General features: G+C 42.3%; 6 protein-coding genes across 9 annotated transcripts; 3 read left to right on the forward strand and 3 right to left on the reverse strand.

The window, feature by feature from the left end:
- Nucleotides 1-1,099: 1,099 nt before the first annotated feature.
- prodha (proline dehydrogenase (oxidase) 1a) lies at nt 1,100-8,246 on the reverse strand. Its single transcript, XM_079179691.1, has 14 exons — nt 7,851-8,246; nt 7,482-7,690; nt 6,373-6,407; nt 5,763-5,912; nt 5,565-5,629; nt 5,069-5,185; nt 4,835-4,914; nt 4,615-4,696; nt 4,379-4,471; nt 4,033-4,179; nt 3,466-3,641; nt 3,282-3,380; nt 2,910-2,998; nt 1,100-2,430 (listed from the first exon to the last, which is right to left on the reverse strand). The coding sequence occupies exons 1-14, from the start codon at nt 8,178-8,180 to the stop codon at nt 2,240-2,242; spliced, it is 1,863 nt and encodes a 620-aa protein (XP_079035817.1). The 5' UTR covers nt 8,181-8,246; the 3' UTR covers nt 1,100-2,239.
- A 1,785-nt stretch (nt 8,247-10,031) lies between these two features.
- srsf9 (serine and arginine rich splicing factor 9) lies at nt 10,032-14,201 on the forward strand. The gene is made up of 5 exons (XM_079179185.1): nt 10,032-10,128; nt 11,104-11,408; nt 11,596-11,849; nt 12,983-13,155; nt 13,253-14,201. Exons 2-5 carry the CDS (start codon nt 11,251-11,253, stop codon nt 13,499-13,501), a joined length of 834 nt encoding a protein of 277 aa, XP_079035311.1. The 5' UTR covers nt 10,032-10,128; nt 11,104-11,250; the 3' UTR covers nt 13,502-14,201.
- Nucleotides 14,202-17,310: 3,109 nt separating this feature from the next.
- Nucleotides 17,311-26,874, reverse strand: sgsm1b (small G protein signaling modulator 1b; the record flags this gene model as incomplete). Its single annotated transcript, XM_079179335.1, has 24 exons — nt 17,311-17,399; nt 17,602-17,769; nt 17,886-17,982; nt 18,076-18,185; nt 18,290-18,372; nt 18,462-18,586; nt 18,664-19,902; nt 20,687-20,755; nt 20,894-21,067; nt 21,173-21,301; nt 21,411-21,556; nt 21,664-21,728; nt 21,805-21,931; nt 22,378-22,507; nt 22,645-22,808; nt 22,894-22,961; nt 23,049-23,173; nt 23,319-23,450; nt 23,545-23,687; nt 23,803-23,870; nt 23,996-24,148; nt 24,310-24,472; nt 25,287-25,362; nt 26,812-26,874. 24 exons carry the CDS (start codon nt 26,872-26,874, stop codon nt 17,311-17,313), a joined length of 3,906 nt encoding a protein of 1,301 aa, XP_079035461.1.
- A 2,237-nt stretch (nt 26,875-29,111) lies between these two features.
- Nucleotides 29,112-43,517, forward strand: git2b (G protein-coupled receptor kinase interacting ArfGAP 2b). 4 transcript variants are annotated; one of them, XR_013767499.1, is made up of 20 exons: nt 29,112-29,272; nt 29,748-29,881; nt 30,050-30,162; nt 31,506-31,611; nt 32,240-32,326; nt 32,441-32,571; nt 33,593-33,687; nt 33,776-33,821; nt 34,502-34,553; nt 34,644-34,716; nt 34,807-34,904; nt 35,025-35,136; nt 35,626-35,777; nt 35,885-36,037; nt 37,972-38,181; nt 39,022-39,104; nt 40,032-40,187; nt 40,968-41,031; nt 41,311-42,222; nt 42,587-43,517. XR_013767499.1 is itself a non-coding variant. In XM_079179127.1 (20 exons), the coding sequence occupies exons 1-20, from the start codon at nt 29,221-29,223 to the stop codon at nt 41,518-41,520; spliced, it is 2,217 nt and encodes a 738-aa protein (XP_079035253.1). In that variant the 5' UTR covers nt 29,112-29,220; the 3' UTR covers nt 41,521-43,517. The 4 variants fall into 4 exon arrangements, 3 of the variants coding, with proteins under 3 accessions (XP_079035253.1, XP_079035251.1, XP_079035252.1); XM_079179127.1 differs by adding an exon at nt 38,354-38,443 and having other exon boundaries at nt 41,311-43,517; XM_079179125.1 differs by having other exon boundaries at nt 41,311-43,517.
- A 182-nt stretch (nt 43,518-43,699) lies between these two features.
- LOC306710524 (glycolipid transfer protein-like) lies at nt 43,700-45,716 on the forward strand. The gene is made up of 5 exons (XM_079179128.1): nt 43,700-43,867; nt 44,307-44,365; nt 44,500-44,633; nt 44,731-44,881; nt 45,103-45,716. The coding sequence occupies exons 1-5, from the start codon at nt 43,765-43,767 to the stop codon at nt 45,283-45,285; spliced, it is 630 nt and encodes a 209-aa protein (XP_079035254.1). The 5' UTR covers nt 43,700-43,764; the 3' UTR covers nt 45,286-45,716.
- A 2,998-nt stretch (nt 45,717-48,714) lies between these two features.
- LOC306710602 (protein FAM222A-like) lies at nt 48,715-58,001 on the reverse strand (the record flags this gene model as incomplete). The annotated part of the gene is made up of 2 exons (XM_079179242.1): nt 48,715-50,126; nt 57,872-58,001. The coding sequence occupies 2 exons, from the start codon at nt 57,999-58,001 to the stop codon at nt 48,715-48,717; spliced, it is 1,542 nt and encodes a 513-aa protein (XP_079035368.1).
- Nucleotides 58,002-65,984: the final 7,983 nt, after the last annotated feature.

The raw sequence follows: 65,984 nt of genomic DNA on the forward strand, positions 1-65,984 counted from the left end.
GAGATGTATTTACCTGCAGATGACAGCATTAGCAGTGTGGGAGTGAGGATTATCCACAATGGTGAAAGAAAACCCTCTATTGTTCCACATGCTGTACACACTCCCTGAGGTCATATCTCATTGGCTGTGAGGAGTGAAAGAAGTCAGATACATTCTCCTCCCACAGGGGCTGAAGCGGTTTGTAAAACAGGCCGCTGTTGAAGACATATCTGTTCTAACAGAGGGTAAGGTGACAAATCATCTTACAAAATCAAGCAGGTATACATAAGCATGTAGTAATTAGGCTATTTTATGTATTCAGAGTTGGCACAGATATGCTTAAATGTGTAGATTAGAGAAAAACTTTTATTTGAAGTATGAGTAAGTATTTCTTAGTTGTACCAATGTTTATTTGCCATTGCGACTCTATTTCCATGCTGCATTTCACCGTCTTAACTCCAGCAGCAGATCAAAGAATGCAGATTTAAACTGTAGCTAAAACGTGTAGCTATTGTGTGTTCAGAGTGTGACGTATACGGAGTTTAAATGTATTACATGTATAACATATGATGATAGTGCCACAGCAATACATATATTATGTACTGCACATCTTGGAACACATTCAAGATGTCATAACTAAAATAATAATAACATCTAGCTGGACAGCGAGCGCACCCAACAGGGTCTGCTTGGCCTCAACACAGCTGTGTTGTGTCGTGGGGCTGTTTTTAGTTTTTTTTTAGTCTCCAGATACCTGGACCCAGGTGCTGCCTCAGCTGCTGTGGACTTTGGCTGAATCATCGCTTATTTAGTCGGTCACATCGATTTGGCAAAGGGAGCCCACGAGCTTCCGTGTGTGGCAATGGTTGTAGTTGTTGATGTCATTGACATCAGAACACGTCAGCGAGGACGACCCGATTTGTGTCACTACGAGATAACATCAGGGTCGCTATCTATCCATTCTGGGGTTGCTATAGTAAACAAGGCCAACAATGGCACAGGCTGGAGTTTGTGTATCTTTTAGGCAACAACGACGTCAGTCATGAGGTGTAACTTTTGAGTTTTCAAAGATCCTTCCCCAACAACTTAAGATATTAAGTAAATGTCCACTTCCAGCATCCACAGCTGCAACAAGAGTTCTTTTAATGTTAACTGTATTTGATTGTGTTCAATGACTACATATATTTTACAACTGTACAAAATATAGTATACTTAATCAGTAGTGATGAGGAAACCAAACACAAAGAAAGAAAAAGAACATGAGGAAATGCATTTGAATTAAACAGTGCTAACAAACCATTGAAATTGAAGCCTTTTGTTTACTAAAATCAAACTTTCCATGTCAGAACAAAGAGCTTAGACCACTCAAACCTTTTCTCAAAGGACTTTTAAAAAGCACATTTTCCAGTATTCATTTCCAGTGCTAAAAAACATTTCCATTTAAAAGACATTATCCATGACTTTCATGCAACCCAATTGAACTTTCCTTCAATTGAACTGACAGGCGGTGTGTCCTCCAACACAGTTTATACAACAGTGCAGGTATTCCTGGAGTACTTTGTGTCAGAGGCCAAATGAAGGTCAGCAACGTTACAGGTAGTTTCCACATGTCCCCAGCACATAAACATGGACAGTTTACAATTCGTCATGAGAGATGAAAAAAGAGGATCAACTTGTTTCTGCTGTTTATCAAAATCACTATGCTGCAGTGAACTGATTATTACTTGACATCATCAATAAATAAGCTAAAACAGGGCGCAATCCCCTCGCAGGAGTGAACAGTTACAAAAATAACACGTAGCTGTACAGTCGCTGATTGCTTCCAGTTTATCTTATGAAAACAATCATAAGGCACTTTTGAGTGACAGCTACATGTGAGAGCATCCTATACCACCAACAAACAAGAGACCCAAATATATATTTTTATACAAGCACATCACCTTTGGTAACCATACATTCACAATATACTTGTCTTAGCCTCTACAGAACAACGCCATACTGTATATGAAAGAGGATTGCTGTTTAGAGAACATTTGAAGTTATTTGAAAAAAAGTGCAAAGTGTGTTTAGTTGATTCTGAGGATTACAATCCCATTATATTAGTTAAATAAACTAATTCTGATTTTGAGGCCAACATAAGTCCTCACTTCCCCAGCCTAACAAGCCGAGGAGGGACATGAATGTTACCCCTACAGTAAGGAGGTAAAGCCGGTGGAATGCTTACAGACACACTGCAGTTAGTATGTTGTGGTCCTGTGACTCAGTAGACGGGCTTGTAGAAAATCTGTCCGCACAGCACTCTGCGTCTGAGCTCCTTCCACAGCAGGCTGCGCTCTCTCTGGGAGCCCTTCATGAAGCCACGGTTCTCTTGAGCACGGCGAGACAAATAGGGAATGACCTCGTTGACCGGGCCGTATGGAACGTACTTGTAGACGGGGAAACCTGCTTGACCTGTTTTCAACAAAGAGCAAGGAGACGTGTTTGTCATGACAAGAGTTTGGACTTCATGTCTAACATATTCTCACAAAGCTAACCTTGGGGTAGAAAAAAAAAAAAAGCTGTAGAAACGGACTCAATGTTCAATTGAGATAATGGTGCAGTAGATTAAAATATAATCTTTTTTGTTTGGGGTTTTGATACTACATATCAAGTGATAGGACAAGGTTAAACCAGCCGTTATACGTGTCACCAGTGGAAGGAAGGTTGGGGCTGCTACAGCATTTCACTTCACCCGGAGCTGTTTGTTCCAAATATATCTTTAGACTGCAGAGGTGATCTGTGACGTCAGAGACCTCGAGTGTTAAAAAGCTGACGCGTGTAAAGAGCTACGTTTCAGTGGAACCTCTTTGGCCGCATGACCATGTGATGTAAGTCTCTCATTCCATAACATATTGTGTTTACTTTTAGTATCCATGCTGAGTGCAACATACCAAGCGGGAAGCTAATCTGGTCACACATGCCCAGCAGCTGTCCAAAGTAAACTTTGTTCTCTGTGGGGGAAAGACCCATTTCATTCATCCTGGGAAAACAGAAAGAAAAAAATCCATGTCAAAGGGGTGTTACATCATACCAGTGTAGTATTACACCATTGATTTGGCAAGCTCATTATGTAAGTCCTATAATTGCTGACAAAGACTACGTTTCACTTCCTCATCCTGGGCATTAGTTTAAACCACGAAGATTAATCCTCTGTGAACAAGAGGTTTTAAGGCTTTCGTGTATGTTCAAATTAAATCTGCCCTTAGAACTGCAAATGCCAAATGGGCTTTGGATTTTTCATGCAGGCCTGAGAGGAAACGTACATTTCGAGGGTGAATTTCACCGTGTCCTCGTTGTGAGTTGCAACCATGATATTTGCTTTCCTGCTGTGTTCGATCTCCTCCAGCACGTACTCCAAACACCTGGACAAACATCGAGGCAGATGGTTAGGATTTAGACGTTGCCTAGCAAAGTCACGAGCGGCCTTAATAATGATTGAGAACGTACTTGTGATACATCCTGTTGGTGGCCTCATAGTCCGGGTTTATTGGGTCTTCGTAGCCAATCTCTTTGGCCCTGTCTCTCTCTTGGTACATGTAGGCTCCACGAACCAGTTTGGCACCAAAGTACCAGCCCTCCCGCCGTGACAGCTCAACATCCACCGTTACATTGTCGTAGGCATCCTAATAGTGTACAAAGAAAAAAAGGACACGACTAAAACCCAACAGTCCTTAGAGGTCAGGGTGCTCGAGTCTATGGGTACATAAACAAGATTTAAATGGCGAACAAATGTTCCTAAATAATCATGAAAATGATCAAAACGTGACATTCCTAGAGCCACCTGTGATGTCTCCGTATAAAGTATTATTCAGCTTTACTGAGGAGCTTTTATTGTACCTCAACAAAACATCTCTTCAGGCTTTTTCTTTTATCTGTATTATAAAACGATAAGTAGCAACAACACAACATAAAGGGTGACAAAAAATATCATTTTGGTTTCACAGTTGAGACTAACAGGAAGGATTTATATGAATAATCAACAGTGAAAGTTGTCATGATTAGCTGAAGTCTCACCTTGAGGTAACACTGGTAAGTGTTGAAAATAATTGGCTTTTCTCTGTTGAATTTCCTCTGCATTTCCAGGGCCAGTCGGCTAATAGCCGGTTGAAAGTACGTCTGCTCGGCGTCCACCATTAGCCTAACCCCGTTCTCCATGGCGTGCTGGTGAGCACAGACAGTGCACGTGGTTTTATAAGGCACACATCGTTAACGTGCACGATAAACGGGTTCATCACTTTAGCAAACACAATTCAGTTCTGATTATTTTGATTCCCTTGAACCAAGTTTGCAATTGCACTAAATTGGATTTAGATTGCCTCCGTTTACTCGATGCACATCTGTTGTCTTTGAGTATCTTTACCTTGGCCAGAACGTCCACTCTTTGCAGCATTCTCTTCATCTGCCTCTCCTCCTCGGCAGTAAACGTGTTCAACAAAGGCTCCAGGTGGCCTGTCTGCGCAACCAACACACAAAACACCAAACAGTTTTTCATCGTTATGACCGGGATAAACCTGCAAATGTAATCGGTATGTGACACGTTGGGGTTGAGAGCAACACGAGGGACTCAGCCGGGGACTTCATATTTACACGACTCACCTGAAGGTTCGGCACCTTGAGCAGATTGGAGATTTTCGTTGTGTCGTTTATTAAACTGTTCCAGTCCAGCAGATCGATCGTTCTGCCAATAAGATGTGAGAAAATGTATATTAAAATATGTTAACATGCTGTTTTCCTACTCACTAAACAGAGATTCAAGAACCTAACTGTACTGTTGCGCTATTAATATCATGATTGCAGTAATGTGTGACTATCTCACCCTGACAAACCCAGCTTCTCTCCAGTGAACCAATTCTCTTTGTCGTCCATGGCTCCAACACCCATCTCAGTCAAACTCTCCTGCAAAGACATATTTCAGTGAGTATTGCTTTAACACAACACATGGCATTTAAAGTCATGGCGGCTTGAACGCAACTAAAGAACATGTCAGAAACAACAATAGATGAGGACGGCGGCTATGGATGCGCGTGCATGAGACTTGCTGAAGACGGACCTGGAGTTGTTTCATCTCCAGCTTTTGTTCCAGAACCATCATGTCAGATTTCCCCTGCTGCGCTGAGAGGAAGTTAAAAAACTGTCTCCATTTAACCAGGACTTCTGAAAACTGGAGCTGTTCAAACACACAACAATTAATCAGCGATGCAATAATCCTATTGTATTTAAATGATATTGTGATGAGGTCAGCCAGACATATCAGTGTTTTATTCACAAACGATCTCTTGCTCACCGTCGGTTGGCACATACTTTTCATATTTGTCCTCACACTGTGACCTCACACATCAGTGATAACACAATGATGCCAACCTGTGATCATATCAACTGGCATTGACTCAAAAACCATAAAGAGATAAATAAATAAACGGCAGACGTTTATTTTGCCCATTAAAGTAATAAATGGCTGCGATTGCCAACCAAAGCCCTTCACTCCGTTATCTAAATCCTGAAATAATCACATTCAGTTGATATTGAAGACATAAAGTCAAACTTACAAGGAACTGAGGGCGTCCGAGAGCAGTCATTTTGATGGCGGAAAATCCATCTGCTGAGGCTCCCCCTGAAAAATAACAACACAGTTTATGTCACTCGGTGATCTTTATTACACGGACGTTTTAGTGTTATAGTGTCACTTATGATGATCATTTCTTTCACCGCTTACTCAGAAAAGCTACTTCCTCACTACTACTTACCGGAGGCTCTAATGCAGTTTATGAATGTCTCCATTTGTTTGTCACATTTGGACTCATCTGCGTAGAAATAGGTACGAGCGCTGGTAACCCCTCCACGCCTGTCCCCGAACTGACGATGGGCCTTGTACTTCTTCTCGCGATGATCAGCAGCTGGAGTCAAAAGAGAGGAACACAAGTATTTCAATCCTGCACGCTTTTTTTTTTTGAGTGCTTTACATTTATTTATTTATGCTAGAATAAATCTACCACAAGCACAAATGGCTCCTGGGAACATGCAGTTGATACATTATTATGTTACATGTTATATAGAAAGCACTAGTAAGGGAATAACATCAACCACGTAACATGAACGGAGCGCCCCCACTTTACCCATTGGATTGGACATTCCAGACCCCACTAAAACCAGATACAACCAGTACTCTCTGGGGCTGATCACATGACCACAGGACGAGGCATACCGACACCGACACTTGCCTAGACTTGTGTTGCATTCAGGCCGAGCTCAAGCAACAGAATAACCTTAGGTCAATGAAGCATGCAGTGGCTGCTTGTGCAACAGTGAGACTACATTACATACAATAAATCAGTCATTTTCTACTGGTCTACACACCTGGACTTTCTTTCTCTGCTTCAGAAACACACGCACTGAAAAAGGAGAAGAGATTGTGATCAGAGGAGAACAGCAAAAACAAAATTTCAACTACCTAAAATAGTTTTAAGAAGACCATTTTAAAGGATGAAAAAGACAGAAAACGTGTTGAGAAGAGGCGAATGTCATTTTAACCAGTCTTGCTGTGACCTTTTTAGTGAGTTACGATAATGAACTCCTTTTCTAGACGTGCTGCGACATTAGAGACGCTTCAGGGGAACAAAGAAAACCATTGTGTGGTCTTCTCCACGGACCTAACAGGACTTTCTTTCAGTGAGTTAGGTCTCGATGAAGATCGTTTGATCCTAAACAAACTTATGTTTAGATTTAGTTCAGCGTGTGTATGTTTGGGCCTCGTGAGAGGATCCGTGGTTCATAGAAATGAGCTTATTTCCTCCTCAGAACATTGCGCAACACTGCCATGTTTGTGCCCCATGAAGGCACCTAGCACCAGCCAGGCTGCCGGCCTTTTCAGGAGGTACATCCCCCTGCTCGACCAATCAGAGGAGAGGGGGGCTCTCCCAGCCGACCAATAGAGGACAGGCACTATTCGGTTTGGATTACAGTCTGGGGAGGAAACATACTGTACACAACACCACTCATATTAACTTTATAAGAAGCGTAACGGAGGCTATAACAAAAGTGATAAGATAAGAATTGAGACATATCAAACTATTGGCATGACACTCTGTTCTGTGTGTAAATAAAGAAGTCAGGAGATCATTTAGAGAGGGACGCCTGTAATAAAGACACCGGCTAAATGACCTGTTGGGGCTAACTGTATAATATGTACTAAATAACCTAAAGAGGATGTATTATAACGATACAGCTGTAAAGATATACATTTAAATCGATGCACTGCAACACATTCCCTTTTGTCCTCATCACCTTTCTGGTTTTGAGAGCATGAGGTCACTGCTTTGGATCATGTGATCGTTATACAAATAAACTTGACTTGGCTTCTCCAGTTTTTACAAGTTACATGACTCACAAATGTCTCTTCATCCGTTGCACATTTGGCACATTATCAAGTTGAAACTGGTTAATCAGTAAAATAAACATTAACTCACTCCATTTCTTTCGTCTCGGCCTCTTCTTGTGTCAAGTCCTCTTCAACACTATAATCCAAAACTGCACCAACGCCGAAGGCCTGATTCTTCTGAATGAGCGGCTTGATGGAGTTGTGATCTTCTCCTGCCACGAACTGACCGTAGAAGGTCATTTTCATCAGCTTCTCAAACATCCACTGACCAAGCACCTTCTTGCTCAGAGACATCAGCTGTAAACAAAGCAAGGATGACAAGTTATGTAGCATTATAATACTCCAGCAGACAATAGGCCTGGATCTAACTTGCCCGTGCTATTACGCAGTTATATATTTCTAAAATGCGTTTTGGTCTTTGATTCAAAAGGCTGACATGTGAACAAAACCAACTCACCTCTTTGTTCTTTTCAACGAGGATGTCAATCGTACAGAGTTTGAAGACCAGCAGACTTCGGAGCAGCTCCACGTTCCCCTTGCTTCTGTAGGCTTCCTGCGTGTTGTTGAAGTCAAGGTGGATCTTATTCAACTGCGTCTTTTTGGTCCGGCTGATGAGCTCCACCGGCACCGCTTCCACCACGGCGCATCCGTCTATCGGTGGATCTTTCTCTTCCTGGCTCTTGGTGGATGCCGCCGTTGACCGACATCTTCCAGGTGACGCGCGTATCTTGCTGACATTGCCCGGGTTTGCCCGAAGGAGAGCCGCTGCAAACTTCGTGTACGACATGGTTTTCTTATCTGAACGCAACAGCGCACACAAGCCTTCGAGTACCGACCGACCTCGCTTCGCCCGAACCCTCGCTGTGATAGTGCGAGAGGAGCGCGCGCTGGGCAGTTAAAAAGTCATCTCGCGGGGCGGTGCGTGCCTCGCGTGCTACATCACGCTGCCTGGCATCTGTTAGTGCGCGTTCTCGTTTTGTGGACTCCAAAGCCCCACGGAAACCCCCCATAGATGGAAACCACAGCGACATTACAGTTTAATTTCTGACTTTATGGCTTTTTCCCCCTCCAATAGCTGTCTTCACAAAGAAATGGTTGGGTTTAGCTTTTAGTTTCAACTCTAAACGTATTCTCCCATAAATAGCCGGATTGGTTGCAATAATCTGACCTGCTGACAGGCAAGCAAGAGCCTCCTAAACCCTTCCAATCCAATAAAATACGAATTGAATGCAACACCACAGCCTCAGGGGAAAAAAGCATTCGCCTTCATATTTCACATAGGTCGTATTTATTACAGGGCTAATTGCATTGTATCTACACTACCAATATTATATGTGTTTTTTTACCAGTAATAACTATTATATCATTATATAATTATTTCTTAATGAACCGATTCCAATTTATTTCCTTATCAGCGAACATCAATTGTCAAAGATTGAAGTAGAATTAGAAGAAGAAGTGTTATGTAACTGGTTGTGTAACAACCCACCCAGAGGCCTCTTCCCCTACAATTCCATAGAGAACCAACCACAACAGCATGGAGCCAACGCAGAGGCGAAGTGAAGGATTAAAGCAGGGGTGTCAAACTCAAGGCCCGCGGGCTGAATTCGGCCCGCCACGTCATTTTATGTGGCCCACGAATCCCCCAGCAAAAAAAGTTAGACTTGATAATAAAAATATCCCCGTAGACAAAATTATGAGCTAGAAAGTCGAAATTATGAGATACTTAAACACAACAGTCATAGAAGCATCTCTTTAGCTGGTTACCCTACATTTGACATGGAAATGTATTGTGAGTACATTGAAGACTACTTTAAACGTGGCTTTACAACACATGAAATACTTCACGTGGGATTGTGCAAACGTGCCCTTGAAAGGATTTTAAGCATTAAACAAAGTTATTGTAATAACTTGTGTTTGATATTTGTCTTTGCTATTTTCTTTGAAAGTTTGATAGAGTAATGTGGGTTTCTTAACCCTAAATTAAAAGGATTTAAGTTATAATAACAGAAATGTGGTTAAATATATTTTTACATTGATATAACTGCATGTGCAATATTTTTACACTTGAATAAACAATAATCAAATGCAGAGACAGTTATTTACCAATATGTTAGGAGTAGTTACATTTTTACAATCTTACATTTACAACCGGCCCTTTGAGGGCAACCGTGATGCTGATGTGGCCCAGAGTGAAAATGAGTTTGACACCCTTGGACTAAAGGGTCTTGGGACAGAGAATGTGAGAATGTGTGACAATTAGAAAAGAGGATGCATCCTTTGATTTAAGTGAAGAGGAAGCATCAGGTGAGATGTGATTTAATGGAGCCAGATATCACTGTTTTGTTTTGACCAACCTGAGTTGAGGCCGCTGTGGTGGTTGATTGATATGCTGTTTCGGCAGCTGCTCTGGAGGCTCAGAGAATGAGGTGCAACATGCTGAATAGTCTCCAGTGTTTTACAATTTACAACAGTTTTTTTATACAGCTTAGTTAGGATTTAAAACCTTTTGTTTATGACATAATTATGAGTTGGGATATAAAGCCAGCAACATGTTCCCTTTCCTACCGACAGGGGGCAGCAATGCACTAAACCGCACTACTGTCTGCCGGAAATACGAAGTAGAAGTAGCCACCAAGCTAATTGCTAATGTTGCTAACTAACAGGGAAGTAGCACAGCGTGCGGACTGTTAGCGTTCAATCTACGGAAGAATAGCCCTTACTTGTTTTGAAAGGTAATCGCACTTTGTTAATTTAAGTGTTGTTTACTAAATACATTTAATGTGTATTGCCTAAATATGTGTATCTTCGAGTGTGAGGACGATTGGGGCGTTTTAGCCGAAACAGACTCGTTAGCCTTGCTAGCTGACCTTAGATTACCAACAAAGAGACTCATATCTAGTTAGTTCCACGTCTTAAACTGGCGTTAACTTTCAAGCTACAACTGTCAAGCTGAACTGTTCTGCTTGAATGTTTTCTGTTGCTTACTAAAGACGTAGTTACGTTGCAGAATCTGTTTAAGACAAGAAACCAGAGCTAAATATAGTGAGCTAAGCAGCTGCGGGCTAGTTTAGCCGTGGCCTCGACACAGTTTGAGACTCCGACAAAGGTTAAAAATCTGGCAACCACCGTCGTTTGCTGCCATTTTTGCTATTCAGTAAATCCGCCCTGCCGTAAATACTACTTTTGTTATCGTTAAAATATCAGTGGTTTGTTGCTTAAAATATACAGTAACATGTAAGGCTAAAGCTCGGTGTTGCAATTCATAGCATATTTTTGTTTATGGGGTTAAACAATAAGACGTACTAACTTAAATCTACGGCACTAGCAGGCTTGCTATTTATCTCACTGGAATGCTGGTATATTTTTAAGAGAATACATTCCTGAATACACACCTGAATAAATGAGTGGAGTAACTTTCCAAAACAAAAGCAGGTGCTTCCCTTTGGGGGCACACAGGTAAACGATTATGGAGACGATGTGAATCATTTACTAGGGCCTTTGCAGTCACATGTCCTTCACACAGTGCAGCGTGCAGTTACAATTTAATGCTGTCACTGTTTTTTTTTTAAAGGTTGTTGGACATTCATTACCCTGTGTTTTAAAGCTTCCAGGCTTGGATCCAAGAGGCCTGTGCCATTTGCCTTGAGCTCGTCGTTTACTCATGTCTGCATCCCTGGTTCAGATTTTACATTTTTTTCTAAATTAAGGAAGTGGAAGCAGAAGGACTACGTTTTGGATTGGAACCAGGATTAAGCTAAGGACCACCTCCATCGCTATTTGTGAAAGAAAGAAGTGATCAAGTCTGCAGGTGCCCCCGTTCTGTGTCAGCAGTACCGCTCTCTCTCTCGACCACCATGTCGGATGGCCGGATCTATGTGGGGAATCTTCCCGTGGATGTCCAGGAGAGGGACATTGAGGATCTTTTCTACAAATATGGAAAAGTCCGAGACATCGAATTGAAGAACAATAGAGGCACTATCCCTTTTGCTTTCGTCCGATTTGAAGATCCACGGTGAGTTTTGGGGATCTTAGGCAAGTCAAATCACATTCCCCCTTGTTGGAGAACTTAAGTTTATATGGTATAATATCATCTCCAGTGACTGGCAGCAGAAAATGGATGGAGACCGCATTTCCAGGTCTATGTCCACTAGTGAATCAAGCATTACGTTGGTAAGGAGTTCTTTGCTCTCTTCTCTTAGGGATGCAGACGACGCCGTCTATGGAAGGAATGGATATGGTTATGGAGACTCCAAGCTACGTGTGGAGTATCCTCGATCATCTGGTGCTAAATTTGGCCCTATGGGAGGAGGAGGAAGAGGAGGAGGAAGAGGAGGAGGTGGTGGTGGTGGAGGAGGAGGAGGAGGTGGTGGTGGAGGAGAAGGAGGAGAAGGAGGACCTAGGGGAAGATTTGGACCCCCAACTCGAAGATCTGAATTCCGGGTCATGGTGACTGGTAGGTGGACGTCATGAGTCATAGCCAGTTCATATGTCGCTCTCTTTCGTGGCATCCTGGATGTCAAAGGGGTTAGTAGAATGGTGGACGTAAGAGTCGTAGGCAGACCTCTTTCTCTCTCATAGCGGACTGGAGGACAAGGGACTAGTAGAGGACGTCATGAGTCATAGGCAGATTTGTTTCTCTCTCTCATGGCGGACTGGAGGACAAGGGACTAGTAAAAGACATCACGAGTCATAGGCAGATATGTTTCTCTCACTCTCTCATGGCGGACTGGAGGACAAGGGACTAGTAAAAGACATCACGAGTCGTAGGCAGATATGTTTCTCTCACTCTCTCATGGCGGACTGGAGGACAAGGGACTAGTAAAAGACATCACGAGTCGTAGGCAGATATGTTTCTCTCACTCTCTCATGGCGGACTGGAGGACAAGGGACTAGTAAAAGACATCACGAGTCATAGGCAGATATGTTTCTCTCACTCTCTCTCATGGCGGACTGGAGGACAAGGGACTAGTAAAAGACATCACGAGTCGTAGGCAGATATGTTTCTCTCACTCTCTCATGGCGGACTGGAGGACAAGGGACTAGTAAAAGGCATCACGAGTCGTAGGCAGATATGTTTCTCTCTCTCTTGGCGGACTGGAGGACAAGGTGGACTAAGTGGATGAGGTCAAGTCAGCTCCTTAAGTCATGAAAAAACGAAACAGTAAACTGAAAACGGTCATGTTGGCTACATAATCCCAAAACACCGACTATAGTGACCGGTAGGTGTGATTTTGTCTTTGTATATCATTAATTAGGCCTATTTGTTGCATGCTACATGTATCTGGTGTTTATACAAGCATGTTTATGTGAGCTGTAGAATGACCAGCCCCTTTAAGTCTACGGTGTGTATAGAAGCCTAACTTGGCCCGTCATAATAGAGCAGATTTATGGATGTACAGCATCCAAAAATATTGTGGTTTGCTGAAGCAATCGACCAATATTTTAATTTGAGCTTTTCAATTACTGTTAAGTGTATACTTTGTAAAGATGCCTTAAAACCTACTGGTAAAGGTGAACTTGACCCTGCAATAATTTGCAAGTGCCAGGTAATTTAAGGTTAAGGTTCGTCTTTTTCCCCCATTCCAGGGTTACCACCAACTGGGAGCTGGCAGGATCTGAAGGATCACATGCGCGAGGCAGGAGACGTTTGTTTTGCAGATGTGCAGCGTGATGGAGAGGGCGTGGTGGAGTTTCTTCGCAGAGAGGACATGGAGTACGCGCTCCGCAGACTGGATCGGACCGAGTTCCGGTCACATCAAGTGAGTTCCAGTGATGAGGAGATTTAATTGTCCCTGAACCCCCTTTCAGGTGGCGAAAGGAAAACATTTTCTAAATATATTTGTTTTCCTTTTGCAGGGCGAGACTGCGTACATCCGCGTTTTTGAGGAGAGGGGCACCCCAAACTTTAATCGGTCGCGTTCCCGCTCTCGCTCCCGCTCCCGCTCCAGATCCAGATCCAGAGGTCGCTTTTCGCCTCCCTTTCAAAACAGAGGATCTCCCCCTGCACGCTACCAGTCGCCTCCACGCCATACTATGTCGCGCCATAGTCCACCCCCAAGAAGGCACCCGCCACAGCATAGCCCACCGCCACGTCATTACCGGTAGAAAGGCCTGCCATTTATAGAGGAATTGGGGGGGAAATGTTTTGTAATTCTTCTTTTTATCTTTTCTTTTTTTTTTTTTAACCCCAGGCCTCCTCGTATGATACATCATTATTTCTTTCTACATACATTCCATTGTCATGATCACCTGAACACCCTGCTTCTCCCCACAGCCTTAAAGCTTTTTGTCTTTGTTCTATAAACACCCTTATGTATTATCTGGAGTCGGGATTGTCGAGTTTGTTTTTTGATTTTAATTTCTTCTTAGCGATGTAATTGTATTTGATTACAATATAACATTTTGGAGGTTTCTTTTATAAAGAAATCCTGGGTTGTGATGTCAAACCTTGACAGGAGTGGTAATGTTTATTGTACCAAACAAATTACTCAATTCTGCATCTATCAGGCTGAGGGTCATACTGCTTCTTAAGCTCTTGACAAGATATTCCTTATTGTGTGTCACATTCCTGTAGCTTTAAGTATGACGTTTTTTGGCAATTCAAGAACCTTTTGAAGCGAATCAATATCCTAGTCCGATTCAAAACCTGCAAAATGAGTGAGCCTTTTAGAGTAGTGACACATGTCGACTGTGAGCCTCACTTGCCAGATTACTTTTTATTTTTTAAATGTTTGAACCTCTGACTGAGGTGGCCTGTAGGTCTTCAATGTTGTTTTTTTGTTTACCAATAAAATGCAAACTTTTACTGTCCGTTTCATTCATTGTCCTAAAACTTGTTTTTAATAGTTCATTACTATATTCACTGAAATGAACAGATAACCGTAACAATGATTGTATTCAAGTGAGCCAGCAAGCAAAACGGCCTCACAGCTCGTTAACGGGAGTATTGACACCTGTGACTTCAGGCTGTAATTATCTTGAAGGCAAGTTCTACATTTGACGGTTAGCTGGCAAATATCTCACACTAATTGTCTGGGAACCTGCAGTATATCCTTTATATTAAACAGGGCAGAGCATGATTGAAAATCGTAACCTTTTTGTGGAAGTTCACAAGAGCTAAAAAAAGTTTTGAGTTCAGCTGAAAGCTAGTATCAGGTTATTAAATGCCGCTCTGTGTTCTACCAGAACATCTCTACGGTGCGGTGGAGGGATAGAGAGGGATCTTCTTTTAAAGGCTCAAGTTCTGCTAAACGTAATGCATCTTTGCACAGAATGAGGACTGTTCTCCAGCTCTGCCATCAAAGTCACATTAAGAAGGGATCTTTTCATGACCAGGAAATAAGTAACAGCAGCCAAAACTATTACAAAGTACACGTGGACATTCAAGTGTTGCTTAGATTTAAGTTCAAAACGTTCCTTTAAAGGCCAAGTGACAAACGAGGCACCAGTGCTAACCACAGAAACTAACTTTTGTGTAAAAATGTCAAATGTGAAAATATACATGAGGCACATGGGATGCAAAATATAATATTTTTAATATGCAATAAATTAATTATACCAGGTGACAATTTGAGAAGACAGAAAAAACTAAAAAATATATTTATTTCCAATGGCACATTTTTATCTTTCTGTTCATTATACTCCGATAAAGCCCATATACAGACATTGTATTGCATTTAATAAATATGTACTTTCTTTGTTTCTTTTTAACACATTGTAACAAGTAAATCTTCTGACAACAAACACAGCAATGCACAAACAGCAATACTCGGGCATGTTTTAGAAGATCATGTGGAGACACGTTAGCTGTGATATCAAAACACTGGTATTTAAGCCACAGTGAACCAAACATGGGTGCATTATGGCTATTTTGTAACTGTAAATGTGGCACCAATGAAGCATATTTTCTGACATACTTATGCTGGTATCTAGCCATGTAGATAGTTTTGTATTCATCTGTGGAGATTATAGGATTGAATCCATCTAGAATTTCTGCAAAACACATCAGATTCACAGACCTCATTAAACTAATTTAAACAATGACATCAAGGTCTCCAGCGCATTGCTTCTGGAAATACACTTTGCCAATACATGTTCATTTTCAGCTGAACAAATGATTAACTTCCACTGTATTGGATTAGCAGCAGATGATTCAGTGGTGTAAACATACACACATAAAACCAAAATCCGCATGGCTACATACTACTGATTAGCTACCACTGACCTGACCCTTTATGTAATAACTTGACCCTCTGGCACTTACTAGACTGTGAAAACCTGACGAGGGCTTCAACAAGATCCAATATACAAGTAGCTGGAGCTATGACACTCTAAGCAGCACTGTAATACAGCACAATGCACAGAAACTGTGTGAGGAGGTGTACAATAGATGAGTCTGGTGATCATTTCAGTCGAGCTAAAAAGAGAGCCCTTCTAGGAACTGGAGGGCTCCGGATACAATTGACCAAGCTCAGCATAACAGGACTGCTCTTTCAAATGAATTAATGAAATAGGTGAGCCCATCAAGATGGAGGCTGCTTTCTGCGGACACACTAGCTTTACAGGAAACGAAATGTAGCCGAGGAAACGTGTCAAAGCTAAAGTCAACCCATGATACTGTGTTTCACAAGCAGAGCTCTTTTTCGACAGGTACGGACATGGGGATCTTGAGGTATTAATGAAGAGAAATGCACACGTCACTCACAATCATTGTAAGACGTGTTGCTAAGAGTTTGGGCGTATCAAAATAATGGAGTAGAGCGTGTGAAAGACAAGGCAACCAAGGTCGCCGGCAAGCCAAAAAAAACATGAAGCTGATCTCAAAGTCACAGTGGAAAAGAGAAGTGTAGAGCGCAAAAGAAGCACGCTTCCCTCACTGCCACCTTCTTTAAGTTTACCACCAGCTCAAGATGAACCACCACAGCAGCAATGCTGCAAAGAAGTAGAATCCGTTAGCACTGTATATAGTGAGAAACTGCTGAATTCGTCAGCCTGAGCGGCATTTTGTTATTTAAGATGAGAAGAATGTGAGTGCCCATTTGAACCAGTAGAAATAACCAGTCTGCACAGAAAAAAAAAGTGAATCAGAGATAAGTCAGATAGGTCAGAGATAGAAGCTGCACAAATTATGGCAGTTTGGTAACTGTACTGTACTGAACTGTACTGAATGCAAACTATGTGCAATCATGCACAGACTGCACAGAGTTCACAGCTCCGGTCTGGATATCCTGCAAGCGTGTGTGCATCAGAGGCAAGCAGAGGAAGAGGACCATCAAGGCTCAGAGAAGCCCGCATGAGGTCCTCAAAATGGCTTTTGAGAAGCAAACCACACACACGACGTGGACACCACCTCCTCTAATGTACCACTAACGTTTACAAAACCAAATCATCCGATAATGCCAGACATTATTATTACTGAAATATATTCAAGTGCATCACAAGATGTTTAGACATGTCAGCTACAATTTCAGCAAAAAATAATGACAATATTGAAAATATATTCAAGTGAATCACGAGATGTGTATAACTGAACAAAATCAACCTTATTAGAAGAACAATACGGTGACAAATTTGGTTGCTGTATCCCTGAAAAAAAACAACTCAATTTAAGGCAAAATAAATAACATCCTGAAGCATTTTCATCAAGGGTACATTCACTAGGTGAACAATGACACTTTCAAAATAAATTGACTGGCAATAATTGCATCTCCTGAATATAGAGAGGAGCAACTGGAAAGAAGTCTTAAAATAATGACCAGTTGTCTTTTCGGTACGTACCAATCACTGCATTTCATTTACATGTATTCCTTTCCTCTTGAATGAACTACTATTGTGTGTGTGTGTGTGTGAGTGTGTCAGTATCTTAAGACAATTAAGCACAGAGAAATGTGGGAGCGGCAGCAGACACGGCAGCATCACTTGTTTTCTATGAGCGTCTGCACTTTGTTGACCAAGTCTCGAGCCATCATCAGGACCTGCGGAACGTTGTGTCGTTCTGCCATTTCTGAGAAGGGAATTTGAAAACTGTTTGTAACATACTTTGTAATACTTATAATAAGTAATAGTTTATTTTCTCCTTGATACTGAGCGAGTGGAATTTATATTTTGAAAGTATCCTTCATTATCATAGCTGAAATATCATCTTAATCGACTGGTTTACTTAATTGGCAACGTGGTTTCCACCGTATTGTCTCGTCTTTTCTTACCATTGAAGAACTTGATGATGTCCGTGAAGTCCATGTTGTTTTCTAGGATGATGTCTCTATACATCTCCACAAGTGCCAGAGCAATGAAGAGCACAAAGTGGTCAGAGGAGGTGTACGTGGCGGCCCAGATTGTTTCCCACACAGAGTACACGTCATCGTACACCATTTCTGTGCAAACAAACAGAAATAGATGAGATTACGTTCAGTATCACGTTATACAAATTTCTAAATTCTCATTAATGGACAACTCAAGCAAATGTCATGACGCCTGCGTTTGCGATCACCTCTTTTGAAGTCAAGTAGAAACCAGCGATAACAGAAGTAGAAGTGTGTGTAGTCTCCATTCTGCTGCATCAGTTCGAACAGCTCGGAGTCCAGGATCTATTAGTATAAAAACAAAAGGTTGTCTTTGTTTTACGGCTTTTGCGTACATGCATGCGTGCGCACGGTGTCGGTGCACATATAAGTACACACCTGGATAAGAGAACGCATATTGGCAAAGTGAGAGTCCATGGCACCACCATGTGGAAAATTCTGGTTCATCCTCTTCATTAGTTCAGTGAAGCAGCTAAATGCCATGACCTCTGTGAAGCACATACATTTAAAAAAAGGGAGTGACTATTAGCCATTTATGTGCATTTAGGCAAAGTGTATCGTGATATAGAGTCTGCAGTAAAGTGTCACTGACCGTCGTCTAGAATAACCAGCAGGGGAGCCAGCAGATCGCACATCCCCTGGACGTAACCTGTTTCCAGATGCTGCCACACGTAACTGCAAAGTCAACCAAGTTGTTTTTCAGACGTTATTGTTTTGGGTTGAAGACAAACGTCAAGAGACATCAAGCATGGCGACACATTTACCTGCACATGATGTTACGCAGCTTCTCCAGGTTCTCAGGAGTGAAGTACCAGTATGCTCTGTCACAACGTCTGACGTCTTTGTCGATGCGATGTAAATTGATCAAGTACATGTCCAGTGTTTCTTGCTGCAAAAAATAAATAATGACTCATGTTAGCGTGTGCTTGTGATCTGGGAAGTGTGTCTGCCATGTGTAATGCTTACGGAATAGGTTCGTTCCTCTGAGGATTTGTCGTGTTTGGCGTCTCCTCCCGCCTCTGCAGACTCTTCTGGTTCAGCGAGCACATTTTCCATCTCAGGCTCCTCTTCAGAAAGGCCCAGGTCGGTGCCCTCAGGACTGGTGTTGCAGGCTGTGTCCAGATGGTGATCTAGGACTAGGTCCTCTGATGCCATTTTCTGTCTTCGCGCAAGGGAGACAGGGGGAGCAGCAAGACCTGCCAAAGGCCTGGCCTTGATATCCTCAGAGGTCACACATGTCCCTGCAGGAATGTCCTCCATTTCCAGGGCCGAAGGAGAGTCATCTGAGTCCGCTGTGTCTGGAGACTGCCGAGAGTGGGACGATATTGAAAGGCTGCCCCTAGACGCGGACTGGAGAGCATTCAGTACTTGTCTGACAGGTGAATTTGAACCAGGTTTCTCGAATGGAAATTCTGCAGCTTTGTCTTTTTTGATTTCAGCCAAATCACTCACTGTTCCTTCAGCGTCCTTTCTTTCTGGCTCTGTGGCACAGGCCTCTTTTTCAGAAGCTGGCTCAGGTTTTTCAGAAATCGCCGGCTCTTGTTTTTCTCCCTCTGGATTCGTATCTTTTTCCGCTAAAGGCGGACATAGTGGCTCCACTTCCAGATCTTTGCTCTTGTGCGCTTGAAAAGTCAAGGTCTGCCCGAGTGGAGGTGCTTGGAAATATTCATTACTGATCTCTGTTTCTAGCTTCAGAACATTAGTGCTCTCTGGAATACTTCTTAAATTCATATTTGTGTCGACCGCTTTTAAATCTTCAGATTTCTCAGATTTAGTTTCTTCTACTTCGGGTTTTTCTTTCGATTCAGATGTCTCTTGTAACTTACTGATTCCACCGTCTTTAACCGTCTCACCTTCTGGAACTTTCTCCGTCTTTGTCTCTGAAATCTCAGCTTTGGCTACTGGGTCCATTACATCCTCACCTCCGGACTGTGATCCAGTTGTAGGTTTTTCATGTGTGACTTGTGATGCGTCTGACTGCTGAGAGGTTGCAGCTCCAACAGCTGACTCTGTTACAAGAGGGCTGTTTTCTGAATCCAGGCGTTGATTTGACAGACTTGGGGAGGAGGGGCTGCCGGAGGGAAGTTGTGGGGTGTCTGCAGTGCCACTTGTGGTGTCCTTCAGTGGACTACTTTGCTGTGCTTCTCCTTTTTTAACCCTGGGCTCAGTCTCAATCTGATCCACTGTCTCAACCGATTCAAATACCTGGTAAACCAAAGGAAAGTGGTCAGCATGCATTTTGTGTCCCGAAGCGATGAAACTCGTGGTTTTACTGCAAAACATTTTCTAAGGCATACTCTAAGTTTGAAGACAGAGTCATGTGATGGATTGCCTTGAAATGTAGTAGACATACTGAGAGGATGACACCATAGTGACTTTGGTGATTCCCTGACTATCCTCTAGTGCCACCTGCATGTCAAATCTTTAACTAATCCTGTGAAATAGCTCAACAATTATTTGCAGAATGGGCACACATTTTTGTGCAGACAATCATGGTTCCCAGATAATGTATCCCCAGACTTTTTGTGTAGCTCCATCTCATCAGCTATAAAATGGATTGTCATGTTATTTGGTACACACATTGGTGACCCCCCCTCTGACTCTCATATGTAATCACTTTGGTGAGTCTCTGACTTTTCATCGAGCGCCAACATGAAGGTCACACATTTTGTCCATTTCTTTGATTTATGAGCAAATAAAACTAAAGGCAACACAGTGCAGCCTCACAGAGCCACTAACAAAGCTGTGTGGTGTTTATCTTTCATGTTCGACTTTCTGACAACGCGTTTCATTAACGTTGTATTTTTTTTGCAAGTGACTCGTGAAAGCCCCGCCATTCTCTTGGCGAGGATAATTGTGACAAAGAATAGCGGTAACCAAACATTTACTATTTAAGTGATGGAATGTCTAGAAACGTTATATGTGGACTTACACTTATTACATGACCAAGACCATTGCTGTTGTGATGTTCATGCTCGTGAGAAATTACCTGTGTGCTGCTGCTGGAATCACTTTGTGAGTGGGCGTTCTGTTGATCTGAGCTGCTACTTAGAGACGACTGCAGTGGAGAAAAGCATCACACGAGAGACAAAAAGCAGAATTGTCAACTTGCTTGGAAACGTCTTCATATTATAAACAGTTCCCTTTATCATGGTTACACAACGCAGGACATGTTATGCCAAAAGGTCAAACTTGCATCTGTACTGATGGTGGATTCCCGCTGCACTGGCCCCTTTTCCACACTGGCTCCGGTCGAACATCTGGCGAGGGCCTCAGCATGTTTCTCCCGCTCCCTCTGACGGACTATGACCTCACAACCCTGCCACTCCTTTAGAGTCTGCTCATACATGGTCCGCATCTGCTCATCAATCTGAAACAGAACCCTTGTTTTAACACAGATGGAAACATCCCCCCGTGGTGTATTTGTGTACTTTACAGTCTTATAATCGTAAAGCCTGACAGCACATGGAAATACCTCTAGTCTGCATTTCTCAGTCATGGTAAACTGGTAGTGTCCCAACAGGAAGGGCCAGACCTCTTTGCGTAATGAAGGAGCCACACCACCAAAATACACAAGCCTGTGTATCTCCTCTTCCTCATACGCCTGAAAAAGATTAGGTCTTGGTATTTATTCACGCTGACTTTTTCAAAGAAACATTTAATACTGTAATGAATTAAATCCTTATGGCCTGGTGTTTCTCTGTGAATCTTACAGAGCTGTCCTTGAGGAACCGGCCCCAGACCTCCACAGAGAGTCCTCCTCGGGCATTACAGGGCACATCAGGGTCAACTATAGTGATGTTGACCAGAGCAGAAAGGTGCGTACGAACTGTGGACAGATGACGGCAGTATGCGAGCCCTGGAGAGGACAGGATGAGAGTTTTCATATTGACAAGGAAGTTGTTTCATCGGGGATTTAATTATTCCCCAATGAATCAAAGTTAATCGACAGTTGTTTGTACTTACATCCATAGAAAGCACGGGAGATTATCTGGTACTTCATGGTGTCACAAAGGAGCTTTAAGGGAGCCCTGGTAGGAAAGGAATGGCAAATTCAACTGGATTAATCAGAATTTATCTTTGGGCCTGCCCCTGGGAATTACTTACCTTTCCTGATTACAGCCGTTCGGCAGAGAGCCATCAGAGGAGCCGTTCTGTGAGCAGGAGGAGCACGAGGACTTTCTGGGCGTCGGTTGCCACAAGTTCACGCCCTGGTCCATCAGCTCCAGGGCCACTGCACAGCATGATAGCCCTTATCAGTACCGTTGCTACTATCGTCATCATAGTTAAATGAAACCAGATGAAATTCCAACAGTTTTGGACATAAAAGCGCATGTCTGCAAATAATAAGAAAGACGTAGGAAAAAATGTAGAAAAAAAAGATGGAGATGGGGATGTTGCATACTTATTGTCGTTGGGACTCTTATGTGAAATGGACCCACAGGCACTAGATAGGCAGGACAAAGTTATGAAATGTATCAGCTTAAAATTAGAGATAAATGAATTAGAAAGATGTACATATAATATGATATATGCCAAGGGAAAACAGATTTATCTAAACTGAAATGGTCTAATCTGTAAATCAGTATTAAGAGAGTAATGCAATCGTAGATCTAATCTCTGGCGATGTTTTATTAGATTAACTCAAGGAGGCAGAGCAGGACAATCAAAGACACTTACTGAACTCCATCTGAATGCCAGGAAAGATGATCCGAAACACATAATCGGTTGCTTCATCATCTTCCTTATCAGATACAGAATCACATGAGCCGTGTGGACTCCTGTTTCGCAGTTTGGGGAAAACCTTACCCTGTAAAATGGAAAGGAAATGTTTTGCCCGAGGATTGTCACAACAGCTTGTAGCTGTAGGTAAATGTAGCATTACTGCAGAAATGATTGGAAATAAGACGCGACAGAAGTATTTTGTTATCCTCTGTTCATGCTGACCTTTCCTCTCTGATTCCAGAGCGGTGGGTCCAGCTGTCCGTGTGGTAGCAGGCCGGTCTCCAGGCAGGTCAGAAACTGGAGGAGGTGGCCTCCTTTGGGGAAATGTAGAGGAGGTCTCTGGATCCCATCCTGGCTCACCAAAACTACTGTCCCTCCACTGTTCACTGGAGAAATAAACAAAATATAAAAAAACAAGATGAATAACTCTTTAAACTCCTACGTTTAAAACATTAAAAGGGGATACTTTACCTTGCTGATGACAGTGGAGATACACAATCTCCTCCAAACGAATTGTCATAGCATAATCCCAATAAACACTGAAAGAAAGATGAGAAAATAGGAGCCATTGAGTTAACTATGTAAAAACAAGTTTGTTTTCATTGATTGGGTTCTATCGGCCTCACCTTTTCTCAGAATCTAGCTCCCCCACATTGCCATTCATCAGCTGATTGGGTGTCCATTTCAGTGTCATGACGTCTGCAGTTTGATGTAGAGAAAGGTAGCCTGGGATGGCCTCCATGTCATCTCTCTGCAGACACAAGTGAGAGCTTTCAAACAACATGTCTGCCATACTATAACAGATGCACCCAGGTCCCCAGAAAATAAACACGCCTCTCTTAAAGGACTGCATTATTGTTGTATTAAAAGATGTACTGAAAGAGAAAAGCACGCACCGGCTGCACCAGCACGTTGTTCTTCCCAAACAGAAGTGTTGCTCTGGAGTTTTGGTGGAGTGATTCAACATAGTCCCTCACCCACATCAGAGGGCGATCATCAATGCTACCACTGGACTGTCTCTTCTGGATCTGGTACAGGTTAAGAAGACATCAGATGTATTACACACAGTAGTTTATAGATGATTATTTGAGAAAAAATCAATCAAAGCCTTCACTATCTAACCAGGGCAGGCCGTCTCGAGGGTGAATCCTGCCGACAGTGGCCGCTGTGGATGCGATGCCGCTGCACGAGCTCGTCAGCAGATGGGTCCGTCCAGAAATGGTCTGCAGTCTTAACTTTGGTGTACTCCAAAGCACAAGGGCCGACTGTGAAACATGGTTAATGAGTTTAAAGTCATTCGGGTAAGGAAAGTTAGTACAGTAAGACAAAATAAAGGGTTTCAGTGTGGTCCATGTGCAGGTTAGTGCGGTTTATAAATACCCAATAGAGATGCAAGAATTGGTCCATCCACAGGATCCATCAGCATGGCTTCTTTCTCATAGAAGGCACTGCAGGACACAATATTTGGAACATTTTATTTTGTTATTTTATTAATTATTTCGTATTGAACGGAGCGGTATAATCTTCTGGAGCCCGGTGGCTTATAATTGCATTGAATGATGCATAACAATACCCGCTGTTCTCCACCAAGTACACGACAATCTTGTCTAGGAGCTTTTCCATCAGTGCAGTTCGGATCCAAATGTGTTTCAGTGCCTGAGGGGAGAGGTTGGCCAACTTGGATTGCCGACTGCGGTCATTACTCAGGGAAGAATTGTTCTGCTTGCTGAAAAACAGAAGAGAAACCTGACAGATGAGACGTCTGTATAGGCGGTGGGAGTGGAGCAGGACAGGACGAGGTATTAGGATGCATCATTACACATAAAAGTAGAGCAATAAGGGGAAAGATGTACACTTTTGTGTCTCTGGCAGACGTTAACGTCTCACCTGTTTTCGATGAGCTGTTCCACCTCCTGGACCTTGTGGCAGAGTTCCTCAGCAGGCGAAAAGCTTTTTGCCGCCTTCATAAAGAGTGCTGCCACCTTGTTACTGCAGAGCAGACCTGCAATACGTCGCTTCAGCCCATGAAGAATGCAGGCCTCCACTACAGCTACACACACAGACACACAGGTGTTAACCATTATTTGATTTCGATTTTTCTTTCTTCAATAAAACTTTGTTCATGTTTTTGTGTCCTCAAGGTAGAATCGCTTCGCTCGCCTTTGAGTTTTGTTTTTATTTCATGAGCGAGGTATAATATCCTCTTTGTGAAAGCCTCAAGCCAAAAATAAACGGGGAAAAGCCAGCACAGGTGGCACAAGTAGAAATAGACTAAAATCTGCCCAATACACCGTTGCTAGGATATGAGGGACGTGAATCACGCACGCCTCACTCCTGGTTAGTATCAACGCCTTTGAAGAGTGTTAGTGTACTTTAGTACAAAACACATCCATCCACCTTATTAAATATGAATCAACAGTGACTAATAGCATTATAGGAATAAATAGCTTGGACTGCAGGGAACCGTCTTTCATTGTGATGATGAACTCGTAGTAGGTGACGACTTGACACGGAATGATGTCAACCATCTTCACTGTACATGTCAATGAGGTTGTAACAACTACTATGGCTTAGTGTTCAAATACAGCATGGCCTGTGCTATTATCTCTGAAACTAGATACACAACAATTTTAGGCAAAAAAAAACGTTTCTAAAATGCACAAAACAAAATGATGCTACAAAATGACTCTCTTGTTTACTTTGTCTCCTCGTTATAGCCCCTCTTGTGTAGCCTATGACACCCATTCCTGACGTAGTGTTATTAAAGCTAATGGAACAAGGCCTTGAGCATGTACCCTGAATTTTGGAACACCCTGACCGGGAAAGATGTCTTATTGTGCACTGTAATCACAAAACACATTTACCGCAGAAGGATATGATGTGGCTGCTGTCGGCGTGCACAAATTTCCTCGTTACCGCCTCCTCCATAATTTGCTTCACCTAATAGAGAAAAGTACACGATGAGACAAGACTTAATCTGTCTGACACGGTTACATAAGGTGACAGGGAGTCCAAACAAGAAGCACAACAGGAAGCAATGGGAGATGATGAGGAGTGGTGCAGTCCCACGACACATTCATGAAGATAACATACAGACCAAATTATTAATATATTGTATAAACTCATCTGTCTGGCTCATTACTCAACATTTGGCATGCACTCCCTCACCATAAGAGCACCACAAACTTTTGTTTCTTTTAAAACCATAACAGATGCATTTAGTCCTTTTGTTTGCTTGAGCATGGAAAGAAAAGCACGGATACCCTGAGGAAATTAAGATGAACATTTTCTGCACTTTTGTTGGTGCATATTGGAATTCTATTGTATCAACATGAGACCAGAATCCCATAATTGCAGATGAGATGTTTGATGGCCACATGTTTGGGTCCCTGTTCTTCATGTGGGAATAAGAAAAGTGTGCTTTATCAACCCAAACTGAATATCTAAATGCTATAAATATGATATTTTAGTCATATGCTGTGCTATACATCTATGTATCACAGCTGAGCCCCTCCTTGCTGCAGGATCTAGCACCAGAGACATGGATGTTTGAGAGGCAATGAGTCACAGGTGAGGGGGAGCACGGACATGATAAGAATGGAAGCACAGGTCTTTTTCAGCAATGAATAAAACATCTTGTTTTTTCTCCCCGGGGAGTCGTGGAGTCACTGAGTTTGCAACAGTCTGAGGTGTGCTGTCTTTAATTTTGATGTAGATTAATAACCAAATAGATCATAATTTCAGTCACAATCACCCAGCTTAGGTTGGACTTTTTGCATTTCATTTACCACTAAAATGCCAATGAAACAGAAGCTACGGTCACAGATTTAAGATTTAAAAAAAGAAATAAGATGGTGCGTTATAGAAAACAGTTTAACCATGATTTCTTCAGAGAGAGAGAGAGAGAGAGAGAGAGAGAGAGAGAGAGAGAGAGAGAGAGAGAGAGAGAGAGAGAGAGAGAGTATTGATGTAACAAAAAAAACAGGTTTGGATGGAAGAAACAAATAATGTACACAGCTCCTTATAAATGTTTTTTCCACCTTATATAAAATCATCTTCACCACTACCACCATCATCTGTATCATCATCATCATCATCATCATCATCACTGTCATCGTCAGCATCGTCTAGCGCCGTGTATTTGACAGCAGCCAAAACATGCCATTTTGATGGCAGCCTAATTACATCCGCTTTTATTATATAAAAACAATGGTACATTTTATGATAAACGGGCCTGTGGCGTAGTCGTGGCTCACACCCGATGAACGACGTCCACACAAACACACGCGTACACGCACGCACGCACGCACGCACACACACAGTGTCTAAGCCTACAGTGCCAGTAAACATAAACAGTGATGAGCGACAAAGACATCAAATCCAACGAACCTCTTTCTTCACATTGCGCAGCAATTTCTGACGCGTCTCGGCCTCTGTCACGGGAGAAAACATGATGAATATGCTGATCAGATTGCCATTGTGGGAAATAAATGATGAGAGGCTCACGACAGGGAAATAACAACGGCGGCAGTATCGGGCCTGTACCTCCCATCGCTCCGGGAAAGGTGCAGCGGCTGACACGCACGGCTTTTCCTTTGAGAAGGTCTTCTCGGGAGCAATGAAGACACCGCTGGATAAAAGGCAGAGAGGCTCCGAGATGTGCGATGTGTTCTTAGCAGAGGGAATTAAGCCTATCTGTTACCTCTCAGCGAACCAACACCCCTTTAAAGTCACAGTAGCCGACTGTACACATTATGCCAAATACGACGGGGACGCCTGTTCGTCACCGTAGTCCTTTTTGCTGTGCCTAAAAACTTATGTTAAGCAACGTTTTGATGCTTCATCATTTCTTAATCAAATTATCCATACAATATTCAGAGCCTGATTAACACATGTGGGGATTACAGTGAATGAGCCCCAGCTCTAATTAATCAAGGCCTCATTAAATTAATTATCACAATTATTTCTCAGGAAGTGAAGAGAATAACAGATCCATGATATGATGCATTCACATAAAACCACCCCACAATATAGTCATGTCATCTTATCATACACATTCCTTTATTTGTATGTATATGGTAAGATGCACATGTAGGAATACAGTGTGCATTGTAAACCTTGGACAACCTGCTTTGCAATTCAGCCTTCTTCATTATACGCATGCCAATAAAGAACATTTTCATTTTGAATCTGGTTGAGACACATATTATGTTCGGGTTTTATTGAGACAAAAGAGTTAATTCAAGTATATGTGGCCCAAACCTGTAGTGTTGTTGTTAAATCACATTAAAGGGAGTTCCTGCATACTTTTTGTTGTTGTTGATTAATACACAACAACCAGACAGGAATGTTTGTTTTTGATTAAGTCAGCTAATTAAAAGAAATCTGACAAATCAAAGAGCTTCATGTTGAAATCCAGTAATGCCATAGAGTCCTGCTCATTGATTCGCAACATTGTCCACAATGGACTAATACACCCAGAGATGTTAATGGAATAGTTACCACATAGTATGGAAAAATCACAGACAGAGTAGAAATGTGTATATCATATACACTAAACTGTATATTGCCTTCTCTCCCACACATAATCTTGTCTTTCAGTTGTTGATCACATTAGGTTTAAACCACAAACCTCAACATCAGACTCCACTAAAACAAGGGACAACGCTCACAAAAGAAAACCCACAGATGAAAATGAAACAGGAGCAAAACACATATAGGAACTCATATTGTGTTCATCAGGACCTATTGACAGGGTCACTAAGTGCCACGGGTCACAAAACAACTGGATAAGAGGCAATGAGTATTTACGATACATACTCGTCACAACCTGGAAACGAGAAGGAGGAAATAAAAGAGAGCATACACTAGACAAGCTCATATCCTCATCCCTCTCATAGAAACACCAACATGAATGAACACATTGAATGCAGGACACACAATCTAAATTCCTCATCAGCAGGGAAATGATTAGCCTAGTGCAAGTAAAAGCTTTCAGACTGATGTTGGGATGGATACACTTGACTGCACTAAACGGGTCCAATGACAGAGTGAAAAAAGAAAGGATGTTGTGATTGGAGATAGGAGAATATAATGCAGTGAGCTTAGTCTAACATCACTGTGATTGGATCCAATGTGGTAAACCAAGGATAAAGTAGAAGAAGTATTCACATCCTTTACATAAGCGAAAGTCTGAAAATTCAGCAAAATGCACGTAAACAACATTTTGTATGTCGAATAGCTGCAGCAATGCATGGGAAACTAATTTGAACTAGGCTTAACACGTTGTTGGGTATTTTCATATTTCATTAGATGATAGTATGTAAAATCCCATTCTGCAAAGTAATTATAGTTATGAACTGTCAGATAACTGTAGTGGAATAAAAAGTGCAGTAGATATTTAAAGTTGATGATGTGTGTAAAAGTAAACTTTGTGAATTATTCTTTTCATTTTCATTTTTCTACTTAGACTTTAGTCAGTTAAGCTGCGTAATGCACCGAGCAAATAGGCACTCATTAGTGAGTTGATCGGACGATATAGTTGCATAGGATAGACTTCAAGGAAACAAGGAAGAAAGCAGTCAAGGAGGCACAGAGGAGGCTGTGTGAGTGTTGGAATAGGACACTTGCTTTGTTCAACAGTAGGGGAGGGGGTCAGACGAGCACAGTTGCTTTGCCTGAATCGGTGAATACGATCTGCCAGGGCGGGCAATCCCGTTGTTATCTCTGCCAAGCTGTGTTGTAGCGTATCTTTCAAACATTTGTCTCGTCTGGACTCCAACGGATTTCTAACGAGGGATGTCAAAGCGAGTACGAAGCAGAGAGGTCTGCGCTGATTGCAGTGCTCCGGGTAGGATGTCAAACAAGCTAGCTTTAGCTGCCTAGCTAACCAGCTAGCCCTCTCTACAACTTACGTCCAGTTAGCTAACCCATAGTTACCGTTACCAAGTTATTGATTAGCAAGTACCTAGCTGGGTATTTTAAAAGGGTTTTAACGCTAAATGTTCTTCCTGTGGAAACATTTATAAAATGTGTCGTGTCTGTGTGGCGTTAATCACGTTAACTTGCTTCTGAAACTCTTTGCTTGAATTGCGTTGAATGACGGTTTAAACCAGAAGCATTAGCTTATTATTCACCCTGCTCGCCACGACTAACTTGCTGATAACATTAGCTAATGTTGTCGCACAACAAACCCACGCCTGGTTGCATTTGTGATTGTGGAGAAGGACACTAGGAAGCGACTGAGGTGTTATTTTGTTGCTGTCAATTAGCGAATATATATCCTGGTCCCGGGGGGGGTATTTAACGTTCGTATCTCCTTCCAGAGCCACGCTGGGCCTCTGTTAACAGGGGTGTGTTGATCTGCGATGAGTGCTGCAGCATCCATCGAGGTCTGGGGCGACACAGCTCTCAAGTCCGACATCTGACTCATTCTCCATGGCCAGCCTCCCAGTCACAGGTGAGGGGACAGGGGGACACATGCCCCCAAAATACACCAACACGTCCAGATGCACATGTGTAGAATCTATAAGAAAACTGGGAGAGATAATACAATGGTTTCCACAATCAGGCACACCATCAAGTGACTAGAAGACACCCTTATGTCTAATGTGCTGTCATGTTTTAGATGGTGCAGACACTGTATGGCAATGGAGCTAATTCCATATGGGAGCACAGCCTTCTGGACCCTTCTTCTTCAGTGAGTGGGAAACGCAAAGCCAACCCCCAGGACAGGGTTCAGTAAGTGCTTTTAAGTATTTTTGATGCATCCGTCCTGATTCTGATATGCTTGTGAGGCGCTTCGGTATGAAGCTCTATTGGCATTATTGACTTTCATAGTTAAGGTCAGTGAACATGCATAATTGAACCCTCTGTACCATGATGAACACGACTCATGGGCCGTCGGTCTCAAGTAACTTTAGGAAATGAAGTGACTTGGAGAACACACAACCAAATGAATGTTCAGTTAAAGTGGCAATATCCTGCCCATGTTAGCTGTGTGCGATCGATTTGGTTGAATATTCACAATAGTGATATTTAAAGGGTTTGGATTTGTTGTGCTTTTTCAAACAAACGGTATGCACTGTAACTCAGAAGACGTGATGTGATGAAGTCACTCGCATCCACTGCCAGGTTTAAACACGAGGCCGGGCCGGTGGGGCTGGTGCAGTAAAGATAAACAGTCGGCCACATGTAAACACAGCCATGCTGAACCCGACCCTCACACCAAGAGTAAACACATTCAGTCTCCAGACAAAAAACAGACGGTGAGTACGCATTGCAGCAAACAGAAGCAGCTATCCTCGGTCCCGAATAGAGGATTCAAGATGAATGCCGCCATATTGGGTGTTTCCGTCGGAGGAACTTGCACATGGGGAATAAGAACCTTTTGAGTGGCTCGGGAAATAAACCTGTGTTTCGACAGTAGGAACCTGGACTCACTTTAATTCCTGTAGGATAGTGTAAAAAACACAGGTCCCTTTGCAGGGGATCGTAGTTTCAGATCTATCGGGAACTATCGGGGCAGAGTTGTGTAAGTTGCTGAGCAGTCAGATCCTTCAGCTGCTTTAACTTCCTTCATTCACAAAACAAGGAAGTATTTATGTTACGACACTGGTTGGAGTTTTCTTATCGTCTATTAATGTCAAAAACAAAGATATGCTTTGTGGCTAACTTCCCCACTAATTTCGGGTACTGTAGAGTCCTGTGTCTGTACAGAGATCAACAGAGACAACGTTGGTCATGACAGTAAAGAAGGAAATATAAACATATATATATATAGATAAATGGATATACGTAGAGTTTGGATGTGAATGTCTTAAACAATTTGCAAGCGAATTGCAAGAGGGGTGGGGTTCACAGAAGGAGAGCTTTGTTATTCGTTTTAAGGGACGCCAAGATATGCAGAATCCTGTGAAGTGAAAGAGTGGATTACTTGATGCTTTGCCATTGTTTTGGTAGCTGTTTGTCTCAAACAAACATACATCTGATAATGTGAGGTGGGAGTCGCTTTAAAATAGCAGTCGTGGTCCAGATGTTCACTTTTCCTGGTTTTAGATGTGAGCAAGTTTTGTTGTTTCCAGTCCCAACAAGACCGAGTTCATCAAAGCCAAATATCAGATGTTGGTGTACGTCCATCGGATGCCTTGTCGAGAGGATGACAGCGTTACCGCCAAAGACCTCAGCAAGGTGAGACATGGCTCTACTTTTGATTTCTGTGTTAACTTCCTCATTTGCTAGCATTTTTAGATGTAAGAATAAACCAACATTGTCCCATGCAAATAAGCGTCAATAAAGCCAAACATTTGCACAATTTGCAATCACTTGCTTTAACATTGCACAGCAACTGCTTTTTGTTTTTTTAACTGTGATATGTGACCACTTCCTATACATTTCAGAAATGGTTTGGTCTATTTATAGATGGATTTTTGGTATTCAGTGTTGCTGTGACATACTGCCGCTCACATTGTCTGGTAATGGTCACGCTGTGTCTGACCTCAAGTCTCTACTTGCATTTGTGCTCTGATTTCTTTATTATTCCCAAATATTATAAGGACAAGCTGGATTATACACATGGTAATAGTTGGCATTGCAATAATAATTTGTGGTTGACTACCAGCAAAGAGAAAAGTGCATGTAGGTGTATGCACAGAAGACATAATGCACCCATAAATGTATTTTATTCTATCTGTGATTATTCTAATGATATGTCCGGCAGGAAAATCCCATTTGTCACTCAGTTCTGGGCGAGTCTCTCTACACTGCGTGTATGATACAATCAAATTCTTAATCAAACTACTTGTCCATCTCCTTTCAGCAACTCCACTCTAGTGTTCGGACTGGAAACCTGGAGACCTGCCTCAGGCTCTTGTCTTTGGGAGCACAGGCCAACTTCTTCCATCCAGTAAGTGTAGTGGAATAAGCGAAAAAAAAAAAACACACATTTTGTGAGGTTACACGGTTAACGTTGGACATAATACTGATGCGTCATCATTGATTTTTTTTTTTGGGACAACAGGAGAAAGGAAACACTCCACTACACATAGCAGCAAAGGCCGGACAAATGTTACAAGCAGAGCTGTTGGCAGTTTATGGCGCTGATCCCGGGGCTCTGGACTCCAGTGGAAAGACCCCTATCGATTATGCAAGGTAAAACAGGGCCCACGTTATCAGTTCATCTTTCTAATTTGTTGTACTAAGCGGTAAGTCAGCACCAACACCATGTAATGTTACTTACACCGTATCGTTTCAGAGAGGCCTCGGTATAGAACTTGTGGTTTTGAAGCGTCGAGGTGTATTGCCCATCATAGTTGGTTCACAGTTCGTCACCCATGATTTCTGGAGAGCTCTGTGGTAAAGTCTCACAGTGAGGCTGTGCAGAAAACGCAGCCAACAGTTTTTACTGTCGCTGTTTGCATGACTAACCTTTAGCGTAGCTGCATGCATCGCCTGAACAGACACAGCCCAGCTCAGTCGTGGCAGGAAATGATACACATCCTTTTGGAGATTGAACACAGTTGTATTGTACACAGAAAAAAAAAGAAACTGCGTGTAGCATGCAGGCTATTCATATATTTTGATGTTAGGAAATGATGCACATTCTGACTAAAAAGGGAAGTGACAGAAGCTAAACAAAAATGGGTCGAAACTGGTCGAAAATGCAGTTAGAAAAAGAGCAGTCTGCAGCTGAGATATTTAGCATTCCTTGCACTACAATAAACATTCGACACAGACCCAGTGGCATTCTGTCAGTCTGAGTAATTCAATAAGAGCATGAGTAGCTGAGGCAGCTCGACTAGTTTATCAAAAGTTGGAACAAAGACCTAGACATATAAAATAGATTTAAGAAAAAGATTCTAGCTAGAATCATTTTACTGAAACAAATCAAAGTAAAAACATTTGTTGTAGTGTTGCTGGCATAACAGATGCTTAGTGGTGTCTAAACATGACTACTCGGGTAACGCCCACACGCCTTCTGCTACAGTTTTACGCTCATTACTTAGAAACTCGAGTTCCCAAATCAGCTTTGTACTCCAGATTAAACATGTATTGTTGTAGACTCAGAGTTTTGATGTGGATGAACTTAAAGGCATCCTACCTGAGGCCTTCTGTAGCCTTAGAACAGTGTCCTATTTCTGAATCATGACCTTTTTAATCCTAATCTGTGCAGACAAGCTGGGCATCAGGATCTGGCAGAGAGGCTAGTGGAGATACAGTATGAGCTCACGGACCGCTTAACATTTTACCTTTGTGGAAGACGACCAGGTAAGGTAGCATAGCTGCTGCTGCATGGCATTTTAGAGCTTTTTAATCTATGCTAGTCGTTAACTGTCACGTCCTTGTTTGGTTGTAGATCACAGAAACGGACAACACTTCATCATTCCACAGATGGCAGACAGGTAACAGATATTTTGATCTCGTGAACACGACATGTCAGGAAAGCTTGGAGGGAATTTCTGCACATTTGGCACAAACTTCCACCTGGACTCAATGATGAAGTGATTAGAGTTTGGTGGTCAAAGATCACGGTCACGGTGACCTCACATCCGTACTATTCTAATAAACTCAACATTTCTTCAAATTTGGCAAAAAAAACGTCCACTTGCATCAGGTTGAACTGATTAGATTTTGGTCACTGTGACCTCACAAAACCCGTTTTTGGCCGTGACTTCAGCATTCCTTTGCTTATTATGATCATTTCACCCAAATTGGGATAAAATGGAAAAAGCGATGACCTTTTAGACATGGATGTGAACTGCGACTTGACTCGTTGGCGGAGGCGTACGGGTGAAAGGTGGTGATTCTAGTTTTAAGTCATATTTGGATTTTGTTTTGCACCTCCTTGTTTTGCAGATCTTGTAATACACAGAAATGGTGAGACAGTCAGCTCCGACAGACTCCTAGCTAGCTACTTGTCGATGCTATGTGTTGTACCTAAAATAATTACAATCTTATGCTTATCATATCCTATGCTGCATTCTTTTGATGGATAAGAAATAAGTAAGTATGTTTTGCCATCGTTTCTCTCTTTTTGTTTGTGTGGACAGAAAAATAATCAGTTCATTGTTTTTGCTCAAAGCAGCCTGGATTTGTCCGAGTTCGCAAAAGCTGCAAAGAAGAAGCTCCAGTCGGTGAGACATTTTTACCAAAAGTCAAAAAAGTCAAATATTAATTTGTTAATCAATTATTCTGAAAGAGAACTTATGCTTTATTTTCTTCAGCTAAGTAACCATCAGTTTGAAGAACTTGCCATGGATGTTTACGATGAAGTTGACAGAAGAGAAACCGATGCAGGTGCGATTGCACGAAGTTTAAAATGATGCAACAAATAATAATTTCTATGCCTTTTTTTTGGTCTTTCTTAAATATATATATTTTTTTCAGTGTGGTTGGCCACTCAGAACCACAGCACTCTTGTAACCGACACCACCGTCGTGCCTTTTCTGCCGGTCAATCCAGAGTACTCCTCTACCAGAAACCAGGCGAGTGATTGCACCAGTGCTGCCCGGTGTTTGAGCTTTACTTTGTTGCGCGAGTCCTGAACTTAACATTGATGCCGTATTTTTATCCGTTGTGTGTTTTTGATACATTTATGTTCTCAGGGTCGTCAGAAATTGGCACGGTTTAGTGCTCATGAGTTTGCCACCCTGGTTATTGACATTCTAACTGATGCTAAACGACGGCAGTGGGGTAATTCCTGCGACAGTCCCAAAGGTACAACGCATCTTTCTCTTTCTATTTTAGCAGACCTCGAATTTCCTTTCTTTTTTTATGTATATATTGCTTTAAATGTGTTCATTAGCATATACACAGAAGAGAAAGCTAAGAATATGCTGTGAAGAAAGCCTAAATTTGTTGTTGCAATTAACATTCAGGAAGCCAGTACTGAATATTGCATATAAATGTGAACCGTGTGGTTCAGCTTTATAGGTCACAATTAGAATGTAGAACATATGTAATGATGTTTGTACAGAAACGCTGCCAAACAGATTTAATAATGAAAATTCCTGCATTCTGTAAATTATAGCAAGTCACATCACAGCCTTTTTGATTGTGAGCTGTGTATTAAAGAAGAGCTATTGATTTTTGGGTTTCCAGTAAATATATAAATATGAGTTCCTTAGCTATTTGATTTCTACAGCTGCCTGTAGCCAGCAGGGCGTGTTTGATCTCTCATGCTTTGTTCTGGTGGTCCGCCTGCAGAGAGCGTGGAGCTGATCCTTCAGGGAGTCGACAGCCGCCATAACAGTGACAGCCAGGACAACGACCAGCCCGACTACGACAGCGTGGCATCGGATGAAGACCCGGTGCAAGAGGCCACCTGCGGGGACAGCTGCAATGATGGCAGGACCAAGGTTAGTGATCGGTGGAACCCGCTGCTGTACTCTACTGAGATATTGGGTAGAACGTCCTGCTGCATGTCTCAAAACTGATCAAAATGTTTTCCTTCCTCCTGCCGCAGAGCTCCGAGTCGTCTGACCTCTCTGATGGACCAATCACAGTGCAGGAATTCATGGAGGTGAAGAGTGCCCTCACTGCGTCAGAAGCCAAAATACAACAGCTTCTCAAAGTCAACTGTCACCTCAGTGATGAGCTGCGTAGCATGCATGGCAAGGTTCGTAAATTCACATGTGATTGAATCGTGCTGTTTTGCAGGAATGTGTGCAAACTAAGTATGCCCTCATAGTTAGATTTCCATCTCTTTAATTAGATGGTAGTACACATTAATATTTCAAGACCCGTAGTTAGAGGCCACTTTGTTCTGGATTTATGGTTTATAGTGTTGGTCGCCTTCCTTTCGTCTTGACTCTAAAACATTTAGTGTTAAATTTGAGTCTGTGTTCTAGACGTGATCCGTCCCCATGTCACTGGAGACATTTAGTCATTTGATTGATGTCACCCACGGACATTAGTCATTTATGTTTAGCTCACGCCTGTTTGAATGTGTCAGACGTAACCTTTTCCCTTTTCAGGATTATACTATGTATGAATGATAGACCATGAATATGTAGTTGCATAGGAGACCAGATTTTGACCTATGAGTGGATGGAAATGTCATGGAAGGTTTTCGATTGCAGTTCTTCACTACTAGTGCTCCAGAGTAAAATGGCCGCTATGTTTCTGGACGGGGTAAAGTTCCTGTGGTTATAATTTATCTAATTTAACTTCCTCTGCTTTGCTGCTCAGTGAAACCGCAAAAAAACACGGTCGGATGTTCTTTGTGGTCTAAAAGAGATTAAGAAAAGTCATATATCACAAGAACTGAGTACTAATCAATAAATGGTAACCACAGTAAAACTTATGATCCGTCATTGTAAATCTATAGAACCACCGTGCAGTGTTTGGAGTTTGAGTGTGGGAGAATGCCCTCAGCACTCACCAGTACAAACATATCATTAGATTAGATCTCTGACACCCCCAGAAAGCGTGTAGCAAGCATCGGCAAACACACAACCAGTCTCTCTACGTATATGTGTTTTTGGTCCAGTCATATTGCTTTCAGGTCCTTATTTGTTAGTCGTTCAAAAAGTCCCACTTAGCTCCAGTTGAATTTAGATTTCCTTCAGTTTAATTGCTACGGTTTTGAGGAAATCCTTCTCTGTTGGCAAAATATATTTCCAAATGAATCTGTTTTTGAGAGGCTTGCATTTCACCTTTTTAACATTTGACCTTCCTGTTTCTGCCTTCTACCTTGAATGTTTCTTAGATATATTTACACTTAAGAGTTTTGTTTATTACAGGCAACCACAGATCAAAACCTGATGAATGTATTTTCTTTGCCTGTCCTTAGTTGCTACTACGAGGCACTTGAGCACCTGATAATGTTGCCAATGTCTCATCTTTGGGGCCAGATTTGCATGCTTACAAAATATATTGTTTATATATAAAAGACAAAGAAGGTTTATGACCTATGAATCTGTTTTGGGAGAAGGCAGAATTTCATTTGTTTATCTTTCCATCGAAATTCTCCAGAGCCAATTTTATCTCTCACTCCAGTCGGCTGAGAGACGGCGTCACCACAGTGTACTGCTGCCTCCTCCTGCTGGTTTATAAGGTCCACACCATACTGCTTTCATTTGACACGGTGGTCATCCTCGATTCCACTCCCTTATCTTCCTCACCCCTTTTTTTTTTTTTTGCACCCATCAAAACCTCAATTGCTGACACGGTGAACCTCAAGACATTTCCCAACATGCCTGTGGACTGTAATTGTTGACAGAAAACAGAACAAGTTACGTTCCCCATCGCTTTATTTAGTTTACAAGTGCTGTTAATATAAATAAGGGCAACCACTTGTGCAGCAGTTTCTCGAGGGGTTCAAGTTGCTGTCAACAAACGGTGTCAGCGTTTCATTTGTCAAAGAAACAAACCTTTGATGAGAAACCAAAAACAAAGGTGACGGTGAACTCGACATACAGGAATAAACTCTTCTCCCAGAGTCGCTGTATTCTGCTCTATTATTGATGTGTGTCTGGGCTTTTGTAAGGAGATCCCCCCCCCCCCCCCCTCAAGCTAGAGTTGACTTGAAAGATGCTTTGTTCTCTGCAGCTGAACTCCCTGCAGACCGAGAACACAACGCTGCGATGGCAACCCCCCAGCGGACAACAACCCCTCCAGGGGCCCTTTGGTCGACACCCGCCCCGCGGAGGCCGCGCCATGTCCATGTACGAGACGGGCTCTTCCCCGAGGCAGTACCCCCACCGAGTCGAAGCGGCTCGGCCCGACGACGGAGTCGTTTTACAACCCTTCCCGACCAATGTAAGTAAGCACAGGGAGCGCCAGCGATCCGGCTGGATGGTCATCACGAGACAAACCTAATGACGCCTGGCTTCGGGGGGGCTGGTGTCGGGTGTTTTCATTGATTTCGTTCAATCATTCATTTCATTGCATCTCAATAGAGTATGCTGAACTTGGTTTGACCCCTTTCTAGATTGGGAGGGGCCCTTTGGGGACGGCTGCTTCCTCCCTCCCTACCTTCCCCTCGTCCCTGTCCTGGTCGAGGGACGAGCGATCTCGAAGGGTTAAGTACAGAAGTCCCCCCCCCCCCCCCCCCCCCCCCCCCCCCTCGGTTCAGACGCAGCCCCGGGGGGACGGTGGAAACTGCCCCCCCCCCTCTCTGCTTGACCCCACAGTCTTCTCTCTCCTGACCTGTGTCTTTTTAAACTGCTTTTTTTTTAATCAGTATCGCCTGCCTGCCTGCATGCACACCAGTGCCTCTGCTTCAGCTCAGCTCTCTGAACAGGGTCCAGAGCTGCTTCCTCAGAGGTGATGATTGCTGTTTAAATGATGAGGCAGCAGAGTCCAATATCCATGAAAGATAGATGAACTGGCTCCTCTCAATGTGCTCACTAGTCCTAGCCACCGATAAGTGCACCCGAAGTTTACATCAGGACTTCTCCACTACTAATCGCACCCACTGCAGTACAGGCTTGTTGCACCACAACGACCCGGTTGTCTCTTCTTTCTCTTCGTCTGCTTTAAAAACCAAATGTCTGACATGCATGATTCTGATTTTGTATGTGCCTAAGGTTGCAGACACACACACACACACACTATATACTGTGTTTGATTGACGGTAGTCTGCTGATGTCTCTTTAGGGCTGCAGTCTGGAAGGACAGAGTATGATGCTGGAGAGTGATTACGACACAACGCCAAACCACTCTGAACTGGAGGAGACTGGGTGAGAACGCGTCGTGTAAACTTTGTGCCCACCTCGTGCAAAATGGCACCGATTGTGACACTAGGTTTAGATTTTTATACACTTTTTTTTCTCTGTGAAGGTTTGTACATATTTTTATATTTCACCACTGATACAACGCAAAGAAATCCTCCGTTTAGTTGTTCAAATCAGCTTTAAAATAATGTTTACGTTATTATAAGGTGCACGCGGTATTTACTGAATGGCGTAAGAAATGCATTTTTGAAGTTAAATAAATGGTAAAAGGTTTTTCTTCGTGTTTTTTTTTTTTTTTTGTTGCTGAAGGTGATGACATCATCGTAGCAGAAGTTTACAAAGTTAAAGGTCACGTGAAGACCGAGGGGGAAGCTTGACTAACATTAGTTCTGAGAGATGTTTTAGGAAGAGTCCTTGACTGGAACAGTCTGGACTGTATAGGACTACGTTCACATATTAGAACTTGCAGCGGTCTCAAGTAAGCTGCCAGTTGCAATAAAAAATAAATAAACACATGAGCCAGAGCCAATAGCACATGTCATCTGATTATAGTCACTGCTATTTGTTGAGTAGGAATAAACAAATGTATCCAGTTCTATACTGAATATAAGACACTAATGGCTAATATTAAGTCAACTATTGTTACAATTGTAGTGCTATTTTGGGTATGTTTTCATAAATGTTTGATTTAGATGAAACCTACTGAATTGATCCCCAGACCTAAACTCTGCTGTATTGTTGTTATTCCAAATTACAAGCCAGACTGCATTTGTTTTACTACAGAGAATGTTATTTCACTTAATTCACAGTCTGTGTGCAACAAATCAGAATCCCAGATCCAAAACGATAATATGTATTTTTTAAAGTACATAAACCTGCGTCTGTCTTGAGTTGTAATGCAGTATTTTTTTTTTTCTTTTCATTTATTTGTAGCAGCCCTCTTCCAGCCTCTGAAGCGATGGAGCCGAGGGAGGGGGGTGAGGAAGACGCCACCCTGCCGTGCACAGAGGACGTCATCTGTAAGACGGAGCAGATCACTAAGAACATACAGGAGCTTCTGAGAGCCGCCCAGGAGACCAAACATGAAAGGTAGTTTATGATTGAGGATATTATAATTACAAAGTATCAAATTTGTCAACTTGAAATGTGGTTGATAACTCCTGAAAGTCTCATTATTTCATGCTCTATAAAGCTTGAACTCTATGTACTTCCACCACGATTCTGCCCGTTCTTTTGCAACGGCTAAATGGTGTTTCATCCTCCGTCTCAGCTGCGTCTGGGTCCGTGGTTTTCAATAGTTTCCAGCGCTGAGAGCCACTGATTCTTAGCTTCATAGACTGGCCTCTGTCCTTGTGTCTGCTGGGGGTTCTGCATGCGTTGGGTCTTTAAAAAAACGCAGCTGACAGGAAACAAACATCACATGACCTCGTATTCCCCCGGTGCCTGCCAAATCCACAGAGAGTTAGTTTCGCCAAACAGGTTTCTTGTGTTCACCCATGTATTCACTTCCTTGTGGAGATAGACATTGTAATGTTTTCCTTAGACATGCTGAAGTTGTGTAAACAGCAGGGATATTTCATGATGGTAGAGTTTGTATTGAACAGAGTCCAGTACGAGGTGCCGTGTCTACGATTTGAAAAGTGTGTTATTGAGCCAAGCAGCAGAGTTTAACATGTCATATTTTCATGAAATATGCAGTATAATGTATTCATAAATGGTATTTACTGGTGGCACCAGGAATATGATCTCAGCTGTCTCATGATAAGGGTTGTGGTGTCTGCGGTAGTTGCTTAGCATTGATGTTTCTATATATGGCACAAGGAAGTGGTTGATCACCCATTCAGCCTTTTTCCTCTTCATCTCCCGCAGCTTCCTGCCTTGTTCAGAAAAGATCTGCATGGCCGTGACAGAGATGGCCGCCCTGTTCCCCAAGGTAAGATGACCCCCCCCCCCCCCCCACGGCAATTAAGGGATTTGTTGTTTGTTTGAAAACAGCCAAAGGGGATCTTAAATTACTTGTTTCGATCGGGTAGGCCCTGTTGATTGCATTACTTAGTTTTATATCTACCGTTTATTGGATTACTTTGTTTTATGTTCAGACACACACACACACACACACACAGCCCACTGACCACAATGGGGGTTTATTTATGGAGGGTGTCATGTTCGGGCCCTTGACCGAGTCTCCGTCGTCCCTCCTTTTCCCTCACAGAGGCCGTCCTCGGACACGGTGCGAGTGTCTCTGAGTCTGCTCACCTCGAGCGCCAGCCGGCTCCACGGAGAGTGCCAGAAGGCCGCAGAGCACAACCCCTGCGCGTCGGACATCCAGCTGGTCACTCAGCTGGTCATCCAGTGCGCCTATGACATTGCCAAAGCTGCCAAGCAACTTGTCACTGTGACAACCAAAGAAAACAACAACTGAGTAAAACATAAAGACAATCCTGATTCACCCAAAACTAGTTTATCAATTTAATCAGTGTTTTTTTTCCTCCATACTAATCAGCGTACGCATTCAGATACATTCCTTAAACAGATTAATGAAAAGATGTATTTTATTTATCTTTTTTGTTAAATCGTGGTAACCCAGAGTGAACGAACATCTTAAAGCTACAGGACAGAATGTTTATTCTAATACTTACCTTACAAAGAAATAACAGTTCACTAATCCAATGTGTATATATATATATAGAAAGATTAGAACAGCAACAAATGAGCCTTCTACATTGTACTTCTCCACGTAGACGTCCTCATTTGAGCTCCTTGAGGTTGGGTGTCTGGCATGCCAGAGACACCTGGCATCAAGGGTCCTAATAGATTAACCGTCATCTACACCAGTGTCATCTTCCTTTTTAAATGTATTTAAGATGCAACGACAGTATTTCAATCTTGAACCATAGTTTTATGCCACTTGCTTCGAGTTCCAATGTTTGTATTAGTGAGCAAACTGTGGCTTTAAAAGTCGCTTCAGTGCATTGAGCACCATGTGAGGCCAGCAGTACGCAAGAGTGTGCAAACCTTCATTCCATCCAGCAGGTGCTTTCACTGTTCTGTAAAGTATCAGTAGTTATAATGTTACAGCCATACTTCTGATATTGTGTGTGTGTGTGTGTGAGAGCGTGTGTGTGTGTGTGTGCGTGCGTGTGGGCGCAGGTGTCACAGAGATGGCCTCGATGGCCCGTGTGAAATCCATTTTGAATCAATTTTAATTATGCAAATATATAAGATGTCTGTATCCATGTAATTCTCTACCAAAATAACCCAAATGCTATTCTATTTATAAACTGTATGTCATACCTCTAAGAAAATATCGATGTTTATTTTCATAAGCTTTTGTTTAACATGATGCTCCTCACAGACTAACTTTTCTTCTGAGGTTTGGGACGTCTCAGCTGGCCGTAAGTTATGGGCAACTTGTGATTCTCTGTGTATTCGGTGTGGTGCTGTAACTCCGGTGTGTTGAGATGCTACCTGTGGTCACATACGTACAGCTGTGGTTTACATTCGCCGATTAAGTAAATGTGCCCTCAAAGTACCTGTTGTAGAACTTGGCTCTAATGTGTCACCTGTTGTTGTGAGCCAGATGAGTTTCAACCAGAGGTGGAAAGAGAACCAGAATACCCTGCAGGAGGGGAAGTTAATTCTCTTAAGTAATTGGGATGCAAAAGAGTCTTGAGTCTCGGCACAGTACATCACAGACGAGTATTAAAATGTCCTTCAATCAATTTCAGTCCAGATTATTATACCATTTATGTCTTCTGTACATTTCAAGTCTAAAAGTGTTTTTCTTTGGTTGTTTTTTAAAACAACAAAACTTTACTCAAGGTCCACCTATTGCTTGTTTTATGTCCTTTAAGCTACATTGCACAGTTTGCTTTTGTTGATTGTTATATCTTTATATAATCTTTATTATTTGTATCTTGTGATTAGTTACTTTAATTTGACTTGTTTGCACTGATGTACTTAATGCAAACTATGTAACCTTTCAATGACTCTGTAATGTCCATTATACTTCAACATCCATCTAAGGTTTGCTAACATTAGCCACCGTAAGCGCTCATACCAGACCATGTAAGGCTGCTTTTGCACCATGGGTTATTAAACTAAGAGTTCAGCCTTTTATTTGTAAGAAGATGAATGTGTAATTTATTATACAAAAAAATTACAAAGTCTTTCTTTAAATGTTTCAAACGAGATATCATGATTTGGCCATTAATCAGCTACAATACTACATAACAATTCCTTTAAAAGGAAAGTTCAATAAGGTATTTTAAGGTGATGGACCATTAAGTGATTGAACAGTTGTATTCAGTTCGTTTCCACCTCTGGTTTCAACCCTGACGTGTCATTCTCTGTAACGTATAGCCTACCACTGCCTCTGTGGTTGAAAACAATCCCTGCCTTAGGTTTAATAAAGTATAATTCATACCTCAACTAGCTTATGCTCGTGTCCGTGTTTTTGAGTTGTGTACAAACAGCGGGCTTTCAACACGCCCATGTATAACGTCCCACCTGTTGGAGGAGGCGGACGAACGCGATAGGGGGCTGGTTCCGCGTGCTCCCAGCCCATCTGACAAGACGAAGAAGAAGAAGAGTTCCGGGTTCTTTTTCAGCCGAAAGCTGCTCGCGACTTTCCGCTTCCTCACGTCGCTTTACACGGCGGTGAACCATGTCTCTCCTTCTGGATAACCAATTCAAAGACCTGCCTCCTGACAAGGCGATAGACACAAAGTTGTTCCTGGAGTCTGTCGCTCATATTCCTTCATTTTTCGGTGAGTGTGTGTGTGTGTGTGTGTGTATATATATATATATATATATATATATATATATATATATATATATGAACTCGAAAAACCTAACTGTGTGTGCGTGTGTGACGGCTGTTGGTGCTACAGTTAATACTTTGCTGTCATGTTCTAATGACGCGACTCTAGTGCGTTCCGAGGACGTGGTTATTTCACACATACCAGAAGCGGAGCTGCTGGGTGGCTGTGACGGGCTGCGGCAGTTTAGCTTATAGAGAAACTCTTTGTTTACTCTTTGAACAGAGCGCACATTGGCCCCATTGTGCGCGAGACTATGCATTCTCTGCATCCCCCCCCCCCTGTCTGTACGTAAAGGCTGATTTGTAGTCCCTCTGAGCTATAGGGAGGTGTGATGAAGTCATTCATATTGTATTGCTTTGCTCTCAAATGTCTGCTTTTCTTCCAGACTGCTTGGGATCAAACGTATTTTCAGTCATCAAATCAGACATTAATGGCAACATACTGGTAAGATACATATGTCTGTGTATTTGTTTTTTATGGTGTGTTTACATAGCATTGTTTGGGGATATTCAAATATCAGTTTGAGGTTAATGATGCAGCTCCTACACCCAAACCTCAATCCAAATGTGAAATTTCAGAAAATTAAGGGAGTGTATCTGAAGGATCCTGCAAAGTACGTCACCCTGCAGGACATTGTGGAGGCCGAGCGAGAAGCCCATCCAGCAGAATGGCCCAAAGTCGGCGCAACATTAGCTCTGATGTGGCTGAAAAGGTGAGAGCACTCCCCTGATCTCACTCTTATGTCACGCTGTATGTTGAACTTTTAGCTACTGAACTGGCTTTTCTGTTTGTTTGTTTTTCTCCTGCAGGGGTCTCCGTTTCATACAAATCCTGCTGCAGAGTTTGGCAGACGGAGAGAGAGATGAGAACAACCCCAACCTGATTCGGGTTAATGTCACCAAAGCGTATGAACAGGCGCTGAAGAAATACCACGGCTGGATTGTTCAAAAGATTTTTAATGTGAGGAAAATGTGTTCTTAATAATCTAGAGCAATGTAATGGAAGGAGTATACAACATCTGACCACACCAATACATGTTGTTTGTCTACGAGAAACCCCGTATTCTTTGCCATTGTATTATATTTTAGGTGTTAATCTTCTTCCCATACCCTGTATTTAACTATCTTTATTGTTTTGAATGTACATGTTGTGAGCTTAATTTCTTTTTTTTGCCGTTGCAGGTAGCGTTACATGCAGCTCCCTACAAATCAAACTTCCTCAAGTCTCTGTCAAAAGGAGAGGAAGTGAAAGAGGAGGACTGTTTGGCGAATGTGCGTCAGTTCCTCGTTAATTACACCATCACTGTGGATGCTATATACGACATGTACACACATCTCAACGCAGAGCTGGACTACACCGTTTGATGTCCCGGGACATCTGTCCATCCTCTCAGGTGTCGGACAAGTTCTGTTTTAAAAAAGTGTTTTTAAGAAGATTGTTTTTATTTGTTTCCTTTCATTGTGATATTTATTACTTTGATTAAATCTTACCAAATATGACTACTTTATATATAGTCTTCAAAATGCCTTAAATTCAAACTATTATAGCAGAAGATTATGATTTTATTCTTGTATTTCATATCAAATAGCTGCAGGATTGTTACATCAACAGTGCAGCTCTCACTCTTATGCAAAATAATGTGTGTGTGTGCGTGTGCTTGTGTGTGTGTGTGTGTGTGTGTGTGTGTGTGTGTGTGTGTGTGTTGCGGCTTTATTTATGACATTAACGGGCGTCTTTATAGCTGTTCCATCAAGTGAAGGATACAAGACTGTCAACATTGTTATTACAGGAAATTTCTGTTCACATTTTGATGTTCTCTGCCTCCTGAGCCCCGGAGTCGCCTCCACTGTTAACCCTGGAGCATCAAAAGTAATTTAAATTGTGCATTAATCCACCTGTGCCTTTTGTGTAACTGTACAAATAAACAATGTTTTCAATCAATACATTTGCAATTCTCTTTTCCTCTCTTTTCTGTGTTCAGTCTGTGTTCAGTCTGAAGGTGTGGTCGAGCTGTGTATGCTTTGTGTGTGTACTGTTTGCTGGCCTCTTTTTTTTTTTCTATTTCTCTCAACTGACCTAACTTCTAAGCACATTATAATGTCAAACAATATGTTTCATGTCGGCAAACGGTACATTTATTAAGACATTATAGATTAGAGCTGTGTTTTCTGTATGAATACTTATAGATTACAAACTATGATCAAATGTGTTCTTATCACAAGATCCAAGAAGTGTTTGACTTACACTTCATGAATTGTACTCCAGGTGGCGATGTTTACTTAATTTTGTCTTTTTTAATGGCATATGTGTTCAAGCTACTGCATGAAATATTTTAAATTATGGTCCGTGATAAAAAAAAAATCATACATTTCTTAAATATCTCTGAACAGCTGTTCTGATTTATGTTTAATATTTTTGAGGCTGATTGCTTGAAAAGTTTTTTTTTAGCACAGATTATTTTTGAACACTCCTTTTCAAAACATCAGCAGTGAAGGGAGGAGAATCCTCGCTCTTTTATGTCACTGAATCCCTCAGATTAACTGACCTTTTCCTCTGCCTGCAGTCTTACTTATCTGCAGTGTGTCCCAGAGGCCGGAGTGGCTCTGGTTCCTCTCCCAGAGGAGCCCGAGCTAATCGTCTCTGAGCGAGAGGATCCTGTAGGTCTATCAGCAGAGCGGCCTGGCCTGTCCTGACGGATAGATAGGATGGAAAAGCTCCAAGCGAGGCCCGGACAAAGTCGGCTGAAGACAGGAAATTATTTACAACAAAGCCACTGACCTTCAGCTCTGAGATATTTCTTATCTGCAATGAGGTCACCAATTGAATATTGCAGTTGTATTCCCAGCAGTGCATCTAAAGCCATTATTCACAGCATCTAGCTTATTTGTTTTGTAATGGAGCACTTAAAATGGGTGTACATTGTATTTCTATGGTGACCTAAACCACATTACTGCTATAGCATCCAATTTAGGAGGACAAATGAAGCAAAATAAGAGGTGCTGGCAGGCACGCCGCCATCTAAGATTAGCAATTTAATAGCTGGGGAACAGCAGGCCCATAGCTACATTATGTAGAGGGTAATGTTATTGTGGATTCATAGAAAGCATGTATTTTTCATACACGAATGTAATATAAGCGAAGGCGAGGGCCTGTACATTTTCATTTACACGTCTGTATTTTGAAGTATTCAATGGCTTCTGCCTCAAATGTTGGTCATCCATCTAGACTAATGTCATTCGCTATGATAACAAAATTAGCACTTATAGAGGAACCGATCCAATAGCTTTCAGCAAAGGATTGATTTACATCACATTATAAACACGAGAGAAGGGAGATCTTTATAATATGAGATCTATGGCTGAAAAAGAGACTTGCCAGGTGGTTAAGCCGTAAATCCCTTTGCAATAACAGCAGAGAAATGTCTCATCTCTCCACAACTAGAACATTCACGACCGTAATAAAAGCGTCTTCTCGGCTGCGCGTCTGGCAGATGATGCGTAATAACACAAACTATGTGCTGGGTTTAGAAAATTTCATTTACTTGACAATCCTTATTAAGAAGAGGCAAAAAAAAAGGGGGTTGAGGGATTAGGGTCATACAATGCAAAATGTAGTTATTTCAACAACATACTTCACGGAGAGAGCGCTCACCTGTTCATATATAATAATTGCACTTTATAATTATAGAGACAGTTTGCCATTTAACTCATTAGGCTGACATAAATAAATAGTATCACATAACCAGTGCAGACACACAGAAAACTACTCATTCATACGTCTCACATCATCAGAGATAATATAGCCCTACAACGAAGATAATGTAAATGATTAAGGTGGCCTGCTCTCCAACATGGCACTCGTATGTACCCAGGCATTATGTAACAGTGTCACAACCTTCCAGAGATTATTTCATTCAAGAGAAATGTCCAAGCGACCTCTTAAAATAAAAAAAAGGTCAACAAAAATGCAACCAAAGGGCTCATCTTGCTTGGCCTGAATTGCCACAGTGTTGATTTGGATATGCAACAGTCCTAATACATTGTGCTGAGCAAGACTACTTTAAATCAATCAAGATGTTAGATTACATAACTTTCTCTATGGCTGCTTAACAAAAAAAAAAAAAAAAAATCTATTCACATTTGTATACAAATGATGAAAATATTCCTCATAGGCGGCCAGGAAATTTGCATCATATTGCAGAAGCTGAGTTACCGCGTTAGACACTGAAGAGTGGACAAAATAGAAAACGCAACGAAGCAGCAGACGACCAAAAGTTCAGTTCATAATTAAGGAATGTTCCAAAAAAAAAAAATAAAGACGGCATTTTATGTAAAAAATATACAACATATTCACAAAAAAAAAACTGTTACCAACGACCCTTCTTCAAAGAACTGTTTCAGAAGGGCACCAATGATTATTTCAGTTCAGTAAGTTTACTTTTTTTTCGTTTAGGCTTCCAGAGGAATCGCCTGCAAAATATACAGTTCATGTTAAAATTGAATGGGAAATTCTGATTAGGTGCTCAGCATCAGCGTTAAACGAGGAACAGCAGGCATATCGAATGGCCATTTAAGATATAAAAATAAAACAAGTCCATAAGATGAACCTGTATCTTAAGTCATGATTATCGGTCACCTTTTCAAGCTCAAAACACAAAAGCCTTCTACAAAATAACGTACATGCACAAACTAAAAAAAAAAGCATGTCTCATTTTCATAGATGTCTAAACTGACACACTTATCTATAAAAGGTTTGTCACTTCTGCGTCCCGCTGTGTGGCAGCACGCCGCGCCTTATCTGTAGACGGGGAGCTGGATGTGGCTTTGCTGGTGGTGCTCCAGCAGCTGAGGCATCCCCATGGCTTCGTACCCGCGGCCCAGCATGCGCTCTTTGATGCAGGGAGGGTGGATCTCACTGATGAGGCACTCCAGAGACTGCAGGCTGCAGCTAAGTGCTGCAGCGTGGCACATGCTGGAACTAGGCAGCCCACAACAGAGGTTTTGGTCTGTGCTGTAGGCCTGGGTATGAGGAGGAGGAGGAGGAGGAGGGTGGAGCTGCGGCTGGTGTCTCTGTGGGGGGAAGTGTTGACGGCCGCTCGGGTGGAGATGGGGATGGGAGAGTCCGAGGCCTCTAAGCCTGGCTGCACATGTACCCGTTTCCAGCACCTGAGAAGTATAACAGTCGCTGTGAGGGGTGGCCACCACACTGTCCCAGAGAGGAGCGTAGTACTGGCCGACGGAGAACTCCCCCTGCATGTTCAGAGAGGAGCCGCTGACTCGCTCCTGATGAGGCCTGTACGACAGCTGTGAGGAGCACGGCAAAGGGAGGCAGGTTTCAGGAGACTGGCTAACCCCGGCCTCTACGGCTCTGTGCCTCTGAGCGCTGTTACCCACACTGTACATCCTCACTGCTCCCTGCTGATAGGGTTGCTGCTGCTGCTGCTGCTGCTGCTGCTGCTGCTGCTGCTGCTGCAGCTGAATTTGATGTTTATGCTGCCACATTGTGTAGTCTCCTTTCTCCAAGTACCCAGCTTTGGCAACGTCTGCGCTCTGTGTCGGTAGCACTGCCCCCGTAAAAGCGAGACTGCTCTGGGGCGGCACTCCGAGGGCAAAGTCTGAGTCTGAATGTGCCACTGCAGCCACCGCCTGCAGAGAGGGGCTGGCTCGAGCCTCTCCCCCCAGCTGCAGGGCCTGGCTGTGGGGAACTCTGCTCATCTGCCTCATCAGGCTTTGAACCTCTGCCAGCTCAGACTGGGGGGCCAGGCTCTGATCTCTGGAGGCTACCCCTGTGCTAGAACAAAGTGTCTCAACGGGAACATCGTGGGGCTTACACGAGCTTATATGATACGCCGTATGCCCGTGTCTGACTGCGTAGCCGTTATTCAGAGGATTATTATACGGCACCACGGAGGTCTGGGTGTTTGCATGTTTAGTCCTCCTGCCCTCTGAGTTTTTCACCACACCTTTGACGACCACAGAGGCTTTGATGACGCCCAACAAGCCTCCTGAGTGAGGGTGTAAATAGGGGCTACAGTGTTGGCCCGTGGTGTCCAACCCGTTGACTGTTTTGTTAAGCTGTTTATGTTGCGGCACCCGGACGTCAGACGGAAAGATTTTGATGGACAGTGGGCTGTTGGCGGTCCTCTGGGCGAAAGCATCCAACTCTGCGGGAGAAGGGTACCGAGAAATCATGGAGGCTGGCTCGCCTGAGAAGAAAGCAGACAGTAACAATGCATTAGTCTAAAAGCAGCCCAGAGAAATATTGTGTTCTCCGTTGCTTCTTCCTTTGAATCGAAAGCCCGTTTTAGGGAATAATGGCATCAACTTGCTGCATAAACTCGTTTTAAGGAAGGAAACGCCTCCAGGACTGTTTGATGAGTGCTTATTGAAAGTTATTCAGACTTAGTTCAACCCAAAATTCGTTTACCCTGGGAAATCAAAAGACAGGAATTGGCAACAGAAGAGGGGGGACGACCTAGTTTGACTGAAATGGCTCCAATGAGTTTTATTTGATGACATTTAGCCGTTTAACCACAGCAGGAGGAGCCAAGCGGAAGCTGATTGTAGTAACTGCAACAAAAAGAATCAAAGGGTGTTTTAGACCATTTTCTTTTAGCTTTTCTTTGTACGATTGGAACACACATAATCGTAAGGATAGTTAATCATTTCTAAGGTTATTATTTCAGCAGTTTGCCAAAATGCTGAAGTCCTTCCACACAGCGGTTTTTGGTCGTTTTCAGTCACTTTGTAAATATGTGAGCATTGCTAGTTCACTTCCTGCCTGTGACATTTTGTTCCACTTTATGCTTTTATGAACCTGAACCGATTTTACTGTAAAAGCTCGGAGCCTAAACTGTGGAGGAAAAGTTGATGCAGATGGAAAAAGAGCAATCACCAAGAGCACAGCTGATTGAATTGTGCGAGGGGAAAGCTGACGGGACAAACTGAGATTGGATTTAAACACTATTATTCTGGCAATTTCATGGCTGCTTAACTCCTAGCGACAAAGGAAAGGTGGAAAAGGCGCCCCATTTAAAAACAATAAATCACCTGGTAGAAATTACCACCACCTTTCAGAGTGACACTTTTATGGAATTACTGACATAAAAAGAAAAGGCGCTGAAATTAACCAAGATCGATAGAAATCATAGCAGGCAAAAGAACAAGGCTGTAATCTGCAATAAAAGGGCGAAAAATAAAAACAAAACACTTCATTTCATTTTCAATAACAAAACCAATTCCAGCTATGCAGGAGCGAGCTCACTTGTTGTTCCCATTTGAAATTGATTTGGGAGTTCATTTCATTTCAGGCCTAAAGTGAGCCTCCCGACTGTGAAAATGATTCAATCTACAAGATCCATCTCATGAAAGAAAGAAATTGGGTGTTTAAAATGGAGGAAAGAGGTAAGGTGGAGTGTTCAATCCATCCAGCAATCTCCCAGCGGAGCCGAAGGAACGGCACCATGGCGCCAGGAGCATGAATGAATTCTACAGAGGAATACAACAAAGCCAAACACTGCTTATTATGTATCACAGTGTAGTGCTGCTGTAGAAAACCACAACATCTGGCATGTTGGAGAGGTGTTCAAACTGTGAGAGAAAGCGGTAACGGGGAGAAAAAAAAACAGCTGCAATAACGATTTCAGCCCTTTGACTAAAAGCTGAATATTCATTACAATAAATGATATGCAAAAGAGGTTCATATCCACCTGAAAGGAGCTTAGATGATGAGAACAGATGACACATTTAAATATATCCTGAATCCCAAACACACCAGCATTGACACCACTGCGACAAATCTTGTCTATTTTCTGCCGGGGATAATATCGCTCAATCACCAAAAGATAGATAATTTAGCAAAACAAGCATTTTCTTGTTCAGTAAAAAATGTCGGCATCAAACCTCTGCATGCTACGATTGGCTTGCTGTTGCATAAACACTTCAAACACTTTGAATGCTAACACGTCTTCACAGGGTGTCTGATATTGTTAGCCAGAGATTACAGCCCTGTCAGAGCCGCGGAGACACAACACAGCTGCACTTCCAACTGCGGCTGCCTTCACGTGGCACCATGGAAACCTAATTAGCAAATAGGCCTTCCCCACTCTGCATTCACGTCTCCATCATCTGAGGACTGCTACTGTGACATATGCGTAAAAAGGGGATCATTTCAGCTGTTCCTTGACTGTAGCGAGCATCGTGGCGTTAAAATGGAGATCAGAAACACCGGGACCGGCAGCATGCTCTAAATTACAACCACAGGTAATTGTTTCAATCTTGAGGACTTTAAAAGCAATCAGTGGCGCTAAATGGCTTTCAACTGAGCACAGCACGCTTACCAGCCGGTATAGTTGCTTTCCCAAAGCATGTGTTAGCAGAAATAAAAATACATCTTGGGGTCATTCTTCACAATATTGTGTGGTTCGTTAATTACAATCTGGCCAACTGAGAGCTGAGGTTTCCCTCTGAAAGTGCCAAGAAGCCAAGAGCCTACTGCGTAGAGGCTGCTGTCTCACCCAAACTCTAAACATGAGGGGACAAAAGTGATAATTAACAACGGGCATTTAAGTATCGCTTCTATGGTTCGCTGCAGGTGTCCGAAAAGGTTATTTGCAGCCTCAAAGGGAGTGAATTTGAACACATGTGCAACAGTCGCTCCCAGCTCCTTTTGGCTTTTATCCTGAAAACAAGCAAACAAACAAGTACAAATGTACAAATGAAGCCAGAACCCCGGGCTTCTTACTTATTATTAGTCTGCAATAATTACATTCAGACAGCTATTTGGATCTTTTCAATCCCGGGCATTTGGAACTGCGGCACAAAAACATGAGCCAGTGAATTAGCAAATATTTTCCCCTCGCAGATGAAAATGTTAGTTACAATCCCAACATGAGCTGTTTCCTTTAATCATGTTGCCTTTAGGAGGTGAGACTATTTATGCTGGTATTAAAGTAGGTTTGCATGAGTGCATTTTTAGCACACAATCATCAGCACACGAGCCAGAAGGCAAACTGAAAAAGACTCTAAACCCGGTCCTCTTTCGTGTGTGAACAAAAACAGCCGCCTGTCCTTTAGAATAATTGGTCAACTATACATTTCTTTGCGAAATGGTTTCCTGTCATTCTTCACCGAGAGGCACTTTAGGCGCAACTAAATCCGGTGGTGTAAAATAAAGAGTGAAAAAGAAAACAAATATGAGGCTGTTCACATGACAACGGGGGAAATGGCAGCTCTGTGTTGTCAGGTGAGGAACGGCGGGGAGATAATTAGCAGTCTGACCTTAAGCACTTAATCACCCTGAACCTGCAGACTGCACGCTGTTTCACTCCTCAGCCCTGACAGAGAGCACCGGCGCAGAGGCAGACGAAAACAGCACAGAAAATAACAACAGCCACTTTTCGCGAAACAGCCTTGCCTGAGAGCATCATGCAGTGCTTACAAATTCAAATTCTTTGACCTTTAACATTTTTCCCCCACTTGCGTTTTGATTGAAGTAGGTTATGTAGGATTGAAAAGGACTTGTATGTAGTTTTCCTCGACAATCTGCATAATGACACTGATGTGGTGATGCATCTACAACCCTAGATGGATAGATTTAATGGTCCCACCAGTCAGGCTTAAATGTTTTCTCGGTCGGGCTCCACACATTACATTAAACGTGCTGCTCAACTGTTGTGGCTGCACGCTGAGGGAAACTGGCACACTTTCACAGGAAACACCTAATCCTGATTTCCTCCTTCCATGCAGGGGACGTGCACAGTTGGGGGTGGGGGGCCAATTATAAACTCTCAATCACCAGGCCTAATTTATTATGTGTCTGTGTGTGTGTGTGTGTGTGTGTGTGTGTGTGTGTGTGTGTGTGTGTGTGTGTGTGTGTGTGTGTGTGTGTGTGTGTGTGTGTGTGTGTGACTTAAAGAAAAGATTATAAAAAATATTAGCATGGGAATATTCTGGAGGGATAAAACATTGGGTACTTACCAAATGGTCTTTCATAACCCTGATTCCACCCCCATACAATCCCACTCTACGCTTTCTGCCACTTTAAACTAACTAATCTTTTTCCCGTGGTCACACTTGAAGCCCCCCCCCCCCCCCCGCAGATTAGAGAAGAGACCTCATTGTTTCGGAGCAGTTTCAGTTAATCACTAATTTATGGGCAAAACAACATAAGAAACCCATTCGAATGACCGCCGCATATGATTCCCACGCGAGATAAAACGAAAACAAAATGCATGAAATGATTCCTCGTTAATATCTCTACACGTCGGCTGAACTGGCAGGCAAACATCCCACAGGTCTTTGATGTTATGCTGAAGACTTATCGCGAAACACTTTAGTGAGATAACATGTTTACGAGCGTCTAATCCTCAGCAGGAGCATGGCACCGAGAGCCGGCAGTTAATTACAGAACACTGCTTCTCAGCGGGCATGAATGCTTGTTTACCACACCAATAATCCTGATATTTAAAATACTCTGGCCTACCTTTTATAACCAGGGACTGAGCACAGCACATTCCCAACGCACTAAAAACCTATGTCTCTATTACCATGGCAACCTCCTCTATGCAGCCAGTCATTAGGACCATGTAATTAATTGACCCTGACTTCATTCATCTCTTTGAGACGAGCTACAGCAATTGACTATCTGCTGATTAGACGGGAGCAATGACATCAAAACCAGCAGCTGCTATATGTTCTCCCTCTCAATTCAGGCCACGGACTGGAAAATGTTGCTAATCATTTGCATAATTTATATAATCATATGCAAATTATATTGGAGATTGTTCTTGTTATTGTGATGGATTGTTTTAGTCAATTTCCATCCTCCAATCACATTACAAACGTTCAGTCAATAAAGTGTAAAGCGGAAGAAAATCGATGTTTTGGCCGTAGATCATTTTAAGTTATTCATAGCCGAAGCACTTCTATGACTTGAATGTTCGATGTACTGAAACAGTGGAAGGTACAAGACTGTGTATTTAGAAATGCAAGGTGGGATGTGAAGTTCTCCCAAAGAGAATTTCGATGAGATACGTCCAGTCGCAGCTCTCAGATTCTGGGTCACATTTAGATAATTCGATAATTAACATAAAGACGCATTAACATTTATCTCCCATGGCGTTAAAAGAAGGTTGCCAGTTAAGGCCTCCATGTGGTTTACTCAACCTAGCAGCCCAGAGGACCATTAGATTGAAAAAGTAGACACATGACATGCTGACAACATACACTCTTAAATCTCACTCACACTAACCTCTCTATTCACAAACGTCTTCCGTAAACTCACACACACACACACACACACACACAAAAACACTCATTCACCCCATTTTCACAAGCCTCCCTCTTTCCATGTCAGTGATACATGAAGGGTGCTCACGGCACAGAGTAACCTCAGGGTCGAACACTTAGTTATGTGTCCTCGAAGAGGCTCTGGTGAATACTCCTTTGCACCAGTGTCACTCCTCATTTGTTTCTGTGCCGCTTGGCCCGGCTTGGGCAAACTTTACCCTCTCAGAGCCGACCCAAGCGCAGGCCAGCAGCGTGGGAAAAAGCATTACCAGCCCCTGCTTTCAAGCTGAGATAGCGGAGAAGAGAGCAAGCTCTCATCGACTTTCATCACATAATTCCTAAAGCTCGTTTCTCAGAAATCTTTCACATGGGTTGGTGGGGCTGAGAGCTTTTCATGTCCTGTGCCTTCCATTTATTGATAGCTAAAAATGGAAACGGCTTTCAAGAGCGCAGCAGTGACTAAAGACCGTCCCTATTTAACTCACTCCAACTGCGACTCGTTTAATGAAGAAGCCGGGGCCACACAGGCTGAGCTCCCATCAGCAGTCTATTCCCTGTGGTTGTGCTTGAAATGTCAGGCTAGAGCTGGAGGGTGCTGCACTACACACAGTCGCAGTACATAAAACTCAAAAAGGAGGTGGAAAGGCCCTGCAGGTAAACAGGATGAGAAACGCACCCCTGGTTCTGCCTGAGGCAAACTAGGCCCTTCTGTTCCAGCGTTTAGCAGACAAGTGCTCCATTGATTCAATTAATATTTAATAGCAAAAAAAGACAAGGAAGCATTTCACCTGAGGAGAAAGATGGGCGATAAAGAGATGGAGATTTTCACCATTTCAGAACAGTTAGATACATGTTGTTTGGATAGTATATATAAGTAAGTAAGTAATAATGCAAAACAATAGCCATGCTTTTTTCAAAGTGAACGACATTGGGCCTCATCTCAGGATTGTGTGGGTATTGATGCGTATACATCTCCCAGACTCTGCTGTCAGTCTTGTGCCACCAGTTTGATAAAGAAAACGTTCATGGTTCTTTTAAAAAAGATACAGTCAGCGATTGTAATTCAATGCACTTTTGTCGAATTCAGCAAATATCTGTCGTCAGTTCTGTGTGTGCGCATAAGAAAAAATCCATTGTTCGTATACACAGCCCCGGCTCTGTACATGTGAAATAAACAAAGTGGTTAGGACCGAGCCACACACAACTGTTCCAGCCGGGACAGGGGAAAAGGCCGTGGATGTTTAAAGAGAAAGGCAGTGGGAGCGAGAGGGACGGTAAAACTGGAGGGGGGCTTTTGTTTGGATGTTGAGTTCAAATATCGCTAACTCCACCTTTAAGTATACGGACTCTGGTGACCTAAATAAAAACCCAAAGCATGGTTCCACCTGAGAATAGGTCTAATTATCCAGAATAATGTGTCACTGAAATATGATCATGACAGGGTCATCTGGAAATAATGTGCCTTCTATACTTTGCTTCCCAATTATACATTATACAGAAGATTAGATCTCTGAACAAAGATATCCTGGATGACAATACACAGGCTCATGCACATGAACAAAACATTTACTGGCAACATAATCAGTCATAAAAGATAACCCTGACCACTGCTCTGCTCTGCAGATAAAGGGACGTGTGCACATATGGGCTAACATTGATAGTCACATTATGCTGATTCTGTCCCAGAAATGTTACAGGTCAATATTTGCATGCTCTTGCTTTCCAGTCTCTAGTACGAGACCGCGAGTTGACACACTGCAACACCTACACCAAAAAGAGCATCTTTAAATTATTATTATTAATTCAAGATGTTTCATTTCAAATACATTCATGAGGCTGCGTTACACACCCAGCAGAACGATTAAACTGTATGTAGCTATAGATCTTCAAAATAGCTTTTGAACAGAGATGCATCGGAGTAGGCATCAGCAAAATTTTAAAGCAATTGAAAAAAAAGAGGAAACCACAGCAGAATAACATTTGTGGTACTCTGATCTCATTATGTGAATCTAGACCGTCCAGGAAAAGGACAATTTGGACCAAATCATATGGATGTAAAGTAGCCTAAATAAAGAAGGCAGTATCAGAGAACTAACTACATCTGCAAACAAGTCACATTCAATCAATTAATTGAATGAAATCTAATCACAAATGTCAGTCCAAGTTAGGTTGAGACACCCACTCAACCTTTCAGTGACTGCAGTATAATCAGTCACAGTGAAGGTCAAATGACACAGACACCGAGCACTTTCTGCACAAAATGTGAACATCATTAGTTACCCTATATGTGAGTTGAATAACTCTGTGATTTGAGAGTCCACTTTGACCTGCATGCACAAGCACTGCAAGAGAACACTGATTAGCCCAATTAACAGGCATCATCATCATCAGGAGTTTGCCCATTATTTTAAATTCGAGAAGCTTCAGGGCAGCTGAAATCTTAGCACACCGCTAAAACCATGCATGAGCTTCATGTTCACCAGGAAGCCACAAGGTCAAGCTGAAAATGAGTGATTAAAAAGTCAGGAACATGACCGAGATCATACTAGTTACCAGTATGTTTTATGTTAGTAAGCAGAGATGAATTGTGTATCTGTGGTATCTGTGTAGTACTTGCTCTCCTTTCTGGCAGAACGTCTTCACACGTGTGGTACAAACTCACCTTTGTGGGTGCACGGCTGCCGTGGTGGTACTGACAACAGTAACGGCGGTGGTGGCACATCAAGGCTTTTGGGTATGCAGGCCAGATTCTGCAACGACAGATTCTGCCGTCTCTGGATACAGGCCAGCATGATGGTTATCTAGGGCTGCACACAGCCTGGGTAAACCTGCTAGAATGAAGGAAAATAGGTTTTAACTCGATAGCCAATACACTTAACACCAAACGTAACGGTGATTAAACAGGATTAAAAGTCTACAGCCATGCTAGGTCAGCGGTGCGTTGAGCTAAATGCTAACACAGTGGCAATGCTAACATTCTGATCTTTAGCACGCACACATTAACCATGTTCACCATTAGCTGATTAGCACATTAGAACACAGTACTGCTAAGGCTGATGGGAATGTTGTTATCATTGTGGGTGTTGGGTCATAAACGACACATTCAACTTTTGGTAGAAATGTCAGCACCAGAATTTCATGGCAAGCGATCGAAAAAACAGAAATGTCAACTTTGTGGCGGCACTAGAGGTAAAGTCAGAAGAACAACAAGAGATATGACTTATTTGTCCTCTGGGGACCATGCATGCCACATTTCATGGCAATCAATCCAATAGTTGAGATATTTCAAGGATCAAACAGGTGGACCGACAGACAGATTGACATCCATAGAGCGACGCAGCTAAATGTTAACGTTAGATTAATTGGTCCCACACCAGTTTTTTTCTTGTGTCTTTTGATTTTAAAAGTTTTTGTGATTGCATTGTTGTGCATAGTGTCCAGGATCACTGAAGAGAAAGTATAATGCCAACTGTATTAAACGTAATACATCCATACAACACGTTGCATCAAACATTAGTTTGATGTCGGAAGAAAACTGCAAGCTTGCTGCTAGAGAACACTTAAACCTCATAGGAGGCTCTATTCTTATAATATAAAAAAATATAATAATGATAATATATTTTCCATGTTACCTCAGTAGCTTTCATATTTGAAACTCTGCAAACACTTGGGTACTTTTACCAAATACAAATGAAGGAGCCCGTCTTTGAACTGCTGAGATTCAAAAACGTCATGTCACTTAATGACGACTTCATCTGCTCCTTCTTCTTAGTTGTTATGATGGCTCTTTCCTGTTATCAACCTTGTTCTGTCGGCTGCAATCACACAGATCATTTACAGGGTCTACTGTTGCCTCGGGCTGTGTGTTTCAATTTATAACTAGCCCTGAGACTTGGGTTTATTCTTCCATACATTTATGGTCGTATTGATCAGCAGAGAAAGCCGAAAGCAACTCACTCCCTAAGATAGGCTGTGCTGTTTACAGAGTTAAGTATTGTCAGAGGAAATGAGTGGCTGTGTCTGAAAGAGAAAGGCGCCTCACCACAGACGTGCTGATTGAAGCAATCATTCTGGAGATAAAGCCAGGCATTATGGGAATATTTCAGTGGTGATCGCATTTGACATTCTCTTTGATTATCTGACAGAGTCATCAAGGCTGAACGCTAGCACTGCAAAACTAAAACCCCCGGGGCGAACATAAAATACTTCTTACTGTATATGAATCAGGTACCCGTCAGATAGACAACTGCAATCCATGCAACACAAAATCACAGACTTATAGGTTCTTAATAGTTAATAAGTCCAAAAATACAGATGGAAAGAAACACAGTATTTTCATTACAATGCAGGAGTAGCCAACACGGCTAATATAAGCCAGCAGCATAATACTATCACATCACCTCTTTTTCTTGTTCGCTCTTAAGGTTCTTTTGGATTTTTGCTTTCATTTCTCCCTCAGGGTCCAGAGGGCAGCTAAAGTGAGTCAACCACAGAACACAGTGTTCAGTGACGAGCTGCAGAAACATGATTACCTTCGCCTCAAAAGGAAGAAGAGACAGAGTGGCTTTCATTTTACTCAGGTGCCAATAACAAAAAAAAAGATTCCCTCACTCTTCCCCTTCTGGCTACCCGCTCCCCTCCTCCGCTCAACATCTGTCCCTTAGTGACAAGCCCACTTCAAACTGCTCAGTGCAACCTGTCTCATCTGAGCACACACATCTGAAGAGCTAAAAGCCTCAGCATGGTCAGATTCCATTTAGAAAATAATGGCAATTTCACAACAATCCTTCCATTACCACACATTTGTCAAGGGGGAGGTGCCGAAAATGCAGGAGGAACACAAGGGAGAAAAGGCTTCTCCTGGGAAATCCCTTCACTAGCAGAAAATGAGACGTGAACTGGAATACCTTCCATTACTCCCATAATTTGCCGCTGGAATAAAATACTTCAAGGAGGGCATTATAATTCAAAGAGGAGCCAGCAGTGACTTAAAGAAAAAAACTTCACTGAAAGCAGAAAAAGGAGCTAGAAATGATGCATAAAGTGCAAGTAATGATGGTTCCTTTCATCCTGATATCTAAATTTTAAATTTAAGGGGATTTTGAGAAAACTTAAGCTTAAAATTGCCTTCCAACTCTTTGAGTTACCCCAAAAAGTTGAAGAGAGATGTGACATCAAAGTTATCCCAGAATGCATGATACTATCTGAACTAAGTTAACAAGCAATATCATTTCTCCTGTCCATCATATGATGTTCTGCTCAACAAAAAAAGTTCTATACATTGCTCTTTCTTACAATATCATATTAGAATATCTCACAATAGGAAGGCTGCAATAATACAGTAATTATAGGGACACGGCAACTGCAAATTCAGCGATCTTAAAAAACGGCAGTATGCAGCATAGAACTCAACAAATGAGGTCAAGTATCTTTGTCCTTAACATAATGGTCAGTGGTGCTCCCTTCCATTTTCTTTAATTAGCTCTCCAATCAGTGTCTAACCTGCCTTTGTGCAAGACATTATGGTAGAGGTTATAAACCAGTCGTCTCACTTCTCACATTCCCTCCAAAGCCTTTTTGGGACTTTCCAAGTCTTACAGGCTCACATACTCAAGGGCAAGAAAACAAAACACAACGTTTTCGCTGAGGGGCGTCTAATCATCTCCACTCTGAGGCGACATCCATGCAGTTGATAAGCAGCATGATGTGGTCCACTGAGGGCCTGCCAGGGAGATAAAGACCGTGTGCTTTGCAGTCCACCTAACGGTCCCCCATGTCTTGGCAGATAAAAGTAATTTTCAAACCTCTTCCTAGTACAATGCCCCCCCCCCCCCCCCTCCCCCGAGTAGCAGATGCCTTAAATGTTAACTGAATTTCAATGACATCTGTTCAACAAAAACAGGATCCTTCAGCCAATCATCATATATTATACTGACCACTTTATATTAGTTAGCTAAGATAGTATTGGCATCAACTAGCACTGTTATATTTATGCTGTAATGGGAAGAAGTTAGACTCCAGACGATCTAGGCTATGTGGATCATATTTCTTGAGATAATAATGCTGGCTCTGCATGATTACCCAGAAAATACAAAAAAAAAAAAAATTCTAAAATGTGTCGTGCCTTGCTTTTTACCTGTTTGGCTGTACAAAGCAGCAGCACAAGAATATCCATCAAAGCAGGAAAAAAAATCTCTAAATTATACAGAGACTCAGACAAAAGCATCTGTCTGACCTTCTGGAATCTTTATGAGTTTGCGCAGCATCAAGGGTCAGGGCAAAAGATAAAAGCAAATTGCTGCAAAGAGAGCCTCCCTCTAAACAAACATGAAATGCACAGAAAAAAAGACACACACTGGCTCTGCACACACCCTCGCCCTGAAACATTCACACACACCCCTCCCTACTACCATCTCAGCTCCTGTTCTCAGAATCCTCAGTTAATAATTAGATGATAATGAAAAAGGTCTAAGACAAGCACCCTTTTCACTCTCTGGGTGGATTAGCATGTGAGTGCTATGCTAATGTTTTCCCTTCCTTCCACTCAGAAACTGCAGAAGTGCAAGAGGGAAAGAGCACAAAGGAAGGAAAAAAGAAACCCAATTTAGGAGGAAATAAATGATTAACCAAGAGCAATTGGTCATTACAGAGAAGAAAAAGCAGCGCTTCTCTTTGAATGAACATGACATGGACCATGACTAACAATCCACTTAGTGTATAATTAATTGTATATTACGTATGGCTTTTATATTGTCTTTAAGGTAGGCTCTGCAGGAACCTGTCTAGGTAATGGAGACAGACAAGTAGTTTGACATACAGACAGAATTAGACAGCAGTGCTGCAGCAGCTGCTGGATTCATCTATATACACCCCTACACACACACACACACACACACACACACATATACTGATCCCCCCAAACCCCTCATACATTTTTAATAGAATCTATTACTTCTGGATTAGCCGATAAGAGCTGGCCTGGTTAAATTCTATAATAGTTTGCATAATTGGTATCAGAGCAGCGCATAAGAGAGACCCAGATTTCTCTCTTCCCCTTCTGTGGAGAAACAGAAAAGAAAGGACACAAAGGTCCACATACAGGATAACCAAACAACCCGGAGCCACTCTGCTCCACGCTGCAAGAACACTCGAGGCCTGCGGCTGATAACAATGAGCCTCATTTCCATTGAGATTAGCTAAAAGGTATTACAACAGTGTTAAAAAGCCGTTCCTACACAATTCATGCGCAGGCACAAAATTTATGTAAATACAATCGCTGGGCAATATTCAAACAGATGTCCAGTGCATTCAGTTGGGTGTAAATCATTCGGCCTTAATGGCAGGGTGTCTGGGGGGGGGGGGGGTACAAAATGACAGTTTCTCCCATGTTACATTTTATGTAGCCATCACAAGATGCAATAAAGCGGAGGACACTTAAGTCTGTCAACGCTATACAAACAGGCAAACAACAGACTAACTTCCACTCACAAGTTTTAACAGTCTCTAAACTATCTCACACATTTTTACTCACTACCGTAACACACACACACACACACACACACACACACACACACACACACACACACACACACACACACACACACACACACACACACACACACACACACACACACACACACACACAATTTGGCAAAGGCTAATGCATGTAAACCAAACTTTTCAACATATGCAATATCCAATGTGGTCTGTCAATGTTAACATCTATGCCACACTGTTATAATCTTTCTCTATATATTTAAATTGCGTGTTCTCATTGTGTCATTATTAAAGTTCCTTACACATGTATTGTCAAAAGCAGTATACACTGTTTTAATTGGTCTCAAGCAACTGCTGGTGCCCTTTCATAATCTGTATGACGTCTACATCAATCAGCATTTTGTTACTACTTACTTTGACATGTACATCGTTATTTACTTTCCTTCTATATTGCATCTAGCTTGACGTTATGTGGAAGTCAAAAAAGCACAGCAGATATGAATATCTTTTTAGCTATGCAAAGAAACCCTGCAGTGGCACATAAAGCTTGTGACCATGGGTCTACCCAACAGTGATAAAATGCGCACCACCGTCATTGGGAATACTTTTTTCAGGGGAATTTAACGTCTTACACTGCGGCAACAAATGGTTTGAAACAAATGATCCAACGCCCTGGGATCAGAGCTTGCACCATTAATTTCAGCGGCAGCAGCCACAGCCACTGTCAGCATGAAGACATCTAGGAGGTTTACACTTTTTTTTACAAACAATTAATCATTTACTTTGGAGTTAATATACGTCCATTTCTGTGAGTCAGTCTATAACAGCAGTATTGGTAGGATGATTATGGGGTTATCTTCTGTAATATATCAATATTAAATATTTGTTAAATATCTGGCATTCTTTTTTGTTGGGGCACATTTTTTTTTTGTGCCCATGGTGTTAATTTGTGCAAAGTGCTCTTAATACCGAGAGCAAATGGCTGGTGAAGAAACACATCGCAGAGTTTAGTTACACAACGTCATATTAATGGAAGAGACAAGAGGTTAGACTCCAGTGTTTGAACACGGATTTGTGTTTGTGAAAACAGTAACAATGACGCTTTCTGTATACAGATGCTGAGAAACGAATTTAGCCAAGCTGCACAATTAAGTCTTATCTTGGTGAGCAGCCTTGGTAGGGAGTAGAAAGCCTTGGACTGACCCAAAGCCGCCCTTGCCCACAGACAGTGCCAAGGTAAAAGAAACACACTGCATGGGGTAAAGTCTGGCCAATGCCAAGGTAGCATTAGAGGGTAAACAGAGCCTTATCTTATCCTTATCCCAGTATGCACACTGACACACTGTCAGAGGGCCATGCTGTCCAATCTTTAGAAAGCCTTGACTTCAAAGATAACAGATGGTAAAAGAGTGAGCTGAAGGTTTTGTGGAAAGATGAGTTATTTTTCAAAAAAGATTTAAATTTAACATCGGTCAACTCAGGTATTGAATCATTAAGTCTCCTATTCTCATCAACTGTTGTTAAAACCATAGAAGAAGACTATGTAATAACTACACAATACACTAAATCCCCCGTTCTCTGGCTGTTTGCTTTCCTGCTTTTAAGGGTCACTGATTCCTTCAAGTCATTAAAATCTCAAAAGCGAACATGAAACTCATTAGAAACTGTAGAGAAATCGCTGCCTGTAATGTGGGCGATAACCTAATGATAAGTGCTCTACCATGCATCACAGAAACATCAAAATGCTTTAGGGAGAAAAAATAAGTTCTCTGATCTCTGGACCAACTAAAAATGTCATCATCTCAAAGCCTTTCTGTTTAGGGCAAATGATGATGCATCAATTGCAATTTGGCAGTCTTAATCATTAATTTGAAGTAATGACCGAGTGCCATCATGTAGACAAAACAAAAATGACCGGAGCTCCTAATAACCCTTGCGGTACTGTCCCCTCCCCAATGACCTCGGAGGCCCAGTCCTTAACCTCCCACCCTTAACCCCAATCTCACTCCCCCTTCATCCTATTAGGCTGAAAAGACCAATTAGACAGATTTCAAAAGATAGCAGGCTGCCTGTAATTACACATGACATCTCTTCGAAAATAAAAAAAGGTGATTATAAAGGGTGAAACGAGACAAACTGCTAAGCAACCAAGCCTTTGACATTATTCCTGAGACGTTGGTTCCATATATTTTCAAAGTCATTTTGCATCATATCTTATCAACCCGTCTCCAGAGACTATAATCCCCAACTGAAAACCCACTGTACACTTAACAAGCCTTAAATATGAAGCACTTAGTGACATGGCAGAAAAAGACATGACCTTAATCCGTCCTTGCACTGGCCTGGGTAATAGCCATCCAAGAAAAGGTCATTCTCGTGGTGAGCTGTTTCCTCCATTCAGTAATTCGGTAGGCATGGAGATTGAGCGAGCCTGGGGAAACTTCACAATAAATCAGAGCTCAGCTTCGCTCCTGAGAATCCAAAGGGAAGCAGGCAGCCAAATGACAAATCCCTTCCCTTCATGGAGTTGGAATTACTGCTGGGGTGTGATGCGAGATCAGAGGGAAACCCCCATGGGATACCTGCTCATAACGCGACACAATTTACAAGCCTCCCAAACGACTCCAGGCCCAGGGAAAGCACAAACAACCAAAATATGAATATGTCATTAAGACTAGTTACGTATTACACTCTATAATTGAAGAAAACAGTGCTGTCTACATGACATGAAAAACGTGCAGCACTAAACATTGGACTGGCTAAGTAAAGCCAAACTGTATATTCTTTAATGAATACATCCAACCAATGTGCTTTACGATGGAAGGGGGATATGGCACTAAAACGTTATATGATGACACTGTGGTAAATCAAAAGCCACAATGCCATGATTTGAATATGTTTATAGGAAATCATAAGACAGAGAGATAAGCCTATTCCTGAGAGTCTCATGACTCACAATAAAAATAAATCAAGTGAGAGGGGGTGAGGTATTTTTCTCCTTTGGTAAGAAAACAGCCAGAAGAAAAGAAGGGGCATGCAGGCTTTCCTCCTCTGCCTCCGGTGGGAAGCTGTGACATCCCATCTCTCTGGGTAATAAAGGATCTGGCACAAGCAGAAAAAAAAAAAGCATGCGGGGTAGAATTTCACACCTGGCCAATAATCTATAGGCCCCCTCTCTGCTGCAGCTAACCTTCAACCTCGGCTGCCACCGGTGCAGTGAGGTGCGATGATCCCACCTCCGGCTTCTAGACAATAGAAATGGAAACCTTCAGAGGCAG

The sequence above is a fragment of the Pholis gunnellus genome, assembly GCF_910591455.1.
Source record: "Pholis gunnellus genome assembly, chromosome: 18".
Classification (NCBI taxonomy): domain Eukaryota; kingdom Metazoa; phylum Chordata; class Actinopteri; order Perciformes; family Pholidae; genus Pholis; species Pholis gunnellus.

Coding starts and splice junctions, on each gene's coding strand:
- prodha (XM_079179691.1), bottom strand. CDS start 8,180: ATGTCGTACACGAAGTTTGCAGCGGCTCTCCTTCGGGCAAACCCGGGC. Junction 7,691..7,850: donor TCGTTGAAAAGAACAAAGAG/GTGAGTTGGTTT, acceptor CTTTGTTTACAG/CTGATGTCTCTGAGCAAGAA. Junction 6,408..7,481: donor GCCGAGACGAAAGAAATGGA/GTGAGTTAATGT, acceptor CTCCTTTTTCAG/TGCGTGTGTTTCTGAAGCAG.
- srsf9 (XM_079179185.1), top strand. CDS start 11,251: ATGTCGGATGGCCGGATCTATGTGGGGAATCTTCCCGTGGATGTCCAG. Junction 11,409..11,595: donor GTCCGATTTGAAGATCCACG/GTGAGTTTTGGG, acceptor CTCTTCTCTTAG/GGATGCAGACGACGCCGTCT. Junction 13,156..13,252: donor CCGAGTTCCGGTCACATCAA/GTGAGTTCCAGT, acceptor TTCCTTTTGCAG/GGCGAGACTGCGTACATCCG.
- git2b (XM_079179127.1), top strand. CDS start 29,221: ATGTCAAAGCGAGTACGAAGCAGAGAGGTCTGCGCTGATTGCAGTGCT. Junction 38,444..39,021: donor GGGACGAGCGATCTCGAAGG/GTTAAGTACAGA, acceptor ATGTCTCTTTAG/GGCTGCAGTCTGGAAGGACA. Junction 41,032..41,310: donor TGGCCGCCCTGTTCCCCAAG/GTAAGATGACCC, acceptor TTTCCCTCACAG/AGGCCGTCCTCGGACACGGT.
- LOC306710524 (XM_079179128.1), top strand. CDS start 43,765: ATGTCTCTCCTTCTGGATAACCAATTCAAAGACCTGCCTCCTGACAAG. Junction 43,868..44,306: donor TCATATTCCTTCATTTTTCG/GTGAGTGTGTGT, acceptor CTTTTCTTCCAG/ACTGCTTGGGATCAAACGTA. Junction 44,634..44,730: donor GCTCTGATGTGGCTGAAAAG/GTGAGAGCACTC, acceptor TTTCTCCTGCAG/GGGTCTCCGTTTCATACAAA.